At 39.4% G+C, this 72089-nt stretch overlaps 1 protein-coding gene across 1 annotated transcript; it reads right to left on the bottom strand.

Annotated features, from left to right (window-relative positions):
* Positions 1-26734: 26734 nt before the first annotated feature.
* On the bottom strand, positions 26735-70684 carry PTGFR (prostaglandin F receptor). The gene is made up of 3 exons (XM_075557554.1): positions 70392-70684; positions 68030-68893; positions 26735-30829 (listed from the first exon to the last, which is right to left on the bottom strand). The coding sequence occupies exons 2-3, from the start codon at positions 68819-68821 to the stop codon at positions 30566-30568; spliced, it is 1056 nt and encodes a 351-aa protein (XP_075413669.1). The 5' UTR covers positions 68822-68893; positions 70392-70684; the 3' UTR covers positions 26735-30565.
* Between the last annotated feature and the right edge of the window lie 1405 nt (positions 70685-72089).

Genomic DNA, 72089 nt, shown 5'->3' with positions numbered 1-72089 from the left:
GAAAACACTCAATTTTTAAAAGGGTCTTTATATAGCACCAGTATGTCATAAAAGCCAGCCATATTTAATACACATGTTTAAATGACAGCTAGTCCACTCCACTTTAATAAGACTATTTATATACATGAATTTAGCATTAAGGTAAATATTATTTATAAAGGCTTTTAGGGTAACACTCTATTGGATACTTTTAATTGAAATATAAAAAAATGAGTATTTCTTGGAACACTAGATACGAAGTATTCAAAGTTAAATAAACACATCCTAAGCGTATTAGTTGTGGCTTCCAATATTCAAGTGCCCTAAAGCACACAGATTTGCCAACAGTAAGCATGGCATAGCTATTGGATGTCTTCTAGCCAACCAACTTCACTGCCATCAAGTCAATGCTGACTTACAGTGACCCCTTATGTTTTTCTGAGACTAAAAGTGTTTACAGAAGTAGAAACCTCAATCTTTCTCCCATGGAGTTGCTGGTCATTTATAAACTGCCGACCATGCAAATCGCAGCCAACAGGTAACCACTACACCACCATGGCTCCTTGTGTAGCTTTGGGTGTTACTGTTGTAACTCCAAATATTTGTGCATAATTTCTAATTTAAAAAAATGATGCAACACAAGAAAACTTTGTTCTAACAATCTGGCATTCTGTGATGCTTGCTATCCTGAAATGATCACAAAAGGCAAAATGGGTGTATAAGTAAATGTGGTGAAGAAAGCTTATAATGCCTAGCTATGAAAAGATATAGTGTTTGGGGTCTTCAAGCCCTGAAGATAAACAAGTGGCCATCTAGCTGGGAAGCAACAAGCCCACATGGAAGAAACACATCTGCTTGTACGGTCATGAGGTGTCGATGCAATCAGGTGACAGGTATCTGAAGATCCCAAACAAACAAAAACCCAACATATTCTTGAGAACAATGAGAGAGCTGAGCACAGACCCAAAATCCATCTCTAGACAATAGGATATCCCCTCACAGAAGGGTCACATGGAAGGGATGAATCATCCAGGGTGCGGTATAGGACTGATGAAACACACAATATTATTCTGGTTTTTTGAGGCATCTTCACCCCCCACTATCATGACCCCAGTCCTGTCTTTCAGTTCTGGCTATAATTCCAGAGCATGTACATTGGTACAGATATGATCTCATGACACACAGAATCCAGATCAGATAAACCCCTCAGGAACAGCAATGGGAGTAGTGATACCAAGAAGGTAGAGGGAAGGTGGGAGACAGGAGGGGAGGAAGAGGAACCGGTTGTAATGACCCAAAAACAAGACTCCAGAAATTGATGGAACAACAACTGAAATGTTTCAGCAAGCTCCTGAAGCACTGAAATCACGTATTCATCTCTGCCAGGAAATTTGGAGACAGCTCTTTGGTGAACTGCCTGGAAGAAATCCATATTTGTATCATTTCCAAAGAAAGGCAACATAACAGAATGTGCCAAAGATAGAATAATATCTCTGATATCTCATGCAAGTAATATTTGATGAAGATCGTTCCACAATGGTTATAGCAATACATTGCCAGCGGTTCCGGCTGGATATAGACGAGGACTTGCAGCAAGGACTATCATTGCTGTCCTCAGTGAACCTTAGCTGAAAGCAGCGAATACCAGAAAGATGTTTACCTGCCTATTCTGAACTATTCAAAGGCATTGCATTGTGTGGATAGTAACGAACTCGGGCTAACCTTGAGAAGAATGGTGACACTACATTGTACTCATGAGGAAACTCTACATGGATCAAGAGGCAGTTGTGCGAACAGAACAGGGGAATACTGTAAGGTTTACAATCAGGAAAGGTGTGCATCAGGGTTGTATCCTCCCATCATACTAGTGTAATTTATATGCTGATCAGGGAAGCTGGATTATATGGTGAGGAATGTGCATCAGGTTTGGAGGAAGGCTTATTAACAACCTTCAATATACAGTTGAGACAACCGTGCTTACTAAAAGGGGGGAGTTGAAGCATTTGCTGATGAAGATTAAGAGTTGCAGTCTTATGGTACAACAAAGAAAACCCAAATCCTTGCAAGCAGAGCAATAGGTAAAATCATGAAAAATGGAGCCAAGGTTGACATTGTCAAGCACTTCCTCTTGCTTGATCCACAATCAGTGCTCATGGGAACAAGCAGTCAAGAGAAAAAAGGACCCATTGCGTTGGGTAAATCTGCTGCACAAGACCTCTTTGAAACATTGAAAAGCAAGGATGTTACTTTAATGACTAAGGGGTGTCAGACCAAGCCATAGTATTTTTAATTGCCTCATATGCATGTGAAAGTTGGACATTGAATAAGGAAGACATATGGTTGAAAGCATTTGTTGGCAAAAAAAAAAAAAAGATAGAAAGTGCCATTTATTGCAAAGGAGCAACTTTATCTTGGAAAAAAACATAATACTACTTAGAAGCAAGATTATATATGTTATCAGGAGAGACAAGTCCCTGGGAAAGGACAGCATGCTTTGTAAAGCACAGGGACGGCAAAATAGAGGGCGCAAACATGTAAACAATCAGGAAGATGGCAGGGGACTGAGCATTATTTCCTTCTGCTTTATATCGGTCATTGTTATTCATGTGATTATTTTTTAATTGTGACAGCAAACGACAGACAACAACATATTCGCCGATGCAGCAACATCCACATGTGTATTTCAGGACATCGATTGCACTCCTCGTGTTGTGCAAACATTATCCATAGCCTTTTCCAAATTGTTCTACCACCATTGACACAGACTCAATGCCCCCAAAGCAAAATCTCTTCCTCCTTTGCCCATGGTAACCATTGCTCATCTTTGGTTTATTTATTTTCAGTAGTTTTCTTGATGTAATATTCCGCAGCATGCACTTCTATAGTTAAATCATTTTTTAGGAAAAGTTTTATAGACATCTCAACAATCAGATGCATTGTTTGCTCCCTAATTCCCCTCACCCTCCCACTTCCCCACCCCGCCATTCCTGATAAAATTTTGCATCAGTTACTGTCTCTGCATCCACTCTTCTGTGCTTCATAAACTGGGAAACCTAACAGAAAAAAATATTTTTTAAAAAACAAAAATTAAAAGTAATATTATAATGATAAAAATAAAGAGCGAGAAAGAAAAGACTACAATATTTTAAAAGCCAGAGAAGAAATTTCTTCTTGGAATAAGTGAGAAATTTAAGTCTATGATTGTCTGCATCAGTTCCTTCTCATTTGAAGTCATGTTCCATCAGCAAATGAACTTCCCAAACACTTACTCCATCCGTCTCATTGCGATTGATCTACTCTGAATAGCCAGCTCTATTCCAGTTCCATTGTAAGTGCATTCCAACCAAACAACCTCATCTTCTGGGACTATGTCTGACAATGTGCCCCTGATTTTCATAAGAGTTTCAGTGGTTAATTCCACATAGGTAGACAAGCTTCCTTCGTCCTAGTCCGCCCTTAGATTGTACACTCTACTGATTCCTGTTCACCTGGGTGACCGACCCTTCTGGTATTTAAATCCTGCTGGCATATCTTCTAGAATCACAACAACATGCTAGCCACCCTACTACAACATGTTGACAGATAGGTCGTGACTACAAATTGATAATAAGTAGCTGATTAATAACTAAGACATCACATCACACTCCTTATTTTGCTGTTCTCTAGCTTTTAGAGAACACATGAGGCACAAACAGCACCAACTTCTTTAGGTTCTCAATCGTGGAATCTATCATTAATGGGCTGCTACTGTTCTCATTGCTCCGACAGGGTGCAACATGGCTGCTGAATGTGGTTTGCTCACTTTCTGACTCCTCTTACAAGTTGAGAGAACAAAACTAAACCTTACACTCAGCTTCAAGCACAGTTCGTGGCTGTACAGGAAAAAGAAGAGAAAAGAAAGAAAGAAATTTCAGTACACTTAATTGCTTCCAGTGATATTACACTGGATCATTCACTGAGTAAAATATTCAAAATTTCCTCCATGAGGGCTGAAAATATTTGTTTTTGTCATCAATATATTCTAAGCACCTAGATGAGTGTGTACTACCAATGTATGCACAGTGAATATTTGATGACTGAATGAGAGTTTGGCAAGATACTCTGCTACTGAGGGTTATTTGTATCTTTAAATTTAGAGGAAATCCTCATTAATATTTTTTAATTATTATATGAGGGGCTCATACAACTCTTATCACAATCCATACATACATCAATTGTGTAAAGCACATCTGTACATTCATTGCCCTCATCGTTCTCAAAACAATTGTTCCCCACTTAAGCCCCTGGCATCAGGTCCTCCTTTTTTCCACTCCCTCCCCCCAGGCCCCTCCCTCATGAACCCTTGATAATTTATAAATTATTATTTTGTCATACATTTCCCTGTCCCACATCTGCCTTCACCCAGGGAGGAGGTCACATGTAGATCCTTGTAATCGGCTCCCCCTTTCCAACCAACCCTCCCTCTCCGCTCCCGGTATCGCCACTCACGCCACTGGTCCTGAAGGGATCATCTGCCCTGGATTCCCTGTGTTTCCAGTTCCTATCTGTACCAGTGTATGTCCTCTGGTCTGTCCAGACTTCCAAGGGAGAATTCGGATCATGATAATAGGGGGTGGGGTGGGGAGGAAGCATTTAGGAACTAGAGGAGAGTTGTATTTTTCACCGTTGCTACATCACACCCTGACTGGCTCATCTCCTCCCGGAGACCCCTCTGCCAGGTGATCTCCAGTGACCTACAAATGGGCTTGGCTTTCCACTCCACCCCTCCTCATTCACTATGGTAAATTTTTTTGTTCTGATGATGCTTGATACCTGATCCCTTTGACACCTCGTGATCACACAGGCTCCTGTGCTTCTTCCATGTGGGCTTTGTTGCTTCTGAGCTAGATGGCCGCTTGTTTACCTTCATTCCTTTAAGACCCCAGATGCTATATCTTTTGATAGCCGGGCACTATCAGTTTTCTTCACCACATTTGTTTATTCACCCGCTATGTCTTTAGCGGTTGTGTTGGGAAGATGAGCATCATAGAATGCCAATTTAATAGAAGAAAGTATTCTTGCATTGAGGGAGTACTTGAGTGGAGGCCCAATGTCCTTCTGTTACTTTAATACTAAAGCTATAAATATATTCACATAAATCTATTTCCCCATCCTCATACATAAATGTGTTTGCATATGTGCATGTCTTTATCTAGACCTCTATAAATGCCCTTTGCTTCCCAGCTCTTTCCTCTATTTCCCTTGAGCTTCCGCCTGTCCCACTGTCATGCTCAGTCCCCACCAGGTTTTCAGCAATTCCTCTTGGTTACATTGCCCTTGATCATGCCCTACCAGGCCTCCCACACACTCTTCACCACCAATTTGGATCACTTGTTGTCCTCTTGTCCCTGGGTTTGTTAATACCAATTCCTCCCCCCACCCATCCTCTCCCATGTTCCCCTGGAACTGTCAGTCCCATTGTTTTCTCCTCCAGATTGTTCATCCAGCCTATCTTATTTAGACAGACTTGCAGAGATAATAACAGGCACAAAACAAGACAGAGTAAAACCAAGTAGCAATATACAATAAAACAACAACAAACCAATGAGAAAAACAAAACACAACAAGAAAACCTTTAGGAGTGTTGGCCTTTAGGAGTGTTTTCTAGTCAAGTCTGTTGGGGAACCACATCCTGGCCCCCAAATCCACCTTTAGCATTTCCTGGGGACCATTCCCTTGCTGTTCTCTTGTACCCCCTTAGTTTTTTGCCTCGGTGTGGCGGAATCAGATCAGGTTCAATTCCCACACTGTGTCTCTAATTGTTGTTCCCTGTAGGATTATGGGTAAGTGAGGGGTGTCATGTCTCATAGTGGGGCCGGCCATGTTGTCCTCTCTGTGGATTGGCTGCTCTGAGCGGGAAGATATTGGTGTCAAGACTATGGGCCAGGATGTGCTCCACTCTCTCCTCCTCCCCCTTCATCTGCTCCTGTGTGCTCTGATCAGATATGTCCCTCTCCCAGAGCTACAGATTCAATGCCATCTTTTGAAATAAATTTTTCTGGGGGGGTGGGTCAGATGTCTACTTAGTAGTGGAGATTGGGGTCGGTCCCCCACTCACTTAATATTTCACATAAACTTTAAAATTACTAATGATTGGCATAATTGCATCTACCACTGAATTTGGATTAGTAAGTTTTGTTTGTCAGTTATTGTAAAGCCATTCTAAAATGCCTATTTGGTTAAAACGTGCATTAAGAAAAGAGAGTCATGCTGAGCCAGCAGCACTGAAGCAAATTATAGGAAAAGTAAACCCAGCTTCTCCAGATGAATCTCCAGCAAAGCTTCTGTAAGTATTGAACCTCAAACTTTAGACCACCATTCTTCATGAATAATGCACGATTAGAAAGCAATTTGAAGCTAGCGTGGTTGCATGACATGATTAATCACAGGATTCAAGTTACTAGCATTTGCTCTTTTAGAAAGGATGCCTGCTTGTGGTAATAGCCATGACAATACAGCTGTTGATTTGTCAAGAGCTCTAAGTTTCATTGATTACTGGACAGAATTTCCTAGCATAAAAATAGAACAGCCTGAGGTTACAGGAAAATCTCTATTGTCACATACTTCCCTTATCAACAGTACAACTTTCTCTGTGATTCTTCAGGGCTCAGTTTCCTTATCTCTGGGAGAATAATATTTATGTTTACCATTTTCTTCTCTCAGGATCTAATTTACAGAAATCTTCCCTTTTTAAAATTTTGCACTAAACAATTCATAAAATGATCTCTCATTCATTTCCTTGCTTGATAATGAATTTAAGTGGCTTCATTCATTGACCATTTCCTCATTAAAAATTCAGTGAGTGTGTGTTTTGGTTCTGGTAAATAACTGTTATAAAAACCTCCCCATAAATCTCAATGGCTATAATCAATGATCATGAAACAGCTCAATCCTCATACCTATGCAAGAGTCCCTGCATGATGGAGGCACCATCATCTTCAACACATGGTTCCTAGGTTGGCTCTATGTAGTAGTGTTCCCCTAATATTAGGAGAAGAAATACTCACAGGTCATGGTGGTTTTCGGGACCACCATGAAAAGGCATATATCAGCGTAGTCTCCTGTCGTTGACCGGCCTTAGGTGGTGTTAGCTGCCACCATGGAGTAAGTTTCAACTCATAGCAGCCCTGCAAACAACAGACCAAAACCCTCTCCAGTCCTGAACCATGGTCACAAACTGTCCTTCTATTTGAGGTCATCATTACAGCCATCTTGTCAATCCAACTCCTCAAGTTCCTTTCTCTTTTTCTCCACTTTACTAGGCATGATGCCCTTCTTCGAGGACTGGTCTCACCTGGTAACAAAAATATAGTGATTTCCTCCATGAAAGGAGAAGATGGCATGAATATAGTGAGCTTACGGCATGGTGCTTCCTACAGTCTCTTTCCAGGAGCTGAGCTATTCTGATTGCTTGCTTTGATTTGAAAGAAGGCTTAATTAAGAAAATTGCTGCCATTATTTCTCAATGTCAGCTCAAAATGACATTATGACAGGAAGAAATGTGGTATACAAATATGCTCAGCAGCAAAAGTAGTATAAATTGAAAAAACACAGAGCAAAATCATGATGTGAAAAATAAAATTTGCATATAAAATAGTGCAGTCATTGAGTAAGCACTGAAGCAGATGCTTACTCTAAAATGCTTAAGATACAAAGTACATGAACTTGGATTTTCCCCAAGTATCCCCTTTGTCAGGAATTGAAAATTAGGCAGTTCTATTTTATTTTTATCTTACAAAGGAGCCAGAAATAAGAGCTACCATACAAAAAGCAGAAACACTAACAGCATAGTAGATTATGAGTTTGATTATTAGCCACAAGGTCAGTTACTTGAGCCCACCAGTTGCTCTGTAAGAGAAAGATGAAGCTCTCAGTTCCCAGGAAGAGTTACAGACTCGGAAACCCACAGAAGTTCCACTCTGGCCTGCTGGGTTGCTAGGAGTCATAATTGACTAACTGGTAGTAAATTTGGTACAATAAATAGAGATTCATAGATTCTGAAGACCAAAATGGGTTTTTCAGAGTTCAAACTCCTTTATTAAAATTAAAATGTTCCTGTCTTGTTATAAGATGGTATAACTTCTCCACGTGTGCACAGAAACTCTTTAAAGAAAAGTTAGAATTTTTCTTTTAAAGAATCTTGGATAATCATACATGTTTTCCAAAACATAATTTTCCTCCCTGGACTTCTTGGACATCTCCCTCTTATGTTTGGAAAGTATGTTTTGGAAAACATGTATAATTACTTGAGAAATTGCACAATTATGTTTGACATGATATGTAAAGTACTTGCCAAAAAAACTGTTGGGAATAAAAAAAGGAGCTTGGAGTCAACTTAACCCCTGAAACATTGAACATGAATTATCCATTGACTTCTATGTACTAAAATGTGTTCTGAAATATTGAATGTATAATTTGAAAAAGAAAGATTCAAATTTTCTAAATATTTATGAAAATTGACATAAAGTCTTACATTTCCAGCCTTCTAAATTGTCCTCACACCTTCAAGAAATGTGGCTTAATTTCTTTTTTATTTTAAACTCTTCTCAAGCTATGTTCTGGCTTTCTAGTATCCAATCTGTAAGATCTGTATGCATCAGACATACCCCAAATAAGAACCCACTGCCATCTAACTGATTCGAACTTATAGTGACTCTGTAGGAGAGCGAAAAACCATCCTTTTAGGTTTCCAAATCCTGACATCTTTTTAAGGCTGCAGAGTGACTAGTGGGCTCAAAGCACAGATCCTGTGATTGGCAGCTCAGTGTAGAACCAACTAGTCACCATGGGTCCACATGCAGCTTCCCTAGGAATTTCCAAAACACCGAATTATTTTTTAAATATTTCCTAACATTTTTGTCTTATGCTGTAATTTGTGGGTCTGAATTCTTCTCATATTTCAAAACTACATTAATAGGGTATCTAAGGGCTGCCTGATTTCTTTCTATGCCTTCTTGGGGTGAGGGTCATTTTTAGGCATGGAGAGACAACCCCACTTGTCCCTAAACTAACTACATAATATAATGACAATGAGTTTGGTCATATATTGTTTTCAATGTGTTCTATTAAACAGGATAAAAGGTATTTTTTACTTTATGTTTTTAAGATTAATTTTAGAAAGCAAGGTCATAATGAAATCTATTTGAATGTAATTGGACTAAACAAGATTATGGTAGTTACATAATCTGGTGTAAATTTGAGGATTGAGTGTGTAGGGGTGGAGTCTGACCTGTCAATCGGAATATAGCCAATAGGGCCTTTGTGTGGGCGTGGCTCTCTCCTGAGGATTCTGGGCACTCCTGTAGTTCCTCCGTGGATGCAGGAGACTCTCTCTCTCTCTCTCTCTCTCTCTCTCTCTCTATCTATCTATCTATCTATCTATCTATCTATATAGGCTATCTTTCTCTCTCTGGGATCACTCCCCTGGAGACTCTACTGAAGACTCAGTCCCTGAGAGACATTTCTGAGGAGGAGCTACATGAAGCTACCCTGAGGCAGTCAGAGTTTCAGAGCTGAAAGAACCACCTGGAGACCCCTACCAATGCTGAGATGTTTATAATGCCACAGGATCCACAAGACTTCCCACCCACTGGCCTGTGATCTTCCTGCATTCGGTGTCATAGCATGTGTTTCGTGAGTCTGAAGAGGACTTTATAGATTGGTATTGCACATGTGAGTAAATATCAGACTTGACCAGGATGACTTGGGATGTTTACCTGGTATTCAATTGTTCTTGTATATAAGTCTCTTTCTAATACACATATGCATGTTTATAAATTTGATTCTCTAGTCTACCCAGACTAACACAAAGGTGTTAAATATTTTTTCAAAGTTGACTTCTCCCCTATTTTCTTATCATTGATGTTAGGCATTATGACCTCAAAAATAGAGATCCAACGCATAATCATCACTCCAAAAGAGCCAACAGTTTTGTTTTGTTTTTAATCTACAGAAATAATAATCAAGAATTACAACACAATTTTCTAAACTTACAAAACAATTTGAGTCAGGACGCATTTAGTTGAAAACGACAAAAAATAAATTCAAACAATTTGGAGCCAAAGAAAGAGCTTATTGGATTCTATGACTTATAAACTAAGCACAGGTGGATCCAGGGTTCATATAACATTCTAAGAGCCTTCTCTCCCTCTTACTTTTCCTGTTTCCTTTCAACCTGCATTTCTTCTCTCTGCTACCTTCCGTGTCAGGTTAATTCTGTTCTAATACGTGTAATTAAATGACCTTTTTCCATAGGAACAAAGACAATTACCACAACCAGCAGCAGCCTTGACTTCATATGGTCCCAATTTGGTAGATGGGAACTACCAAATGGAACTACCATATGGTCCCAATTTGGTAGATGGGAACTAAGAAGAAAACTGGGTAAGAGAAAAATATTCCCCACAGGTGGGGAATCTAAAAAGAAAAATATTTAACCTACATTGTACATTTCATTCTTGTTATTAATTTGTATTGCTAAACAGCTGATCTGAACTCTGATCCCAGGCTGGCTCACATATGTGGTCATTTGAAATAACATAGAAAGTATTGTGACTGTTGTTAGGCGCCAATGTGCCCCATGAGCAACAGAACCAAACACTGCACGGTCCTGCAGTATCTTCACAATTGCCCCTGTGCTGAGCCCATCGCTGCAGCCACTGTGCAGTCCATCTTCTTAAAGGTCTTCCTCTTTTTCACTGCCCCTAACGTCCTCCAAGGACTGTCCTCTCCTAACATGTCCCAGTGATTTAGGAAGCCTCGCCATTCTCTGGCTCTACTTCTTCCATGACAGATTTGTTTGTCCTTTTAGCAATCCATGAGACTTTAAAAATTCTTCTCCAGCACCACAATTCAAATGCATCGATTCTCCTCCAGTCTTCTTTATTCAGTGTCCAACTTTCATATGGTCCTCAAAGAGGTCTTGTGCAGCAGATTTGCCTAATGCGATGCATCTTTTGATCCCTTGGCTGCTGCTTCTATGAGCATTGATTGTAGGTCCATGCCAGATGAAATCCTTGACAACTTCAACCTTTCCTCCATTTATCATGAAGTGACCTATTGGCCAGCTGTGGGGATTTGGGTTTTCTCTACATTTAGTCATGATCCATATAGAAAATGAGTTACTATAATTAAAATTATAATGAAATATAATTCATTGGAAATGAAATATAATTTGAATTTTTACAGGATGGTTCTTTTAGAATGAGCTTATATGTTCTTGTTTCAATATTAATTAATATTCATTATAGAAAATGAAGAAAAGAGGAAAATAAACTCTCCTAAAAATTTTGGTATATTGTGCTGTGTATGTATGTATTGTTGTTAGGTGCTATTAGGTGGACTCCTACATTTACAATCCTGTGTGCAATAGAACAAAACACAGTCCAGCTATGCATCATACCAACAAGTACTGTTACACAGGTCAATCCATCTCATGGAGCATCCTCTCCTCTTTCACTGACCCTCTGCTTTGCCAGTCATGATGTCCTTTCCCGGGCACCAATCTCCCCTGATAATGTGCGCAAAGTTGATGAGTTGAAGTGTTTCCACCCATGTTTCTAAGGAGCATTTTAATCTATACTCTCTCCAACACATACTTGTTTGTTCTTAATGGCAATCCATGGTACAGTCAATATTCTTAGCCAACAACATTATTCAAATGCATCAATTTGTTCCTTATGCATTGCCCACTTTTCACGTGCATATGATGCAGTTGAAATATCATGGCCCAATTTAGTTACAAAGTGACACATTTTGCCCTTTAACACTTTAGAGAGATATTGTGTAGCAGACTCACCAATGAAACAAGTCAGTGGATTTCTAGACCTGCTTTTGTGAACATTGACTATCAATCCAAGTAAAATTAAATCCCTTACAACTTCCACCTTTGGGCCATTTATCATCATGTTGTCTATTGGTCCAGTCATGAGGATTTTTGTTTTCTTTACATTGAGTTGTAATCCACATTGAGGATTATGAAGACATTCTTCAGCAAGTGCCTCTAGTGCTCTTGTCTTTCAGACAACAAGGTTATGTCATCCATATACCCAAGGTTGTGTCATCTGTACACTCTAGGTTAATGAACCTTCCTCCACTTCTAATGCTAATTCTTCTTCAGACAGCCCTTAATCAAAAATCAAACTCACTGCCATTTAGTCTGCACAGTCTCTTGGTGACACTATAGGACAGGGTATAACTTCCCTTTTGGCTTTCTGAAACTGTAACTATTATTGGAGTAGAAAGCCCCATCTTCCTCCCTTCCAGTAGCTGGTGGATTTGAACAGTTGACTTTGCAATTAGAAGCTCAATTCATAGCCACTACCCCACCAGAGCTCCCCCTACAGTCCAGCTTCTTGAATTATTTGCTCAGCATATAGATTGAATGAGTCTGGTGGAAGGACCCAACCCTGGTACAGTCCATTTATGAAAAATGTCAGTGTTTTGAAATGGTCTTATCATGTTTTATTTCCACTAGCAATAATCTGATAAGGCATCTCACCAATGTTTGAGACTGATTAAAATAAAACAGAGAGACAATAATTTTGATTACCTACATCCTTGCAGTTCATATCATCAACTTTATCAGCTTTTTTAGATTATCATTCTCAGATATTGGTGAAATGTCTTATCAGATTTTTCCCAGTTTTATATTTTACTGTTTGTCTTCCTACTGATAAGTTTTTAAATGTTTTGTATATTGTGGGCAGATACTGGATTAAAAATATCTTCTCCCAGTTTAAGGTTGGGAGCATTCTTTCCATTAGCATTTTTATTCTGTTAGCATTCTTCACAGAACAAAATCTTTTATTTTGATCAGATGCAATTTATTAATTTTCTTATTTTATGCATTATACTTTAGGCATCATATCTAAAACATTGCTGTGCCACTGTGATTTCCTAAAATTTGATAGTACGTAACTTTGTAGCTCATCAAACAACTGGGTAGGATCATGTAAATTGGATACATTTCCTCTTTCCTTGATGAGTCTGTCAAGAGAAGGTGATAGAAGGTGTTTATAGGACAATATGAGCCATTTGGGGTGATTATTCACAAGTTTAATTGTGATTGTAAAATGTGGAACTCTGCTGTGGGGATTGGTCCATTTGGCCTTCATGCTGGGTTTACAGTGAGCCAGCTCTGAAGCAGGAAGGAGATGATCTCATTGATATCAAGAGAGATAAGCCAGGTGTAGAGTCCCCTCCTTGATCTAGGAGACAGAGAGCCATATGGACAGAGGCAGCAACACCAAGAGCTCAGAAGCAAGTCATGGGGCAGAAAAGCTGAGTGCCTTTGGATCCATGAACAAAAATGTCCCAGTCCCTGGAACAAAACACCGAGTGCCTTTGGGTAGAAGGCTTACTTGCTAAATAGGTTGCCTTTAGGAACTTAATTGAAGGAGCTGGGTTTGCTGACCTATTAAGCTAGATTCAAGCACCTCTGGAATGAAGCATATACAGAAAAGCGTATCCTTTGAGCATTTCTTGGCACCCACAAAAACTCTGTAACGTTGTCTGGGCACGGCAGAGGCTAAGGGGCCAGGTGTTGGAGAGACCAAAGACCTTAGAAGGGACTGTTTTTTGGATGGCTAGGAGGAAGCTTTCTTGATATAATAAATGTATCCTGAGCAGTTTTTAACCTGAAGTGTAACCTGTCACTTTTCATAATAAATCTCATAACCATGAGTATGATCTGTGAATTCTGTATGGGCATTAAAGGAACTTATCAAGCCCATCAAAGATGCAGAGTGTGCCATGGGAAGGACGGCTTAGGTCATAATTGACAATCAAATTGGCCTGCAAAGGAATGTCTGACCTCTGCCTCAGAGGATTCGACCTTGAGCTAACACTGAGTTTAAATATCCTTCCCTTTTGTGAAGTCAGAGGAGACCAGGCAAGGTCCCAAACCCTTTTTACAATTGCCGACATATTCATATTAATTCCTATGATACAGTATATTATTAAGTTTTACATTTAGATCTATTTCCATCTTGAGATAATATTTATAAAAAGTATAGGTAAAAATTCATTTTCTCCAGATGAACAATTTGTTCCTTTGATTCTTTGTTACAATCAATTACTATACTTGTGTGGGTTTATTTCTGGGTTGTGTATACTGTTTTCTTGCTCTCTGTGCAAGTCTGGTTATTAACTTATGATTCTTGGTGTTAAATTAAAGTGTGAACCTTTGGATTGAAATTATTAAGAACTTCAAGAAGTGATAGAAAAACATTAAACCAAGCGATGAACCTTCTGCGTTCAGAGTCCTTTGTGATTGGACAGATTGCATGCTCATGACATAATTCTTATTGTATCCTTTCACCCATGCCACATTGTTACTTGGTGGAGTTTTATAATAACTTGTGAAATAAGATATTCTTCTTCAGAATTATTTTGACTGTTCTATTCCCTTTGCCTTTACATATAAATATTAATTAGATCCATCTTGATTCAAGGTCTAAACCAAGTCAACTCATTCCATTTTCGTCTGTCCTTTGATCTGGTGAGATGTGGCAAGTCTTGACGTTTACTTGCTTATATGCAATCTTTACATGGCATCAATATCCCCCTAATGTGTATCTCTGTCTCTGTTCTGATCACTGCATGATTCAGAAGTGTTTAGGGTTAGAACTTGACCTGCACTTGTAAGATCTGACTAATCTAACAATAGAATACCCTATTTCCTAACAGAATTATATCCACACTGAAAAGGATTAGGATTTCAATATATATTTTGAGGAGGCACAATTAAGCCAGTAGAAGATATTGGAAATCATAAAAGTACCAAAATTCCTTCACACCTTCAGCCCGTGAGGGATTGAACAAGTGGGCACCAGACTCACTTGGGTCTTGAACAATGTCTCTGCTCGGTCATTAGTTACTCAGCAGTTTCTGGTTCAGGGAACTTGAATGAGATCTGAAGCAATTTCTTTTTCTGGACGTTTATGTCATTTGCAACGCATGCTGACATAATAGCTCTAAGACCAATAATTATCATGACGCTGGCTGTTATGCAGCAGAGGTGAAATTTAGCCCCATTCTCCAACTTTTCCACTCTCATGACATCAGCACTTTCCCATGTCATCCTTTCTCTGCTGGGTCCAATAATTCTCCCAACAGTAACAAGATTTGATTGGAACACCCAAACAGCAATATCCAATTCAAAACAGAGAAGTATATAAACCCCAATGAAAAATACATAGGGCAAGATTTCGGAAAGTTCTCAATAATTAAAATGAGATCTGTTTACACCTCATCTGTTTAACCTTCCGGGAAACCAATATTTATTCTCAACTATCAGAAAACTGTCAAATAGAAAACACAATGATGTCACCTGATGGGCTGCACCTCCTCCCTCTTGGATTTTTCTGGCTAGCATCACGTCACCTCTTGGATGGCCCCTACTCTGTGGGAAGCCCCTGTTTGGCAGCCCCTGCTTGGAATACCCTAGTTCTCAGTTACAGCCTCCCCCTAGAATTCATGCTCTATGCACTTCTTCCACCACCTGGATAGACTGACCCTTTCCGACTCTTCTACTACCCTCTCTGCCACTGACATCCTGTGTGGAAAGGCCTCAGCACAGCAATCCCCTGGTCAAAGAACGCACACCCTTCTGCTACTTCAGGATGGGAAAGGCCCATCGAACTCTCTGTCATCTGTGGTTTTTATCAGCCACCAGGCAGGAGTTTTTGACTGGAGCTCCCAAACCAGTCCCGATAAAAGGCAGCACAAGGGGGACCAGAAACCATGAGCCAAAGGCCAAATTGCTTTTAGTAAAGTGATTCCACACTGTGCAGATGTTTGCATGTTTTGCTGACATTCACTATAAGAATGAGCTACAATAAAAGAGAATAAACAATCCAAACTCTGATATCTTCCTTTAGGAGTAATTAAATGAAATACTTTTTAATGAGAAATGTTTAAAGTTCATTTATAATATTTAGCAGGATATTTGAACATTTCTATCACGGGTTGCATTTTTCATTAGGATATGGTAATTCCTTCATAGCATATCATCTCCTCATTTGCAATTTATTGCTCATTCTTACCTTCCACGCTAGAAACCAAATATCCCTTTCCAAACAAAAGTTACCACTTGTTCTGCATAGCATTAAAAGAAGAAACGTTTGCTAACTGCATGATTGATGTTAACAATGCAACTGTGTATATGACATTTCTTAAAATATAAAGATGGATTTGTGTTTGGTTTAATGAGCCATTGCTTCCATAAAACCGCAAAATAAAGTAAATGATTTAAAATGTTATATCTTTTATATTCTTGTGCCTTTAGAAAAAAGATCATTCAATTTTACCTGACATATTTAAAGTTAAAACTGAGCAAAATGAAAAATAATCTCAGCAGACTTTAATCACTGCTGTTCTAAACTTAATATAACCATTAGAGTGATATTAAAAACTCTCTGTGCTAATTGTCAGGGGTTCTGGTGGTGCAGTTTTTCTGCATTGAGCTGCGATCCTCCAGGTCCAAGATCAAGCTCGCTACTTCTGTAAACCGTGACAGACTCAGAAACTTCTAGGGCAGATCCACCTGGTGCTGTAGAATCACTCTGGGTTGGTAACGGATCGATGGTCATGAGTTTGGAATTTGGTATTTATTGTCTTAAAATTATTCATTTGAATGAAATGATCCCTAAGATTATTTGCTCATTTGGACATTTGATACTAACCTTTAGTAATATTTTATATTCCCAATCTTAGTTGAAATAAATCTAAATTCATGTAGACTTTATCAAAATCTCTTCTCTGGAACAGTTTATCCCATGAATAAGATAAAATTGTGTAAAGTCTTTCCTAAGATTATTATCTTTAAAAATCTTTTGCATTGGTATTCTAAAGATAATCTTCTACATTTAGATGAACATATTATAAGATACGAATGTTAGTTTAAAATGTATTTATATCTATGTTTAAGAGATTAGAGAAAATTAACACCATCTTCACAACATATTCAGTTCCCTTTTAAGTTTGACTTAATAAAATAGAAATATCCACATGTTGGTACAAGTTCTTTCTGTAAACAAGCTTAAAAGAACTAGCAGCTAGTATTTTGTATTTTCTTTACTCATGTTTTTGAATAATTTTTTAATTCTTAAGTGGCCAACAAAAAATATTCAAATGTCTCCAAATCGTGAATAATCTTTGGGAAAAAATGAAACAGGTTCTTTTGATTTTCTGTGATATTTTGTTGCTAGTTACCTTTGTATAGATATTCCTGGGATAACAACATCCATGTTAGATATTTGACTAGCAGGATGATTTGTTTTATATAACTGCACATATGAGAAGGCTAAAGTGTCATACTACAATCTCTCAACCATTCTTCCTCTCCAGACATAGAACCAGTGTTCTATTAAGACTCCTAAAAGAAAGTGGATCATTTCATTAAATCCGAATGTCCAACAGGCCTTTCTTAAGGCTTGTCAAGATGACTAGAGTGCTATGTAATCTATCACAATTTACAGGCTTTAAATGTTATCTAAACTCAAACTAGGAAGAGACAGGGCAGCAAGTGATAATTTCATCCGACGGTATAACAAATTAGATTTGCTGTATGACTGTCATTGGTCTATTCCATCCTTTGTGAGCTTCCAAAGATCTTGAAATCAAAATAAATATACCCTTCTCTCCAGCAATCATAACAACAGCAACTACCATTGATGAAAAACAAGATGTTAAAGAAAAGATTCTCCCAATTCAGAGAGGCCTCTATGCTTCTTCTAAGAAAGATTCCACGGAAACCAGCCTGATCAAAAGAAATGATTAATGTTTTTTAATATGTCCATGGGTTCAAATTCTATGACCATTCTAAGAAAAACATTTTTACTAACAAAATATCTGCCCAACAACATTGTTTCCTTGGGCTACTGTACTAGGTTCTGTGTTGTCTTTTGCTTCTGAAGTTGCTGCCTTGGTTTTAGCCTAGAGAGTTGGCATCAGGAAAAACAATAAGAGAAAAATAATGTTATAGGAAAAGAATTCACACAGTAGTTGTTAAATTAAAAACATTATATAATGTTCATACATACACAAACACCAAGTGACACTGGGTCCACTTTGTCCAGGATGACAGCCTGTGTGTCAGAGCCGAACTATGCTGTGTGTGGTTCTGATTTTCAGAAATAGATCACAACCTTTCTTCTGAGGGGCTTCTAGGAGGACTTGTGTGTCTAACGTTTTGCTTAAAAGCCTGGCACATCACCATTTGCATCAGACACTCCAACATCATCACAAGATCACCACCAAAAGACGAAAATCAAAACAACAAAACCAAATCCATTACCTTTGAGTCACTGCCAACTCACAGCATCCCTGTGGAATAGAATGGGTTTTCCTGCTTCTGTGCATTCTTCGCGAACCTAGCATATAACTTTTTAATTTGATTTTATTGGGGGCTCTTACAGCTCTTATCACAATCCATACATGCATCCATTTTGTCAAACACATCTGTATATCATCTTTTTCAAAACATTTTCTTTCAACTTGAGCCCCTAGCATCAGTTCCTCATCTCCCTCCCCCCTCCCTCCCCCGTGTCCACTTGATAGTTTATAAATCCTTCTCTTTTTTTTCATGTCTTACACCAACTACTGTCTCCTTTCACTCACTTATTTCTGCTATCCATCACCCTGGGATGGGGGCCATATGTCGATCATCGTGATCGGTTCCTCCTTACTCTCCCCCACTTTTACCATCCTAGTATCGCTACTCCCCTTATTGGTCCTGAGGGGTTTATCTGTTCCAGACTCCCTGTGTTGCAAGCTCTTATCTGTACCAGCGTACGTGTTCTGGTCTAGCCAGATTTGTAAGATAGAATTGGAGTCATGGTAGTGGAGCGGGGGCGGGGGCGGGAAGCATTAAAGAACTAGAGGAAGGTTGTGTGTTTCATCGGTGCTGTACTGTACTCTGACTGGCTCTTCTCTTCCTTGTGGCAATTCTGACAGGGGTATCTGATTGACTACTGAGAGGCTTTGGGTCTCCACTCTGCCCTCCCCCTCATTCCCATTGATATGCTTTTTGTTTGTTTGTTTGTTTTGTTTGGGGGTCTTTGATGCCTGATACCTGTGCCCATTGACACCTCATGGTCACACAGTCCAGTATGCTTCTTCCATGTGAGCTTTGTTGCTTCTGAGCTAGATGGCCGCTTGTTTATCTTCAAGTCTTTAAGGCCCCAGACACTATATCTTTTGATAGGCGGGTACCATCAGCTTTCTTCACCACATCTGTTTATGCACCCGCTTTGTCTTCAGTGATTATATCGGGAAGGTGAGCGTCATGGAATGCCAGGTTAACAGAACAGTGTCCTTGCATTGAGGGAGTACTTGAGTGGAGTCCCAATGTCCATCTGCTACCTTAATCCTTTAAATATATGTACATAGCTATATTCCCCTGTCATTGTATGTAAATGTATTTACATATGTACATACCTATATTTAGACTTCTATAAATGTTATATGCCTCCCAGTTCTTTCCTCTATTTCCTTTTACTTTCCTCCCATCTCATGATTATGGTCGGCCTTCATTCAGGTTTTGATAATTTCTCTCGGCTACATTGCCTTTGATGGAGCCACCCCACCCCCACCAAAGCATCCTATGCCTCCTCACCATCAGTTTTAGATCACTTATTTTTCCCTTGTCCCTGGGTTTGTTGGCACCCCCCCCCCATTTCCCTCCATCTCTCCCTCTCCTGTGTCACCCCAGAACCGTCAGTCCCATTGTTCTCTCCTCCAGATTGTTCATCCCGCCTACCTTATCCAGATGGACATGCATAGACAATAATACGCACAAAAACAAAGCAGAGAAAAAAATAATAAAAAGGAAGACAAAAATATGTCAACAAAACAACAACAAAAAAGAAAGATAAATAGAAAAAAGGAAAAACCAACAGCAAAAACTGAAAGGCCCTCAAACGGTTCCAGGTACTGACCTTTAGGAGTGTTTTCCAGTCCTGTCCGCTGGGGTGCCACACCCTGGCCCCAAGTCCTCAGTTGACATACCTCAGGGACTTTGTTGTTAAACATTTAGCCAGTCAGAAGTGACTCAGCTCAGTGGCAGAGTTTTTTGTGTGTTTATGCACTTGATTGGTTTTTGGTATGGAAAGTGCCACCCACTTATGTCATAGAAGCACTAGATAACCACAGCACTTTATTAGTCCATTTGTTTGTTTTTTTGTAAAAGATGCTGTGTTGTTAAGATTTTAGGAATTTTTGTGCTCAAGTATTTTTATATTTTCTTGGTCCATTTATTCTCAGCTGCCATTCTAGTTGTTTTGAATAAAATTCACTATAACATCTTTGTCCCAGACGAAAAGTATTAGTGTCATATTTTATTTGGAAAAGGAAAGGTGTCAATCCCCCCTGAAAAGCCAACAACCAATTAAATATTTATTATACTAAGGTAGGAAATTATTTTAAGACCAATTGGACCTAAACAAGAGTGGAAAATACAAGGATCAAAGAAGGTTACGAATATTGGAAGTTCAAGGTGAAAAATGTAAAATTATTCCAAATGGCTTTCAGCTTTCCTTACCAAAGAAAATAAGAATCAGTTACACTTATAAAATGTAAGCAATGTTCTCAGAAGCTAATATGAGAATATTGTTTGTTTTGATGAAGAAAAAATTTCTTTTGAAACCATTAAACGATTGGAGACTAGCTGTATTCTGAAAACCATGGCCTCACATATGTCTTTTTGGATTTTTTTGTTTTGTTCTTGTATTTAATTTTTTACTATCAATCTGCATGCTATGTGAAGTTGGTTAGCCTCATTGATTAATCCAGTGACTTTCAAAGTAGTTTGTTCCTTAGTGTAGCAATATCACCATCCCTTGGAATTTTGTTAACTGTGTAAACTCTTCAACCTTTGTCTAGAGACCATGTGAATGAATCTATGGGATGATGCCCAATGGTTTGTTTTAACGAAGTCTGGATATAAAACTGTACATTTTCATGTCTGAAAACCTTTAGATTAGCAGTGAAATTAATAAACATGAGATGACAAGTGCAATCTCTTTGCAGGCCACTATTATACCTTCATTTAAACAGCACAGATTATACTCTGATTATGCCACTTCACCATCTAGCAACTCTTTATGTTAGTCATGGCAGACATCCAGCGAAAAGGCTAAATGGGACTACATAAAATGATTATTTTAACTAGAAAGTCAATTCATAGATCGTGCCCCACTGGTTAGAACAGTAGTGTTACTGGTCAATACTAATATTTATGTTTTCTAATGTTATTTAAGAAGCCCTGGTGACATAGTGATTACATATCAGCAGGTCAAAACCACCAGCAGCTCCATGGGAGAAAGACGAGGCTTTTTACGCTCATAAATAATAGTAGGTTCCGAATCCACAGGTCAGTTCAACCCTGCTTTATCTGAGTGATAATCAGTTCGAAGGCAGTGAGTGAGATTTTTTTTTAATATTACTTAATAATAGATGCCAGACCCAATGCTATGGAACTAATTCAATGAAGGAGAATGACTTCATAGGTTTCATAAGATCACCTCATCTTTCTCATGTGTGGTGATGGATTCAAATCACTGATTTCTCTGTTAGTAGCTAATCCACTGTACAGCCAGATATGCATACAGGGCAACCATACTATTTCATAAAGCTTAATGGAAATTTATGATATATAAGGCTTTATGATTATTATTAAAAATAAAAGTTTTGTCATAATATTGGGTCTATTAGTTATATATTTAAGGGTAAAAAGATAGATACTTAATTTTCCATGAGACTCATATTCAAAGAAATGCCATAAAGTCTTCATTATTTCCAATAAAAACATTAATGGTAGAAACTAACAGATGGGGATATATTCATTATATTTGAGAAGAGAAAGTTTCTGAACAAGAAACAAAATAATTTGTAAAACCTTAGTTCTGCCAATGAGAAACTATGGTACTCCCTAGCCATGTGTCGGTTGCTGATATTGAGATTCCCCTGTCATCGCTTTCCATAGATAGAATCAATGCAATTCCTGTATATTCCACTGGGCATGATCCAATAGTATAGTCGTGGTTTATGTTATTGAGAAACAACATTTGGAGTTAAGAAGTCTATGTATGGTCTTATACAAATCTATCATTTGTTCTCCAGCTTCATTTTTGCCTCCAGTGCCATATTTTCTAATGATTTATCCTTCCTCTTTGTTTCCAACTCTCCCATTCAAATCACTAGTGATTTTCAATGCACCTTAATTGCATGTTTGACCAATTTCAGACTGAAAAAGATCATGGATCTTCAATTTCTTCATCTCTAGATTTAGAAATTGTTGTGCCAATTTTAATAATTTTAACTGCCCTTTCCTGTCATGCACTATGATCCCAGCACAGACATCATTGTACTTCAGATGAATATTACATTGTGCCTTTTGAAGATGATGCTTCTCTTGAATTTTTCATTCCTGGCCCGGTAAACCATAGGATTGTCTGAATCAAAAGGACAATACCAGCCATTTTAACTCACTGATGCCTAGGGGATTGGTCGTTATGTATTTATACTGATCGTTATTTTATTTTTAAGACTTCTAATTTTATTAGAGCCATACTGTGCATTCTATGTTCTGTTTATTTTTGGTGTTTTCTGTTGTTTCCTCTCATTTTGAAGGACCCCTGGTGGAGTAGTGGGTAACTCGTTTGGCTGCTAACCACAAGTTCAGCAGTTCTAATCCATCAGCCACTCCAAGAGAGACATACGTGGCTTTCTACTCCTGCAAGCACTGGAAACGGGGCTAGTTCTATCCTGTCCTACAGGGCCACGGTGACTCAATAGCAGTATGGGTTTTTTTTCTTTTTCATTTTTTATCAACAAATACAGGTCCCCAGAGCTTTACTGCATCCACGACATTAAGGTCAACTCTACATGGAGAAGAAGCTCTTCCCCATTGGCATTTTAAGTGCCTTTTAAACTAGCTTTCAGCACTCAATTAGATGTAATAAAATGATAGGCTAGGGTTAGTAATATTATTTAGCTATTAAAAATATATTGATGCTGACTGTTTATGAAAACAAACATACTGGATAACACAACATTATATGTATTTTAATCTCAGTTGTTACAACAAAAATTGTAGAGGTGAATATTATTGTAAAGTCATCTCATTTAATATGGGGATGTTAGCATTTCAGCCACAACAGAATGCATCTTTTGCAAATGGTGTTTTACCAATATGACAATGAAAAAAATTCAAAGAAAATAATATATGAAACTATAACATGAGTTTGCATTTCTAAGTGGTAATTTAAACTGCATTTCAAATCCAAAATATAGCTCCTTAAGATTTAAATAATTCTTCTTATACTATGAAAATATAAATTTTAAAATGTTTACTACTTTTTAATAAACCATTTACATTAACTTAAAAATATTTTAACAAATATGAGTTTTTGATAGTGTAAAATCATTCAAGATACTATCAGATCTTGATCAGGCTTTATTTTTTCAGATAACATATATAGAGAGCAAAAATAGTTCTATAAGGAATCCATCGCAACAATTTCCTGTAGTAACTTTGAAACAGAACGTTAAATATAGATGAACTAACACCTAAATTGAAAGATTTCGCTTGATCCAAGTTTCTGATTTCATGTACAGACATGTTTGGGCTTAAATGTAAGGACCTGCTTCATATTGAGAAAGTGAATATTAACTATCATTTATTCTTGCTCCATTTTGTCTGACAGTTTGTTAGAACTTCATGGCATGAAGTATACTCATAAACATATTCTGTCATAAAGAGGCAAAACATATTTAAATCTATCTCATTTATTTGAAAGCCAGCTCTTCAGACCATGCTGCAGCTAGGGATGCTTGTGCATTGTCCAAAATTGTCCTTCTTCCTGTATTTTAAAAAACAATTTTTTCTTCTCATTCTTTAGTACTTTTTTATGTGTTTTGTTTAATCATCTAAGATTATTCTGGCATTTATTCTGCTTTAACTTGGTAGATTTTAAGGACGTGTTTCTGAGTGCTTACAAAGAGTGAGTCCTAAATGTTCTTAGTTTGGGGTTTTCAGACGAGAAGCAGTGCGGTGGTTCCTCTTTGAATGAATGGGTAACTCTTTAAACAATGTGGAAATCATTAGTTTTGTCACTAATCATTTTTCCTTCCTCACCCAAGTGTATCAAAGGATTTCATTTATTTGTCTCCCATCAAGCTAATAGGGTCATATCACTTGTTTTGTCCAAAAATGTATGAACGAAAAAGTTGTGTATTTTCTCCAGGTTCAAACTCTAAGAAAACAAAATGAAAACATATCAAATTGACTGATTCATCGTAACCTTATGTGTATCAATATCAAACTACACGCTAAAGGAATCTGAAGGTCTGTGACCTTTTGAAGATAGATCACCACATCTTTCTTCCAAGGTGCCTGTGTGGATTTAAACTGCCAACCTCTCGGTTAGTAGCTGAACACTTACGCTTAATGAGTCAGTGAATAGTTCAGCATGCTGGATTTTTCCCATCCAACAATTTATGAGGTGGAAGCTAGTTTGCCATCCAAAGTCCCTGCATGATTACAATGAACACTACCACCCCCGTCCAAACCCCTTGTTATCATCAATTACAGGTCATAGGGATGCTGTGGGACCGGGTACAACTGCCCCCTTCGCTTTTCTAAAGACTGTGATTTTCACAGAAGCTGAGTGCCATTTTTCTTTCCTAATGAATGACTGGTGGATTCAAAAATGCCAACCATGTTTAGCAACCTGAATTCTGAACCTCTAAACTTACCAGGGTACCTTACAAGTATCATAGGTGAGATGAAAATCTAAGTGAGTTTAAGGCATGATGATTTGGGGGTTATGTGGTATCACAGATACAACTATCCTATCCTAATACACATAAGCTGCCACATTTTGGAAATTACCCAATTTATTGTAATTAGGACCTGCTCCTGGTTGTTGTTAGGTGCCATTGGGTCTATGCTGACCCACAGCCTCCTGATGCACACCGGAAGGAGACGCTGCCAGGTCCTGGGCCAGCCTCACAGATGTTCCTATGCTGAGCCAACTGCTGTCGTCAGGGTGTGAATTCATATTTTTAAGGACCTTCCCCTCTTTTTCTGCCCGTCTACTGTACCAAGCATGATGCCCTTCCTTTGGGGCTAGTCTCTCCAGACAACATGCCCCAAACATGTAAGACAAAGTCTCACCTTCCTTGCCGCTAAGGGGCGCTCTGGACGTACTTCCTCCAATACAGGAACGCCTAAGTAAGAGTAAAGAGCCCTCATGTCACAGATAGCTAGCTGCCACGTCAGTGGGTGAAACGCACCTGGAGACAAAGCTGAGGCAGAATGTTGCCCTAAAGATGTAAGTCTTGGAAGCTCTAAGGAGCAGTGCCTCTCTGTCCCATAGCATTGCTATGAGTCAGAACTGCTTTTATAGCAGTGAGTTAATTAATTAGTTAATTTTATTTACTTAGGTAATGTGAAAGGAGCCCCGCTGACAAAATGGCTCAGTGGTCAGCTGCTAACCAGAAGGATTTGGGGTCCCTCTTTAGGAAGAAAGACTGATGGTTTGCTCCCATAAGACAATCAAGATACCCACTGGCATTGCACCAATTCTTATTCATTGGCAACCCACGTGGGGTTTCTGATGCTCCCAAGCTTTATAATGTGCCTGGTGGTTTTGTACTGCCAACCTTGTGGTTAGCAGCCCAGCACTTACGGAACAATGCCACTAGGCCGGCTCCCATAAATACGCTTCACGGCCATCAAGTCAGTTATGACGCAGAGTGACACTGCAGTGCAGGGTAGAACTATGCCTGTGGGCTTCTGAGACTGTAACACTTTACAGGAGTAGGCAGCCTCATCTTGCTCCCAAGGAAGAGCTGCTGTTTCAGAACTGCTAACTTTGTGGTTAACAACCCAATTTGCACTCAATTATTCACCAGGGCTCCAGCCCAATAGAGATTACAGCCTAGGAAACCTTAGCCTTACTCTGTCACATGGAGTCACCATGAAGCAAAATGAACCCAATACACACATGAACAAGTAATTTGAGACACAGGCTAAAGAAACAAGAGCAGATGAAATAGAAGTGTGGACAGGGATGGATAGGCGTTATGGGCTGATATGGGTTACTTTGTCTCCTCTTAAAAAGATAGTCAGCTGTTAAGTCCCAGTACCAGAGTATGTGGCTGAATTTGGAAATAATGCATTTAAAGATGAGATTAAATCTTTAAATGAGGTTTTACTGGAATATGATGGACCTAAATCCAACCTGACTTGTTACTATAACCAGACACACCCAGAGATCCAAGACACAGAAAAAAGAGACACGCACCCAAAAAGGGGGCATGTGAGGACAGAGGCAGGGGTAACAGCCATGGGGTGACAAAACCAAGAAGACTGAGCATTGCCAACGACCGTCCAAGCTAGAGGCATGGAACGGGTTCTGCTTCAGAAACCTCAAATTGAATCACCTTTGCCAACTCCCTGAATTCAAATCTCTGGTCTCCAGGTGGGCAGAGAATAAATTTCTGTGATTTTAAGCTATAGCAACACTTGAAAATTAAGAAAAGTAAAAAAAAGGTAATAATGGAGAGAAATTTAAGATTCTTCCTATCTAGTAAATAAAGCTGAAAGCTTAGGTTCAAGAGTCCCAAGTTTTATATGACGCTCATAATAATAACCACTCTGGATAAACATGAATTGAAAATTATCACATTTGTTTGAAGTTTTATTCTTAACAGAGCACTAATATTACAGGAATTGCATACTGATGCAAGCAACAAAATATACATATGACCATTTAATATCTTATTCATTCCAACAAATATAAAGAGCACAAATTTATTCACATAACAAGGAAAAGCAGACCTCATCTACTAGATCAAAATGTGTCAGTAACAATTTGAAGTCCAACATTATGTAGTAGGTGGTAACAGCATCCAGACAAAGGTGGGAAATGGAGACAATGTAACATTCTCTTTCTTTATATCCTAGCCTTGGAAATGTATTAATGTGAAGCAAAGATGGTGATATTGGTGAGACTAGTACCAGCTTTCACAAAAGGTTCACCCTACATGTTTAACAACTGTTCAATTATTTGAGTTCTAAATTCAGATTAGGCACTAAGCTAAAGAAGGTTTTTCTCTGTGAGTCTGGAAATGAATGAAGACAATTATTACCCACACACATATATTTTTACTTATAGGTATTCTCCACCTCAGCTGTACATTCTGCATTTAGAAAGAAAAAATTCATTTAAAGAGAATATGTATAGTATAGTACCTATCGAACCCCATCAGGAAAATTCTAAGCTTTTGGGATGCCCTCACAGCCAATGATAAATCCGCATACTCTGCTCCTGGAAATATTATCATCAAAACTTAGGGTTTGAGTTTTGGCTTTTGGGTGTGTAGTATTTTTTAAACTCAGAAGATATTGTTATTTTAATTTCCCCAGAATAATCTAATAGTATCTGAAGTTACTTGGATAATAGTATACACCATCAAAATGGAAGTATTTTTATTTTGATGGCTGAATTGCAGATTTAACAGCAGAACTTAAGGCATGCCACATGGGAAACTTGTGGAAAAGTACCTGTACTGTTTGTTTCTAGAAGTCTGAGCGCGTATACTTCCACTCTGAATACCCGTGTTAGAAGTTTTTGTTGGATGTTCTATTCTAATCTTCATTATATAATAATTTGCCAAACCATATTGCAATATACATAGTAACAAAAATAATATTCTTAAGTCAGATACGTATGCTATTTTGCTCACTCCTCCGTTTTCCTTGAAAGAAATGCCTAAAACTATGTAAAATATATTCTGTTATTCATTTTTTCAGCTTTTATATCTATTTCTTGGGATTAGTAGAATTTTAAGAAGAATGTAGTTGCCCCAAATCGATGCTCAGATAACTTGATATCTCTTCCAGGACCTACAGAATAGCTACCCTATAACTCCATAATCCTTCATACTCGGGCAGTCCCACGCATGGCAATGCCAAATCTGACAATGTGCAGACACACAGGGCCATGGTGAAATCACGGCAATACAACAACAATTTTTGCCAACTGATCAGCAGCTTCAAGAAGAGGCCTAGCGCCACTAAAAGAGGCTTCGTTCACCATGTCTCTCCCGAGATGCTACACAATGAAATGTTCACACTATCATCCTACTGAGTGTAATGTGAGAGGCTGGAGCTTTGCTGCCTTGTCCTCACTTAACAACACGCCAACATTCTCAACGAAGTGACAAATTATCTTCTGAGTTATCTAAATGGTCTACTGAAATTTAAGGACTCATTGCAATCACAAATTGCAATGACTTTTTCAAAAAAGCAAATACCAAGCTCCCTGCCCTTGAGCCGTTTCCAATTCATACCCTGGGCACATATATTCACACACACACACACACACACACACACACACACACACGAAGAGTTCAAAAGGTCATGGGAAATGGAGTAAAAAACAGACTTGTTTCCACAACTTTTTGAAGCCCCCTTGTGTGTCTGTGCCTATCCCACAATAACTAATATGCACATGTACCTAGAAGTGCCAGTTTAAATTAAAAATACACAAAAAGTGTATAATGTTCCATATTCATCTCTACTAAGAAACCCTTGTCTGCAATTAAATTTGGCAAGTATTTTTTCAAGTTTCAAAAATGTGCTTTGCATAAGAAAACAGCCTACACTTGTGCTCTTAAATTGAGAATATCTTGTGTCTGTGGGAGTATGCATGCTGCCCCTCTTTAAATTCACAAATAAAGTTGTTGTCTTTAGGTTCAATGAGGTTATTTCCTCAATTGCTTGCATTGTATCCTGTGAATTTACCAAAATTAACAAATAATCAACAACTACCATTGCAAATTGCCTGTCATGAGCAGGGACTTAAGAATAGTCATTTTCAGCTCACCGAACTGCACAGATGTTCTGGAGAGTCTGGAATCAGTCTCACAGAAAGATCCATTGAAATATGGACCCAATGTATCCAACACAAAGAATGTTGCAAACATGCATTTCCCTGTTATGATGTCCAACCAGCCATTACACTGCTAATGAACCCAGCATCTTTAGACTGTTTGGAAGACTCTCTGTATTGAACTTTACAAACAAGTGGGGAAAAGTGCATTATTAAGGAAATTTTTGAAGAGTTGTATTTGTTTTTGTTTTGTTTTTAATCACCTGGAAACCTGATTAAACTTATTTTCCCAGATGCTTGACTAGCCATCAATCCTGCTCTTGATGCTGGTCACACCAACTTTAGAAGCTGTCATCCTATAGATCTAACGAAGCCACTAACAGCAGTTTCGTGTGTGTGCGTGTGTGTGTGTGTGTGTGTGTGTATAGAACAGAGAGAAGCACACTAGCTGCAGATAATCACTGCGTGTTACATATAGTGTTCCTTTTGTTCTCTGACACAGAAGTAGTAACTCAAAGCAAAACACCCATTGTCATTATTCTCTGCACCAGCCACTTGGATTTGAGTTTCAGTTCTGATTGTTTACAGTGTCCGATGTAGATGACAGGGTTTTAGGAGCCACTATAAGGCAAGTTGTGTGCTGAGATAAAACATACATTTCTCTAGAAATTATTTAATGAGCATCAGTGCAATAGATTTTTTTTCAGAAGAAACTGGGATTAATTGAAAACCATATACTATGACTTATAAAAATGCAAATACCCATATATGCGGCTTTGTTGTTGGTGCGGGCTGCTGTCACCTCTGCAGCAGCCCCTGGGCTAGAAGAGAACTGCCTCAGAGGGCTTTCAAGGGTATGGCCTTCGGGAAGCACATTTCCAGAATTGGTCATAGAAGAATCCCTGATCTTTGAGCGTGTAGTTGAGTCTTTAATCATTTGTACCACACAGGAACACCCCTCCCCACCCAACAATTTCTCCATAGAATAAATGCAGGCAGTCATAATGGCCAAATGCAACAAAGGCGAGTTATTTCTAATGCAGAGGCAGCTTGCAACATTAAACCCCAATTAATTATGCGATGTGACCATGTGTATCGACTGAAGCTACACAATGAGGGGTAGAGGAGAGCAGATATAAAAAGGTGTTTGATCTGTAAGGAGCAACTGCAAAGCAATCACCCCCAAGGAGTCACTGTACAGGTGACATTAACACGTACTCTGGAAAATACACTGATTAATTACTATTGGCTTAAAGTACAGATGAGTTCACAAATCAACAGGAAAACTCATTTGGTTCTAATTTGAGTACCACGGCATGAGACTGTGTTTATGTCCAGTTAACACAAAGCAAATGGAAATGTGAAATAATCCAGTTAACATTAACAAAATGTAACAATGAATCTGGTAACACTGCCTCCAACCCACATTCTGATGTCTAAAATTTCCAGTTAGGCTATATACAAAAGGGTATCAAAAAGTTTGTGAAAGATGAAATTAAAATAGATTTTTCCCATGAGCTATTTGAAGTTCAATTGCAAAGGTATCTAATTTACTGAAACATCACTGATATTTTTTCTTAATTTCATCCTAGACATGAAATAGATCCCTGTCTTATTAAACTAGAGGCCTACTGATTTATTTTCTATGAAAGTGGTGACTCAGAAATAGCAGCAATCTTTAAGGAATTTTTAATGGAGCTGAGCTCCCAGATATGTACGCTGATGACGTGCACACCACAACAGCGTCTGGCAATCTTGTAGAGATTCTTAAGGACAGCCTTTCGCAGAAGAATATATACCCAAGGGTCTAGAATTTGATTCCACGTTGCCATTCGGAGAGCAAAAAGTATTGTTTCACAGGTCTCCAGGGAATGATTTCCATTTATTCCAATGTTGGCCATTGTCACCTGGAAAAGAAACAAAATTAGAAAATTCTGTCATCCAGACAAGTTTCAAGTCCCATCATTTTGGGAGAGTGCAATTTGCCACTTCACAGTGACCAATTCAGTGGCATTTAGAATGTCCATAATGATGTACAATCACCAGCTCTATTGAGAGGACTGTAGCTTATTGAGTTAACTACTAAACCCATAGTATTCATGTGACTCTCCATTGCAAAACACTGGCAAAGAAAACAAATGAATGTTTAAACACTGATAAATACATTTAAACCTCTTGAATTCAAAACAATATCGTAACAAGTGATAGCTTCTATCATAGGTCTTGGTGATAGTGATAGTTAGTTATGCATTGAACTGTTAACTGTAAGGTCAGTTGTTCAAACCCACTAGTCACCCCACAGGAGAAAGGTGAGGTAACCTTAGTCAAAATTGACTCACTGGCCATGAGTTTGGGTTTTTCATTTTGTTTTTTTGAGGGGGGAGGGATTTTTTAAGGGGAGGATTGTTTATTTGTTTGTATGCTCTTGTAAATATTTAAAGTCTTGTAAACCCAAAGATGTAGTTCTACTCTATTCTATAGGGTAACTGTAAGTCAGAATTGATGTGATGACAAGTGAGTACAGTTAAGTCTAATGTTAATAAACAGAATGATTCAAAGGAAGACAAAAACTAATACAACTAACTGGTCTTCTCCAATGTTTGGGAACACTAAATTCAAAGTCAGTGCATATGTGTGTATTTCAATAAAATAAAATTAAAAGAATATTTAATTAAACATTTATAAACTCTAAATTAATGTAGAGCACATTATATATTAATTTGCAAATAGTACCCAACATGGTTTTGAAAGATTGCTTTTTAGCATTATCTGCTAGCCAAATACAATGAATCAAATGCCTTGGTTTTCATATGTTTCCAAGTTAGTCTTAACCTGCCTAATACTCCAAATGTGTTAACCTCCCAGGCAGTCTAATTATGTCAGTAATTTTGTACCCAAAGCGACACATTGTTTTGCATAAAATTTGTTGTTTTATATTGTAGGCCTATCATTCTTAAGAAATTGCTCATTTTAATCTCTCTAGTAGACATTCCAGATATGATAAACTTTAAAACCCAATTGTGCAAGTAATTCTAAGTCACTGTCATTTATCTGGTCTAAGGGCCTTCTCTGCAGTGTAATCCAGAGTGTGGCTCAGGGTAACCGCTTCTGAGAGTGAACAGTTGCCCTGAGCCACACTCGCGATTACCGCCGGGGAGGTTAACAGAACTATAGTGCTTTGAAAGCGTCTCTTAGCTTTCACTTATATGACTCCCTTAACTCTGAGCACTCATTTCTTCCCCCTTTACCTTCCAAAATCATTACAACTTTGCAACAAGTTTACTGGGATTCCACATCACATAAAACAATCTGCAGATGGATCAAGCAGTTTAAGGAGGATTGGGAAGACACCAAGATGAGCCAGGAGCGGTAGAGGTATAGTGGGTTAAAATTTAGGCTGCTAATCACAGGCCAGTAGTTCGAACCCACCAGCTGCTCCAAGGGACTAAGATGAGACTTTCTACTCCCGTAAAGATCTGTAGCCTCAGACACCCACAGGAGTAATCCTGCTCTGTGCTACAGTGTCCCTGTGTGTTAGAATCAGCTCTTTGTCAGTGAGTGATGAGCTGAGCCACCAGAAAGAAAATCATAAACCTTGACAAGTGAAAAAAGAGTGACTGAAACCTAGAAACTGGTCGAAGGAGATCACAGAATTGCCTATGATATGATAGCTAGCTACTGAAGGCGGGAACGCATACTCCAACAATTTCAATTTTAAGGGAACCCTTGGTCTCAGTTTGATGTGTACCAAAAGTACTGCACGAAGGCCAGTTAGCTCAAAAGGCTCATCCTTTCCTCAGCCTTTCCAGCAAGGAGGAGATTAGTGAAGACGATATCTGAATCAATCATAAGCAGAGATTAGCCTTAGACTTACCAATGCAATCTAGGGAGCAAGGGCCAATCCAAACAGTGGCGTCTGAGGGATCAACGTGCTGGGCCAGTTAAATGCACTCATCTCAGAAGCTGCTAGTGACTATTTTTAAGGATGTCTAAGGAATAGCCTCGATGGATTGTTTAAAGGGTGAAGAAATGCTCATGGAGTATATTAGGAAATTTCAAGAAAATTTAAAACTACATTGGTGAAAAAAAAAGTCAGGAAAATTGTGCAGAGGAAGTTTCCCCGTCACAACACTGCACCTGCTCAACCTTCAAGGGCACAAGGACAGCTGTAGGAGAAGCACTTCATCTCGACTCCGGTGCCGATCTTCCCTTTAAGGCTTACTCCAGTGCCCCACACTCAATAACCTTTAAGACAATGCAAGTTGGTTTCACCAAGGACGCCAAGCCTGCTGCTTTGATGTGATGTGAACTGATGAGCGCAGGAGTCTTGGGAGGAGGGTTGGAGTGACAGAAACACCGCCTTCAAAAGGGCAGAGACCTAGATGAAAAATATCTTGAGAAACAGTAGCTTCACATTGTGATATTTTATTTAATAAAACATCCTATGGTTTTTAGCAATAATTTTACATTAATTTTTGTCTGTGTTGCCAATTTTTATTTCTAAATCTCAGTGTAAAGTTGAAAACTAAGATATGCCCAGTAAATGTTGGCATGAATTGTCATGGGTATTAGCACCTACTAATAAAGGAGTGGCTACGCAAAGGCATATGATCGTGTGGATCATAACAAATTATAGGCAGCCTTGAGAAGAGTAGGAATTCAACAACACTTCATTGTGCACATGCAGAACCTGTACATGGATCAAGAGGCAAGTGTGCAAAAACAACTGCACAGATTAAAAGCAAGAAAGGTGTGTGTTTGGTTAGATCCTCTCACCATACTTATTCTATCTGTATTATAACAAAAAAATCAAAGAAGCAACATATGTACAAATGTGCTTGACACAATAGATGTATGTATGGATTGTGATAAGAGTTGTATGATCCCCTAATAAATGATAAAAAGTAATTTAAAAAGAATGTGGCATCAAGATTGGAGGAAAGCTATTAACAACCTGTAATATGCTGATGACTCAACCTTGCTTGCTGAAAGTGAGGAGGAATTGAAGCACTTGGCAATGAACATCAAAAATTGCAGCCTTCAGTATGGATTGCAACTCAGTGAAAGAAAACAGAAATCCTCACACCTAGACCAGTAGGTAGCATTGTGATAAATGGATAAAAGATTGAAGTTGTCAAGGATTTTGTCTTGCTTGGACCCATAATCAATGCTCATGTAAGCAACAGTAAAAAGATCACATGACACATGGAGATGGGCAAATTTGCTGCAGAAGGCCTCTTTAAAGTGTTGAAAAACAAAGCTGTCACACTGACGACTAAGGTGTGTCTGACCAAAGCCATGAAATTGTCAATGGTCACATAGGCATGTGAAAGTTGGATATTGAATAAGGAAGAGCAGTGTAGGATCCATGCATCTGAATTACGGTGCTAGAGAAGAAAACTGAAAGTGCCATGGACTGCCAAAAGAACAAATAAATCCATTTGGAATAACTACAGCCAGAATGCTCCTTAGAGGCGAGGATGCAAGGCTTAGCCTCATGCACTTTTCACCTGTTATCTGGAGAGACCAGTACCGAGAGAAGGGCACCCTGCATGGTTAAGGGGATGGAAAATGGGTCAGTAGCTGTGCTCTCACACTGTGTCCCTTTTTACCAATGTCCCTACATGGAGCTCTACATATCTTGAGTCTCCTTCTCATTGCAATTGCCCTACAGAGCTACCCAATAATAGTCACCAGTGAAGGTGTTGATTAGGGGATTTAGGGAGGGCTGGTGGTGTAGTAGGTTAGGCCTTGGGCTGTTAACCATAAGGCCAGCAGTTCAAAACCATCAGTTGCTCTGAAGAAAAATAGATGAGGCTTTCTATTCCCATAAAGATTGAGATCTCTGAAACCCACAGGGACAATCCCCCCTCTTTCCTATAGGGATACTCTGAATCAGAATTGATTCAATGGCCTTGAGCGATTCTGTGTGTGTTTTTAATTAGTAATTAACAGGTTTCCACAAATCAGAAGCAGAAAACAGTAAGGATCTAGTCATCGATCCGCAGCAACACCTGTCCTCAGCCACCAACCAATCCCTGGCTCTCAGCTTCTTGGAAACGTGACCCCGTGGCTCTGTCTCTGTGGACCAGGAAGCTCACTGGTCACGCTCACAATCTCAGCACTTCTCTTCTGTTTCATGGTGCCTTGGCTTGGCCTCTGGTCCCAGCCTGGCTCCTTTGCTCTGTCCTGGAGTCTCTGTGTCACCGTTGATGGTGTCAGCCTCAGCCACTTCAGACAGAGATCTCAAATGCGCTTTTCCAGTGATTTGTCTCTGTGTCTGAGAAGGATTTTATAGAAAGAGAAACAGCTTGGATAGATTTGTGGGGTTTGTCTTCGAGCGGACCATACCCCCAAGAAAACAAAGGGCCTGACTTGGTTCATACTCTTCTAAGGTCAAGACTTAATCCCACCCTAATTCTGTTAGTATAGCAGAGAATTTCCTCTAAAATGAGATTACAGTCACAGGTATAGAGTCCAGAATGATAATACATCATTGAAGTATGATGGCCAGAAAAGCCATGTTGATGGAATACAACTCATTATGTAAATAGCAGCCCCCTACACAATAGTATCTGAGTCAGGTGAAGAGTTTTGCATTACTGCCTTCTAAACCCAATGGATTAAGGAAATAAATCTCTATGAGCCCAGCTCATTGTAGGAGAAAATAAGGTCAAGACGCGGTTGGCAGTTGCATTGGGCTATTTGAACTTCATATTATTTTTCTTTCCCCTCCAGATAATTTATTATCTGCATTGTGTTAGGTAATGTGTCACTGATGACACAAAAATGAACCGAGCAAATACCATGCCTGCCTACATAAAATTTTGAATCTACTTTCCTAAATTTTGGATGTATATCATGTCAGGGATGAGTGAATTATTATTTCCCTTACCACAGAGGTAATAAATGTATGAGTAAGCATATTATTAGGAAAGAATCATGGAAAATGAAAATAGTTAAGCACTAAACTACCCAACAAAATTTGGGCAATTCAAATCCACCCAGATGTGTCTCATAAGATTGGCCTCGTAATCTGCTTCTGAAAGGTCACAGTTTTGAAAACCCTAAGAAGCAGTTAATACTCTGGATATATGGAGTTTCCATGAGTGAAAATTGACTGAGTCAATTAACAACAATCTCAACATGTTCTTGGGGAACCCATGCCTCAAAGACCATATCACTGTGTTCAATTGAAAACAAAAGTTATTCAGTGCAATTGTACAGAACAGTTGGCCCTGGATATCCTGCACAACCAACTATCAAGAAGCAGTGCTAAATAATTCCAGCTGATATTTTATGACACCTGTACTGCACACATGCTCTGAAGAACATTGTTGTTGCTGGGTGCCATCCAGTGGAATCCAACTCTTGGCAACCCTACTACGCACAGCAGAACGAAACACTGCATGGTCCTACTTCATCCTCACCATTGCTCTTCGATACTCCAAACAGACCTTACACAGCAGAGTTACCTAATACAATTTATCTTCTGATTTCTGGACTGCTGCTTCTAGGACCGCTGATTGGGGAAGAAAGTAAGACAAAATGTTTGACAAGTTCAACCTCTTCTCCATTTATCATGATGTTATCTATTGGTTAAATTGTGAGGATTTTGGTCTTGCTTACAGTGACCTGTAATCCATACCGAAGGCTACAATCCTTGATCTTCACCACAAGGGCTTCAATTCCTCCTCACTTTCAGCAAACAGAATTGGGTCATCTGCATTCCGCAGGTTGTTAATAAGCCTCCCTCCAATCCTGATGTCACACTGTTTTTCACATAACGTGACTTCACAGGTTATTTTCTCAGTATATCGACTGGACAAGTATGGTGAGAGCATAGAATGCTGATGGGCGCCTTCCGGATTTCAAGCCATGCAGCATTCCCTTGATCCAAGCAGTAGTCGCACAACTGCGCATACTCTTGATGCGTATTCCATTCCGAATGAGCTCCGTGAAGGGTTCTGGAACTCTCCTTCTTGTCAAGGTTAGCTACAGTTCATTATGGTCCACACAGTTGAAAGCTTTTACGTAGTCAGTGAAACACAAGTAAACGGCTTTCTGGTATTCTCTGCTTTGATCCAAAATCCATCTGACATCAGCAATGATATTCCTTGTGCCACATCCTACTCTGAATCTGGCCTGAACTTCTTGTAGCTCCTGTCCATGCACTGCTGTCTTGTCATGTGCAGTAGTAAGCATTGCCTGTGTTGCTTTACATGACAAGACAGAATTTTTTTTAAAAAGCTTAGAAAAGCTTTTATTTAGTGAAGAACACCATATTGAACTAAATAAAGAAAAAAACATTTCTGCTTCTCTTTATTTTTTCTGTCTTGCCATGTGAGGTAATAAAGACAATGCTTTGAATGTATAATAAATAAAACCCCATTTATATGCCCCTTATTCTCAGAATCCTTATAATTACAAGTAACATGAATATGAGCTACTCTATATATCCTCCAGGGCTTGTAGGTCAGTTTGTCATTCTGACACACCGGCTTGCATGTTGCTTTGATGCTGGAATGCCAGCCGTCAGAGCTTCCTGAATAAGAACCAACTATGAAGAAATAATAGGCTGTTTACTTCTGAGGAATTGGCCACAGAAAACTTGATGAACATAATAGTAACTTTGTCAGACACTGAAAACCATATGAGAATAAGCAGAACATTGTCAGAGACAGTGACAGATGATGAGCCCCTCAGGCCAGAAGGCACTCAAAACACGACTGAGGAAGAGCTGCTTTCTCAAAGTAATCAGCCATAAACATGTGGATGGAGTAAAGTTTGTGTGAGCAAAGCTTTGGGGACCTTCATTTGCTAATCAAGGAAGACTTAAAGTGAAAAAAAAAACCAGCTCCAAATGTCAATGAAGCATCAGAACTTGGAATATGAAGTATGAACTAGGAAAACTGGAAGTTGTCAAAAAATTCAACAGAATGCACAAAAATTGACACTCTAGGCATTAGTGAGCTGAATTGGACCAGTATCAGCCACTATGAATAAGAATATCATATGTTTTATCTTGAAAATGAGACAATAAGAGGAGTGGCATTGCATCTAACTTGCACGACCAGGGGATGTACACTGGTACAGATAGGAACTGGAAACACAGGGAATCCACGATAGATGATACCTTCAGGACCAAGGGTGTGAGTGGCGATACTGGGAGTGTGGAGGGAGAGTGGGTTGGAAAGAGGGAACTGATTGCAAGGATCTACATGTGACTTCTTCCCTGGGGGATGGACAACAGAAAAGTGAGTGAAGGAAGACATTGGACAGGGCAAGATATGACAAAATAATAATTTATAAATCATCAGGTCTCATGAGGGAGGGGAGAGTGGGAGGGGGAAAATGAGGAGCTGAAGCCAGGGGCTTAAGTGGAAAGCAAACGTTTTGAGAATGATGAGGGCAATGAATGTACAAATGTGCTTTACACAATTGATGTATGTACGGCTTGTGATAAGAGTTGTATGAGCCCCTAATAAAACTATTTTTTTTAAAAAAAGAAAAATTTTTAAAAGGACATTTTAATTTCTATCCTGATTATAATACCATCTGTGATAGGATTATATCTATCAGTATTCAAGGAAATCTAATTAATGCAAGTATTATTCAAATTTATACACCAACCACCAATGCTATGGAAGAAGTTGAAGAATTCTAGCAATATCTTTAGTTGGATATTGATCAAAGATAAAATCAATATGGATTGATAATTCTTGGTGATTGGAATGCAAAAACCAAAAACAACAATATAGCCTTGGTGACAAATATGAAGCTTGCGATGGATGATGGAATTTTTCAAAGTCAGCAATTTCTGTATTGCGAACTTTTTTTTCAATAACACAAGAGGTGATCGTGCATGTGAACGTCTCCAAATGAAATACAAGGAAATCAAAGTGAGTACATCCATGGTAAGACAAGTTAGAAAAGTTCAATATGAGCAGCTAAAACCACACCAGGGGCCGACTGTGGAACAAATCATGAATTGCTCATATGTAGATTCAGGCTGAAGCTGAAGAAAATTCAAATAATTCTGCAAGATCAAAAATCTGTCCTTGAGTCTATCGCACTTGAATTTTCCAAAAGTCCCACTGAGAATCTGACCCACACAAGTTAACAGAAGAACAGATCTGTCCCACTGAGCAGTAGTGACAGAAGCTCTAATGAGCTGCAGGATGGCATTAATAACAAAATACAGAAAGAACGAGAAATGTTGTAAGAGATGTAACAGCCCCACTAAAATAATTTTTAAAGGGATGGAGAAATAAAGTTCACACAAACTCAAAAAAAAAAAAGACAAGAAAGAAAGAATAGGTCCAAGTGGATGTCAGAAGAGACTGAAATTTGTTCTTAATCATGGATAAGCTAAGGCAAAGGGAAGAAATGTTAGTCTAAGACTAAAGCAGAAATTTTCAAAGGGAAGCTTCAGAAAACAAAGTAAAATATTATAATGAAATACACAAAGACCTACACTCAGAAAACCAAAACACACTCAATACACTCAGCATATCTAAAAATGAAAGACGTCTAGAAAAAAAAAGCAAGCCTGGAGTTGTAAGATTGTATGATCCTATGGACTTGAGTGACATGGGAAGCATCGAAGAAGATTAAAGGGATACACAGCGTCACTTTACAAGAAAGAACTAGTTGACATTCCTCTGGTGCTAACGGGAGAAGTTCAAGCTGCACTGACTGATAAATAACTTGCCATTGCTGGCCTTTGATTGTGAGACTACAAGGTTAAAAGTCCTCATGGAGTTTATTACCCAGGGTACACTCGAAAAATGACAATTAAAGCACACCAGCAGTTTTTATAAGGTACTGTAGATTGGAATGTAAACTAATATTTTTAAAAAACAAAAACCTTAAGAGGCCAAATTAGTTTCAGTTTATAAACACACTCAAGCCTTCAGTATAGATTACAGCTCAAAGTAAAAGACAAATTCTCACAACTGGACCAATAGGTAACATCAAGATAAATAGAAAAAAGAATGAAATTGTCAAGGCTTTTGTCTTGCTTGCATCCAAACTCAATGGCTTACACTATTGAAGAAGTGGTAAGTCCAGTCTGATTTAAGTCTGTGGAGCAGCTGTTACGCTGAATACTTCTCTGGACTTGCTTAACTGTAGAGGCTAACAAATCGGAAAGCAAGAAGACCAACCAGGAAACAGGAAGACCAACTTGGAAGTAGAAAGATGAAGAAGAAAGACCACAGGTTGGCAGCCGCAGAGGCAGATGAGTGCAAGGTTAGGTTTGTGGCTATAGAATATAATACATCTAAGGTCAGGGGGTCAGCTGGCAGGTCAGATGGCAGAGTCAGCAGGGAACATGGTAGGCTGTTGGAAAAAATCCCAATCACCATCAGATGCAGAATCTGGTTCCAACAAGAGCAGCAAGTTCTCCACAGCATCCACTTACAAGGAAATTAGGCACATCCTCAAATAAACTTCCTCTTAACTGCATTGGGGTTGTAGTTAAACGTATTGGCTTCTCTCAGCAGATCCTATTATGGTATCGATTACATTGTGTTGTGTGGCATTCTGGAGAATTACTAGCCCTTAATTGCCAATCCGCTGAGAATTGGACCCGTGAAAGTTGACAGAAACCCTATCACAAAGTATAAATCACTGGAAGGTATGAACTGTGTCTGTAACTTTGTCACATCCTTTTCTAGAACCTTGTACAGGATAAAAGAGAAGAAACACTACAATCGAGATAGGGAGATTCACTAACAGCTAAATACAAATATAGAAGTTATAAACATAAAGCAGGTCAGATAATTGTGTCTACAGAGTCCAGAATTTAAACAATAAAAATACAATAAAACGTGTATGAACTTGTGTTTCGAGGCATATCTTAACACTGAACCATTCAACTCTGGTTTACTCGTAAATGCCTGTTTACTCAGAAATAAAGCAGCGCTGTGCAGTTACAGTGAGTTTAATGGGTTTTGCGGTGATAAATCATAAGCCTTTACTATTCTTCTTAAGGAAAAAGCATGATCTCTGATCAATTTTGAGAGCCACTGAACTGGGTGGAAAGGAGAGGCCAAATTCAGACCACCTAAATTAAATCCCACAAGGTTTTAAGAGCAAGGAGGACATAGGAGGAAGAAACTTCTGCAACTCAGAAAACTTTCTCTCAGTTCTGCCATCCCCACGCCTTGTGTTTAGTAATGAGTTGTTAGATTCAACATTGTTGAATCAAATGAACTAACTCTTCCACAGATTGTCATCGAGTTGATGCTGACACACAGAGACCCTGTAGGACAGGGTAGAGCTGCCCCTGTGAGTTTCCAACACTGTAACTCTTTATGGAAGTAGAAAGCTCCACCGAGCTGCTGGTGGTCTGAAGCTACTGATTTGTGATTAGCAGTCCAATGCACGACTACAAAGCCACCAGGACTCTTTAACTAGTTTAACTTTAGAGAAGCGGTGTGCGTCTACTGCTGGCTACTGAACATTCCTGCCAGGATCTGGGACAGGACGACCAGGACAAATGGGATTCCTTGAGCAAGATGAGCACAGCAAATTCCATGAACCCAATGTATCTTCAAAGAGATGAGAGGACAAGATTGTTCCTGGGAAAAGTCAGAGAGGAACCATGTTGACACGTTATCTATATCAATCTATGTACTATCCTGTCGAGACTAATCTGAGCCGTTCCTATGTGTTTATACTGCAAATGCCAAGATTAGAGTTCACAGGAGCTATCTAGACAAGTTCACTCTGCTGATAGGCGGCAGAGGAACAATTTAAACACAGGTCTACCTGGCTTCCAAGTCTGTAATCTTTCCACTAAGCCTTTTCCATTAATGAGCGCAAATTTTATATTTATAATTTTTAAAGTAGCACTAAAATTTCGTGGGTCGTTACTGTTTTCCAGTCACTGTTTTAATACTTTGCAAAGTATTATCACATTGAATGCTGATAAGAACTGTTTGAGGAAAGTAGCATTATATGAATTTTAAGATTAGGAAGCTGAGGCACAAGAAGGCTAAATAACTTGCCGAAGGTCACTCAGCTAATATGTAGTGGACCTAAAGTGGGGCATGATGGACAAGGACTAGTGGGTTCCTTGGCATTATGAGATCTCATTTTTAATTCTGTAGGTCTGTATTTCTACCTTTATTTTGCTGGCTAGGAGCTGATTCTTACGTTCTCCTGATATTTCTATCATATATCCTACTAGTATCTTTTTCTTTTTAAATCACTAATTTATGCTTATCAAGGGTTCTTGTGGCTCTGTCTTGTAAATGTTGACCTGCTAACCTCAAGCTCGGCAGGTCAAACCCATCAACTGTTCCACAGGAGGAAGAAGTAGTTATCTGCTCAGGTAAAGATGTACAGCCTGGGAAACCTTATACTGGATTGCTACGAGTCTGAGTTGACTTGGTAGCATGCTAATAATTGTTTTCTTTGAAATTTCCTATTTACGTAGCAAAAGGTGTAATTGTCAAATCAGACACTTAGTTGAGGCCTTCTTGAGAAGAATGACTGTTAAAATGAAGAAAGCTATCTGTTCCATGTAGAAAATATATTAAAACCAAGTTTAACAACCAAGCGTAGTTATAGATAAGATAATGTTCAGTATGTTTTTTTCTTGCAGCTTTATACTTTCTTCCAGATGATAAATACCATGATTTAAATTTCTCTCATCCTTGCAAATGGTTTGAGGTGCTCTTTAGACAGAGCTTTTCTTAAAAATTCTAAATGTAGCAAATGCAGACTGTACTAAAAGGTGTCTCAGTAAACATTCATCCTGAAACACATCATTATTTTCCCAGAGAGAAGCTGGCGCATTTGGTTTATTATTCCAGTGCTTTAGAAAGATTTTCTGAAGCATTTTCTAAGCCCTAATGCAATGGCAATTTTTAAAGAAATCCGGGTCGCTTTAAAAATAGAAGTTATCCATATTATTTTAGATAAAACCAGTCTTTGAGTAAACCTGCCCATCTAAATCTACAGACCAAATGCACAGATCCTTGATAATATGCATGGCGAAATTACTATAACCTCTTTTCAGATTAATACATGAAAGGACGGAATATAAACCACTGGCAAAAGACCACATGAGCAGAAGGGTAAAACCATACACTTTACACGCGTAGAAAGCCCGGTCTTCTTCCACAAAGTGGCTAATGATTCCAAACACTGACCTTGCAGTCAGCAGCCCAGTGTGTAGGCATGCACCACAGGGCACCTGCCCAGGAAGGAACGGGCCAAAGTTATCCATGAAAGCAGCATATGGACACGTCACAATTTTTAACAATTTTTTCCACGTCCCACGGCATTTTTTAAAAGTCCCGATTTTTGGAAAGAATGCATGACAAGCTAGGGTATACAGTTTTTGACTGCCATGTGGCTATTTTGCCAGGCTATGAGTTTTATCAACGGTGTACCACTTTACCCATGTTAAAATCTGGTCACCTTATTCTAGCATAAACATGAGAACCTCACACCTTGCTGATGCGGCTAACCACAAAGTTAGCAGTTCAAAACAACCAGCCTCTCTGCAGGAGAAAGATGAGGCTTTGCACTGCTGTGGAGAGTTGCGGTCTCTGAAACCGTGTTCTCTGGGGTAGCTATAAATCAGAATGGACTCAATGGAAGTGAGGTTGGTTTGCTTTTTGATTTTGTTTCTTTCAGTTTTTAAAATCAATTGACTATATTAATTATTTATTAGGGTTATAGCAAATGAGTTGGAGGATGGGAAGTTAATAATAATAGAAAAAGACTAAAATTGATTGAGGTGATGTTTGCACAAACCTTTTTAATATAATTATTTGTATCATATGAATTATATGTCAATAACCAGGTTTAAAATAGAATATTGACATATTGTGATAAATGCAACATGTAACTGAACAACTTCTGTGGAAAATGTCAAAGAAACTTAGCTTTTTATGTAAACATTCACTAAAAATCCAATAAAATGTTATTTAAAAAAGCAAAACTGATTATAATGCAATTCCATGGCAGTACTTCAATTGTGATGTTAAAACAACTTGTTGACTATGGATTTTATTTTTATTTTTCTATTTTTTAGGTCACTGGAAGTATGGAGTCACATTTTAATTTTTTTCTTTAAGGTACCTAATTATCAAAATGTGTTCAGTTATAAGTCAATGTAGGCCCTAGCTTTCTCTGCATAATGGATTATGAATTTAAAACATGATAAAATTTACTTTATCCTCCTGTAATTTTCTTAATACATATCCTAAGGAGAAATAGCAACAGAAATTCTCACCTCCCATGAGAGAGACCAAGTTTGGTCCCATGCCAATGAGCCTTAAACACAGGGACTATCCACATGTCAGTCAGTGCAGAAGTGAACATGGCCATGATTCTCGACAGGTTTCAACAGTACTTCCAGACTAAAAATAAATGGCTGGCGATCTACTTGCAAAAACAAATCCATAACAATTCCAGGCACTGTAATGGTCCAAGCCCATTGTCCATGGGGGGTACTGCGCAGTGGCATTTGGCAACAACGGATCACAAAGTAATTTGGTCTGAACACATAGTCTATGTGGTGGCTGGGTGTCTATGCACAACAGAACTCAACACTGCCAGGTCTTATGCCAGTTTCACAATTTTTTCTATGCCTGAAGCCATTGTTGCAGCTATTCCATAAATTGATCTTTAAGGTCTTTCCTCTGTTTCACTGCCCCTTTACTTTACCAAGCAAGATGTTCTTCTCCAGGACCTGGTCCCTCCAGACATGTCCAAGGGATATCAGAAGAAATCTTTCTATCCTTGTCTCTATGGAACATTCTGGTCAAGCTTCTTCCAAGACAGACTTGCTTGCTGTTTTAGCAGTCCATAGTATTTTCCATATTCTTTGCCAGAACCACAATTCAAACGCACTGATCATTTTTCATCTTCCTTTCTCAATCCCCAACTTTCACGTGCATATGAGGCAATGGAGAATACCAAAGCTTGGGTCAGGCACACCATACTCTGCAAACAATATCCTGGCTTTCCAGTACACTAACAAGGGCTTGGACAGCAGATTTCAGTAATACAACGTGTCAATTGATCTCTTGACTGCTACCTCCATGAGCATTGCTTGTAGATCCAAGCAAGACAAAAAGCCTTGACAACTTCAATTTTTACTCAATTTACCACGATGTGTTAATCTGGGTAGACTAGAGAAACAAATCCATGGACACACATGTGTATAAGAAAGAGATAATATGCAAGAGCAATTGAGCATTGAGAAAACATCCCAGCTCAGTCCAGATCAAGTCCATAAGTCCAATATTAGCCTATATATCTGATACCAATCTATAAAGTCCTCATCATACTCATGAAACACATGCAATGATGTCGAATGTAGATCACAGGCCAGTGGGTAGAAAGTCTTTGGATCCAGTGGCATTGGAAACATCTCAGTGCTGGCAGGGGTCTCTGCATGGCTTCTCTGTCTTCAAAGGTCTGCTTGTATTCATGTGGCTTGTCTGGCTCAGGGCACCAGGGCAGTTCCATGTTTTTTTTTGTCAGCTGCAATGTCTCCCACGGAGTGGTAGAGAGAAAAGTGTCTCCTGCCTCCAACAGGAAGTACCAGATTTCCCAGAATTCTCAGGAAAAGGCCATGCCCACACAGAGGCCTCATTGGCTATGATCTGATTGACATGCTGGACTCCACCCCTTCACTCTTAATCCTCAAATTGACTAACGATTATATATCTACCACACATGATGTTACCTATAGGTACAGTTGTGAGGATTTCAGTCTTCTTAACATTGATGAAGGAATCTGTTTCCTACTTCAGAGGAAGTACCCACTAAAAACCTTACACATAGCTCTGAAATATATTCTATCATAGAGCCTAAAATGCTAGAGAGAACCCCTGTTTAAACTCTAGTGTCTCTATAGGACCCTCTCGTGCAATGGCTATACCCTCCATGGCCCTGTCTTTAGCACTTCTTTATGAATTGCCCAGACTTCATTGGTTTCAGAAGCATATGCCATTGCTCCACTCTGCCATTAAATCCATCATGAAAGACTACCTTGTGGACAACATTATTCCCGGTATCTGGCTCAATACCTGGTGCATAGCATACACTGAATGCATAATAAATGAATGGATGAGTGAACGAAGGAGAAAAAACTGTTTAGGGTTCATTGAGGCCTCAAGCCCGGACAGTGCTTTTTACATGTGTGAGGCCCACAGTGGGTGCCTGTTAACTGCAATGTAACATTCTTGGAAAAATGTGCAAAATGATTCAGATTTGCTTCAGTTAACTTGTTATCCTTACTAGTCTATTCATCAGCCAAGACTTGTAAAATTTCTAATACTATTGTGTTTAATTAAAAATAAATGTGATAGGTTGGATTTTCTAAAAACAGATGCTTGTATGTGTTGTGTATAGAAAGAAATTTTTATAAAGAAAGAGTTTGCACAGTTGTAGAAGTAGGTAAGTCCAGTCCTGTTCAAGTCAGGCTTCTCCTGACTCATGGCAGCTGATGAACAGAAAGCAGAAAGCCAACGCAGAGACAACAGGAGGCATGGGCTAGTGGATGGAGAGGTCTGAAGTGGGTCAAATGGTTCTACTACCCAACAAGAGAGCAAGGAATCAGACAGAGGCAAGATCCAGTCTGGCAGAAGGCAAAGAGCAAAAGAGAATTTAACTCTACTTGGTCTTTCTCTCATATACAAAAGGTTGATGACACCAAGCAGGTATCATCAATCTTCTACCCAACTGAGGAGGGTCTGATTGATATACTCCTTAACAATCACAACAAATTTAAGGACATTTTTTTTTTAGAAACTAGGCTAGTTAAAGTGATAAATTAAGGACTTAAAAGTTTATTCTATGCATGTTACTAATATATCTCCTTGGTAATTTTGGTGTATAATATATAAATTTATCTCCTTTGGTATGTAATTATGATGACACTTCGGTATTCTTTTAATCATTGCTTCCTTAAGACCTCAAAAGACTTTCGTTTACTGCTATATTTGCATAACAATACTAAAAATTGTAGTAAACTATTTTGCTACTTTGAGATACAGTTAAGACTGGGAGGTTATCAATGTTGGCTTAAAAGTCAAAGATGTTTACTAGAAACATAAAACTGTACTGCCATTTGTCATTTTTTTAATCACAAAAATCCACTAAATAAAAACAAATCTTATAATGCAGCATTACAATATTCGGTTAAACTGTGTTCTTCCTTTTAAAATGTACTAATTGTCAGATTTCTAACAGAATTTTATGAAGTGTTGTACTGTATCTGAAAACACATCGCTGATAAATGGAAAATTGTTGCCTGCTATGACTTGGAATAAAGTAGACAAAGAAAACTGAGAATTTCTTAAAGTGGTCTGAAAAAGAAACTGTGGCCCTTTGACTATCATTTATTCTCCTTCAATATCTATGTTCTTTGGAGTAGATTGATTCTTATATTTCTTTTATGCATGAGTTTCAGACTAGAATAAACATAAGTGCATTATATTGTTTTTAATGAGAGACTGAGGTAGTTAGTTTATTATGCCAACCTAGCCAATAAACACATTTGGGCTTAATTGAAGGGCTGAGAGATAAATGGCTCAGTGAGCCTCGCCTTCAGAGTTCTCAAGTCTCTTGCTTTCTGATGGTCAGACCAGGGTGCAGCTGCCTTGGCCTGTTCCCAGCTTCAGCTGGAAAGGCTCACTTCCGGCAAGACATCCCTGAGGAGATGCAGCCCTGGGTGCTGGAGCACCTGTGTGGAGACTCCTGCCAGTGCTGAGATGCTTACACATTCACTGACTTGGCTATCCTCCTGCAGTCAGCATCATTCCATCTGTTTTGTGAAATGGGGGAGGACTTTGTGGATTGGTGTCAGACCTAAGGGTTAATGTTGGACTTGTGGGCTCAGGCGTTACTGGGTTGGAATGTTTTCTTGATGTGCACTTAACTTTTATCTAAAACTCTCTCTTATACATGAGTTTCTGTGGATTTGTTTCTCTAAAGTCCCCAGACTGACACAGTGACCTTCTGTGAAATACCCCTAATTCACTATGGACCTAAGTCCTAGCTCCACCAAGAAACACTCCATTCCAGTACTCTCACCGAACATAGTAGCTGCCGTGGCTATTTTCCTGCCGTGTTTGCCTTCCTCACTTTTGGATTGTTATTCATTGATATACTTGGTTTTCCCGTTCTCTTTTCTGTCCAATCTTGAACATCTATAGTATAAAGCACATAGAGAAATGCCTATGGCCTGGCTTCATTTCAGTAAAGTTGCTGGTGTTCTGAATCTGCTGCTCGATGTTTAAGCGATCTGCAGATGAAATCCACCATATGCTTGTTAGTCTGTGGTACTGTGGTGCCTTGGGTGATGCTGTGATACTGGAAGCCATGTCACTGGTATCGTAAATGCTGAACTTCATGACTAAGAACTGACTGCAAAAAATACAACAGCTGTCCACTTTGGATAAATTAGCTGCTGAAAACCTTATGCAAACAGCAAAACATTTCCAGATACTGAAGACCTAATACATAGAGGCAGAACCGTGCCAGAGGTTGTCAGAAGTCAGGCCCTTACATTGGACGGCACCCAAAATACGCCTCCAGAAGTGCTGCCTTCTTAAAATGAAATCTACTATAATGACCTGCATGAAGTAAAACCTGTGGGAGTTAGCCTTTGGGACCTTCACTTGCTGATGGGGCACAAGTCAAAATGACAAGGAACAGCTGAAAAAATTCTACTAATAATTTAGAGTGTACGAAATATAAGCCTAGGAAAATTGGAAGTGTTAAAAAATAAAACAGAAAGCATATAGATCGATATTTTATGGGTTATTGAGCTGAAATATTGGCCATTTTGAAGCATAAAATCATATGGTCTACTATGCTGGCAATGACACAATCGAGAGGAATTGTGTTGCGTTCACATTAAAACGGCCATTTCCCGATCTATCTTGAAGAACAATGCTGTCTGTGATAGAAACATATCTATCCTAATTCAAGGAAATCCAATCATTGCAACTATTATTCAAATTTATGCGCCTGCCACCAATGTTAGGGATGACGAAGTTGAAGAACTCTACCAACATCTTCCTTTGGAAATTGATCAATGATGCAATCAAGCTGTATTGATTGGCAATTTGAATGCAAAAAATGAACAGAAAAAGAAAGGTATAGTAGTTGTAAAATGTGGTCTTGGTGATAGAAATGAAGCTGAGACTGCATGATAGAATTTTGCAAGACCTTCTTCATTGCAAATACCTTTTATCAAAAATACAAAGTTGACTATACATGTGGACTTAACAGCTCTAATATTCAGAAATCAACTTGATTACATCTGTGGGAAAAGACAATGGAAAAGCTCACTATTAGCAGCTAAAATATACCAGGGCTGACTGTGGCACAGACCATGAATAGTTCATATGTAAGTTCAGGCTGAAGTTTAAGAAAATCAAAAAAACAACTTCACTGTTATTGAGTTAATTCTGATTCATAGTGGCACTGCAATCCAGGGGAGGCGAGCACAACCTTGAGTCTGTCCCATCTGAATTTTTAGTACATCTCAAGAACAAATTTTCTGCACTGAACACTAATGACAGGAGACCTGCTGAGCTGTGGGAGGACATCAAGAACAGCATGCAAAAAGAAAGAAAGCGTCATGAAAAAGACATGAAAGGAAAGGTCACAGTGGATGTCAGAAAAGACTGAGACTTGTTTCTGAGTCTGCTAAGGCGCATGGAAGAGAGCATGAAGTCAAAGACCTGAAGAGAACACTTGCAAAGCCAGCTCCAGAAGACAAACTATTATAATGAATTGTGCAAAGACCTACACTTAGAAAACCTAAAAAGGAAGATCACACTCAACATATCTTAAATGGAAAGAAATTAAGAAAAAAAGTCAAGCCTCAAGTTAAAAGATTGAAGGTTCTCTGGGCAGAATATTGAATGATGCAGGAAGCATCAAAAGAAATCCAATCCTTTCCCTCTCCTCCATCCCCATGGTCAGAGAAAGCACAATTAAATCAACAAGGCAATACAGTAGCCCTGAACCAGTCACATGAGCCATAAAAGTGCACGGGAGCAAAAACCAGAAATTGCATAGAAGGGAGAAGGGCCCAGAAAGATGGTGTATAAGGAGCTGGAGAATTGAGGGTCGAGAAGGGAAGGATCCCACACGGCTGCATCTGAGGCCTCCAGCCTACCCTGAGGCGCAGGTTGTAAACGCAGAGCCGAGATTGCTTCACCCCCCAGGAGCTTCAGTCCTTGCCATGGCCCGCTTTCAAATGGGAAAAGACAAGCTTCAACCTCCCACATGGAGTTTATCACCCACAATACGTTCAAAATAAGACAGTTAAAGCACACCAGCAATGGCTTCATCCTTGACAAGCCCACTCGGCCTGTCGTTGTCCCCAAGCTGAAAGTTCCTCACCGCCAGTGGTGTTGGTGTTATTGTAGGTGAAATCCGTGTGGTTCCAACTCAGCACAAAAGGAAACATTTCTGTCCTTGTCAAATACTGCTATCCTGGAACCCAGTGCTCAACCCATGTCCAAGCGCCATCCTTTGGTTGTGGCCCCGATACTTCGCCAAGCCTTATGCCGTTTCCCAGGAACTGGTCTCCCCTGTCATCTGCCCAACAGCTATGAAATGCAGTCTCCCCATCCTCGCTTCTAAGGCGCCCTCTTCTCGCAGGACAAATCTGTGATTTCTTTCAACGGGTCATGGTACCTTCAATACTCTGACAGTGCCGTCATCCAAATGCATCCATTCTCCTTTGGTCTTCCTTATTCAGTGTCCGATATTCGCATGCATGTGAGGCCATGGAGTGCATCATGGCTTGGGTCAAGTACACTTTCGTCTTCAAAGTAACAACCTTGCTTTCCAACACTTTACAGAGGTATGGTGTAGGAGATTGACTCAATGTAATTCCTTGTTTAACCTCTTGATTGCTGCTTCCATGGCATTGATGGTGAATTCAAGCAAGATGAAATCTTTCACAACTTCCATCATTTCTCCATGTACCCTGGTTTGTTACCTAAGGCATTAAAAATTCTCTCGTATCATTAATAAAGATCTAATTAATCCCAAGTGCAAGCCTGAAAATGACCACCAAAAGCCTCAGCACTGTCTGCACTGTGTGATTATTGGCAAAAGTACAGGAAAGTTCTTCTCTGTAAAATTTTCGTTTCAATTACATTGCCCTCTCGCTAGTTATAAATTATTTTCCACTTAACTACCAAGTATTGTGGTATCATTTGCAAAAGCAGAAAGCCAATCCCTCTTCTGTGGTTGTACAAAAGACATTGTATTCTTAGGAGGCTCTGCAAATACCACAAAAATGTCCTCACTTAAAATAACATGGCTTTTCCCAGAAGTAAATAGTAGAAGATCAACATTTGTAATCAACAAGAAATTAGTCTTTTCATTCAGATAAGTAATTTAATAAACAGATGGGCTGAAATAGCCTTTTTCAGAGTTCTCTAGTTGAGTTCACGAGCCAAAGATACAAGATTCAAAAATGCTTCTACCCGTGAACTGAAAAAAAACTCCAAAATTCCAAAAGGTAATGGTATCTGGTTGGCATCTTCAAGAAGAACTGACCTTATTAAACACAGCCATAGTAAGAACCACATCATGAAAAGAAATGACTTTCTTCTAAAATGCCATTTACTACAAGTTTCTGGACAGAAAGCAGTGTGAGGAAAACATGAGGTAATATAATACACAAAGGAAAGGAAAAAAGAAACCTTCTGAGTCAACAATTAAATGTAAAGACAAGAATTGCATTTGTAGAAAATCCTCTCTTGTGATTGGCAGTGAGGAAGCTACCCCACCAAACACAGAAACCATCAGACATCAATGAACTTGAGCGCAAAAGGGCTCTGGTCAAGAACTGCCTATCCTGAGTTCTTGGCACAAACTAAACAAAGATGAAGTTTCTCTGTAAGTTGCTCTTTGGAAAGCCATGGGCACTAGTTCACGGGGCTCTTTTATAATGGTCACTTCAATCCTTGCCTCCCCAAATAAACTATAAATTCCATTGAGATTAGGTTCCCATTTTAATCATGTTTATATATCCATGTAGCACATGTGCAAATACCTATGAGGAGACACCCATGAATATTTCCCAAATCATCATTGAGCTCTAGTAGAATACCAAAAGGTACAATGGCCATAATAGTAACAATAAGATAATATGTCTTTTTATGGAATCACTACCAGGTATCACATGAAAATTCATATCTTAATTAATATTTGGCATAACGTGCATTATGATCCATATTTTACAGAAGGTAAAACTGAGACCCGCAGAGGAACCGTCCTGGCCCACCTTCCAGGGTCTCCAGAAGTCAACATTGACTTGATGGCAGTGGCAGTGGTGACCAGGGAGAAAGTGGTCTCTACCATGCAATGACAATGACGGTGAACTGCAGACATATATAAGCCATAGACGCATGAAAGGATTTTGAGCTTTCACTTAATTCTAGGCCAATGGAAGGAGAGTTCATTCTTGTGACATGTCCCTCATGAAAAGATCTCTGAACATATACATTCTATACAAAGCATAGTGAAGAATTTAGATTGTGCCTGGCTATCAGAAAGAATAGCATCTGGCATCTTAAAGGCTAGTTTTCGTACAAGCAGCCATCTAAGTGAGGTGTTAACAAAGTCCACATGGAAGAAAGACACCAGCCTGTGTGATCCAAGGATTGTAAATTGTAACATCCAAATCTAAAAGACAGAATGACAACAGAGCTTAAAAGACAGAATCGTTTCCAGGAAGCCACGGATGACACTGAAGGCCCAGAATCGATGAGCAGGTCCATACATGGATTTAGCCTGTAGTGAATCTCCTCCTATCACAGGGGAGGGGTGTGAACAGCCGTGTTATCTGACAGAGAGCATTATAAAGTCAGTTAAGGCAGACATAGGTAGGTCAAAATGTAATGTCTTATCATTTGATCTCCTTTTAAACCCGTCCTAAAGCTGTTTCCATTTTTTTTAAGTGAAAGGGAAATATATGTGAACTAAGCCCCCAGTAAATCCCCTCTACCATGGAACGGGGATGGGCATGGCCTGGCGAACCTGCAGAGGGCATTGGAAAGGAGATTGTTGCAGATGCGGTTAGATTAAACTTAGCACCCTATCATTTGATGATCCTTATGGTCCATTTAAATTCGTTCTAGTTTCTAATCTTTTTTGCTTTCTTTTCCATGGAGGTTTTTACCTGTATTACTTTGTCATTATTGTTAGTTTTTGGTTTACTTGTTTTTAATGTTTTTGTGTACATGAAATCTAGAATAGGTAAATCTAAAGCGACAGTAATTGGATTAATGGTTCTTTAAGGGTATAACAGGGGACGTGGTGGGGGGCTTGGGAGCCAGGAACGATGAGTACAAGAATGGAGATTTTGCTCTAACACTGACTGAGGAGATAATTGTCTAACACTTCCTGAGGGGATTGAACTATTGAATTGTATGATATCTAAATTATATGCCAATAAAACTGTTAGAAGGAAAGACAACAACAACTAAGGCTCAGAGAGAGCTTCGAGCAATTTGCCCAAGAACAGGTCGATAGCGCATTCAAACACCACAAGCCACAAAATACGAGAGAAATGCGCTTAATTAGAAATAGAGATCAAAGTGGACTAGGGAACTTGCCACTACTTGTCTGTCCGTTTGTCACACTGTGGTGATTTATGTGTTGTTATGATGCTGGAAGCTGTCACTGGAATTTGAAATTCCAGTAGGGTCACCCAAGGGACTAAATAAAATTCACAGCCACAAAGCTAATGCTGACTCATAGTGAACCTATTGGACAGGGTAGAACCCTCTAGAGTCTCCTAGACTGTAACTCTTTCATCAGAGTGGAAAACCCAGTCTTTTTTGCAAGGAGCAGCTGGTGGCTTCCAATTTCTGGTCTTTCGGACAGCAGCCAGTGAGTAGCCAGTAGGGCTCCAGGGACATACCACATGGCTTACAACCAGGAAAGGTGTGTGCCAGCATTGTATCCTCTCACCGTACTGACTCAATCTGTGTGCTGAGAAGATAATGAGAGAGGCTGGATTCCGCGAAGAAGACTGCAGCACCAAGATTGAGCAAGCTTTATTAACAACCTTCTATATGCAGAGAGACAACTTTGCCTGTCGAAAGTGAGGAGGACTTGAAACACTTGCTGATGCAAAGGATGAAATCAAGGGTTGTGGATTTAAGTATGGGTTACAACTTGTGGAAAGAAGACCTAACTCCTCACACTGGACTCATCAGTAACATCACAATAAATGAGAAAAGATTGAAGTTGGCAAGATTTCACCTTGCTTGGATCCACAATGAATGCTCATGGGAAGCAGGACTCAAGAGCTCAAACAATGCATTGGCCTGGGGAACTGTGCTGCACAGGCCTTCGGTAGAGTATTGAAAATAAGCGTGTTGCTGTTAGGACGAAGGTGCACCTGCACCAGGACGTGGCATTTTTTCTAATGCCTTGCATGCATGTAGAAGTTAGATGGCATAATGAAGACTGAAGAGGAATTGACACTTTTGACTTGTGGTGCTGGAGAGAATATTGAAAGTGCCACGGGCTGCTGGAAGGATGAACTAATCTGTCTTGGGGGAAGTCAACTAGAATGTTCCTGAGAGGCAAGGGTGAAGAGACTCTGCCTCGTGTGCTTTAGTCATGTTCTCTGGCGAGATCAATCCCTGATTAAAGGACACCGTGCTTGCTAAAGTTCAAACCAAGCTTACCAGCATCGAGTCAATGCTGACGGAAAGAAACTCACTCGGATAGGACAGAACTTCCCCTGCGAGTTGCCCAGACACTGACTCTATGGGAATAGGAAACCTGGGCTTTCTCCCGAGGAGCCACTGGGAGTTTTGAACTGCCTGCATTGCCTGCTGCTATCCAACGTGCACACGCTCTGACACCAGGGCTCTTCAGGTAAAGTATGAGGTTTGTGAAAAAGAGGAAGATCCTTAAGAGATGGGCTGACACGGTGGCCATAACAGTGGTCTCAAACACCAGAGCAATTGTGAGCATGGCCCAGAACTGGGGAGTGTTTCAATCACACGGCATCTCTTTGAGTTGGAGCTGACTCGACATCTAACAAAAACAATAATATTTATGGAAGCAAATTACCATATATTTCCCTGAGGGGCTCAGATAAACCTATAGAAAAATATTAATATCACTAACTAATCATTTTAACCAATTCAACAATAGTGAACTTATTAATGAAATAGAATAGATTTTTTAAAACAACAAAATTCCACTGTGGACTCGACTCACATATGTGGTTGGGAGCTGTACGCCAGCAGTGTGGCTGGTGTCTGTGGACTGAAACTTGCCATTAACAGCCTAACACTTATCTGACAATGGAACAATTAAATATATCCTTTTTAATTTTTGCCTCCAACTACAAGTTGTATTTCAAGCCTTAAAGTATTCCTTTTGTTACAATGAAAAATTAATATGGACTTAGTAATGATTTACTCTGTTCCTTTTGCCAACAGAAATTCTAGGAAAATCACTTATCTATTTACTTATGCATCAAATACAATTTCAAGAAAACATTCTGCTGCACGCCTACTCCATTACAATGCAGTCTCTCCTAGCAGCCAACTTCATCATTTTACGTCATGAATAAAACACGGTAAAACCTGTGAAATCTAGAACCGGTGAAAGGAAGAAACTGTCACAGAAGGAAAACTCAAATACTTTTCACTAAAATGAACAGTAGCAAAAGTGGTAAGACTGAACCCTATCAAAGGCAGAAAGCATGTAAAGTACACCACTTTCTGACTCTCAAAGGTTTCACCACAGTAATATATATATATATATATATATATATATATATATATATATATATATATATATATATATATATATATATATATAAAACTCTCCCAAAGCTTCCAATTGAGTTTTAATCCAATTTCACTAGGGCCTACAGCATCCTAGTCAATCTGGCCTCTCCTACCATATTCACATATGCATTAACTGTATCAGCTAATAGTCTCTAAATTCTCCCTAAATTCTCCCTCTGCCTGGATTACCCCGCCCTCATATCTCCCCATGACATCCAGAGCTAAATTTACCCTGAGGAATTCCTTGACCACCCAACCTAAATAGCCCAATCCCCAGCTTCAGTCCCAGCGTTTGTCACTATTTGAAATTGTCCTGCTCATTGGTTTATTATTGTCTGTCATTCTCCAAATAGATCCCAGCGCTCTGCAACTAACTCCCAGATCCACTCCCAACAGAGCCTAACCTCCTTGAGAGCAAATCTACTGTCTGTCTAGTATACTGTAGTCAAAACACCGAAAACAGAGTCTGGTACATGGAAGACATGAAGAAAAGTGGAGCTGAGTAGATACATTTGTAGTTCCAGATGTAAGCACATCCCGTAGTGGTCACTTGAATTAATTCTTTTAAAATAGGTAATTCTCACTAAGTCTGGACAGCTGGTTCTTTTTATAAACCAAGAATGAGGCGCGCTCCAGCTGCAAGCAGAACAGGGAGCGTCAAAACTAATACTGTCTTGAGAGCAAAGGCATCAGATCCTGTAACACACTTGGGAGACACAGTCTGTTCAGTGAGAACGCAACACATTTCCAAGATAAAGTGTTTGTTGTGTTGTCATCAAAATTCTGAAACTGGCTCCTCTTGGGGCCTTCTGGTTTTAATTAAACTCTGACCGTTCCCCATAAGACACACAGCAATGACTTAGCTCCCCCGCGTAGAACTTTAACCTTCTAATGACTGAAGATAAGAGAAAAATACTTTTCAAAAGTTAAAAAATTCAATGCCAATAAAACATAAAACACTCACTGCCATCTAGCTGATGCTGGCTCATAGTGACCCTCTGGCGCAGGGTAGAACTGCCCCTATGAGTTTCTGAGACGGTAGCTGTTAGTGGGAATAGAAAGCCCCATCTTTCTTCCGCAGAGCCGCCAGTAGTTTCAAACTGCTGACCTTGCGAATCACAGCCCAATACATAACCACTTCTCCACCAAGGACTCGAGAGGCTGCATTTGATGTGTTTAATGTAATTGACTAACTTAAGACTCATTGAAGTTGGGACAAGAAAAAGGGGAAGATTAGAGATGGGATCCATGCTGCAGAATGGAGAACAAATGCTAACAGTATTTTTTAATAACTTTTGGGGTAGCCTTTTTAAACAAATTTACTCGGGACTTATTGGATGCTATTACTTTGCTAAGTATCAGGATCTACAGAGAAATTTGTCATGTTAATGCATGTCTACTGTGACAGAGGAAGCCCTGTAGTGATTATGCACTGGGCAGCAATTCGCATGGTTGTCAATTCGAAACCACCAGCAGCTCTGGAGGGAGGAAAACCAGGCTTTCTCCTCCTGTAAACTGTTCTGGCCTCAGAAACCCACAGGGGGTTTGCTATGAGTCTGCACAGTAAACGCATTACTCACAGCTTAGAATGTGGGAAGTCTGAATTCAGGGGGCCTCCTTGAACCAACTTCATGTGGCTTTGAATCTCCCTTCTTCCACCATCATCTCTCTCTTACATGAGTTTGGTATCTTTTTTATCTCAAAAGAGATGGACTTGAGCCACGCTCTATTCTAATCTAATGGAATTACCATAAAAAGACAATCCTTTTCCAAATGATATCATAACCACAGGCATAGCTTTAGAAATTACAACACTTGTTTGGGGGCTACACAATTCAAACCAAAACAGCATTGTTCAGAAAAGTTTGTGACGCTTGACTTTTAACTGATTGGTGCTTGTTTCTTTAAACTATTTAGCAGATAAGTAACTACCTGAAATAATTTTAAGTTTGGGAACCATATAAAATGAGCCAAGAACCATGCAGATGGTGCACAAAAAAAAGGGGCACCAACACTGGGGTTGTACCTTAATATCCCTTCAAACTCAATAGAGACATTAAAGGCAAGGACTTTGAGGTCGGCAAAAGATGTTTTTCATTTACCTTTACAGTGCAACATAAAATAGTTTGCTAGATCAACCATGTGGAAAGCCAAATAAATCTTTAAACTATCTAAATTGACTGAATGGCTTTGTATTATGACATTATACAGACAGACCCAAAGTGGGCAAATAGAAGACGGTCAATAACACACAATGGAAATTACTCCTAAGCCTCCAGCAGCCTCCTCAGCAAGCCAGGAGCCCTATGAACAGGCGGGTCTCGGCATCTATTTCCATAGATCAGCCAGCAGTGGACTTCCAGAAGATGCGCGGCAAAGGCAAAGATGGCCTCTAAATGCCATGCACCAAAAGGGCTCGACTTTGGTTTGGTTTGTTTCTGTCACGGTGGACAGAGTAATTCTTTATTTGCCCTGAACCGAAACAGTCGGCCTTAGCTGTCTTCAGCAGAGAAAATAATCACCCCTCATGAGACTTTCTATAATATTTTAAGAAATATGAAAATCTGCAAAGACGTCATGGGATATTTAAACTAAGCAATGTTAATGATTTTATTTGTTCAGAGAGAATAGATGAGAGAAATATTAAAATTGTCAGTCATAAAATATTTTATGGAAGTCTATGAAAATAAAAAACCCAAACATTCAACCTCATCACCGTCAAGTCAGTTGTGACTCACAGTGACCTGAGGCTTTAAGTCTTTGAGGAACATTTTGAATGTATCGTCTTTCTTTTCTAAACTTTTCAAACTACTGATCTTGTAGTTAGCAACTCGCCATGTCACCGGCCTAGAAAGTATACTACAAATAGATATGCTCAGTTCAGTAGAAGCACATAATGATTCATAAGACTTGTTTGATACCCACTCCCCCAGAGAATGAAGATGAGTGAGAATGAGGGCAGCCCATGAGGTAATTTGGACTGCAAAAATATACATAGAGAATTTTTTTCTTTTTTTACCCTAACCCTAACCCTCATAAGGAAAATTTTTTCAGCAAAACCATGTGGTTGGAAGGTACACAAAAAGGCAAATGTTATTATCAAATTTCAAAAATACCAGGAAATGCAACAAAAACAGAAAATCCGATTTGACTAAGCAATGTTAGTAAATAGACCTTTTGATAGAAAGCAATGAGATGATCAATATGGTAGAGGAAGAGGTAATTATTTAGAAGAATAGATCAATGAAGTAGGCATCAGTCTAAGAATTAAAATAATAAGCCTTTAGTTTAAAAAATAAGCAATGCAAGTATATCCACCCTACACCGAGCCCTAAATACCTACAGTAGTCTGGCAAGCGACCAATATAAAGGAAAGAAAAGATCGATTTCAGATTTTTCCTTTATAGAAGTATGTGAAATGAAGAAATACTCCTTCCCAATCCAATAGTAGATGCGCCGAAGGTGTTTAGGTGGACACCTAGGAACGGGGCTTCAGACACTTGGTGCAAAAATTCCATTATCTTTTCATTCTATGTTCTCATGAACTTTTTCAAGTTGCTTTCACATAAGTAACTTTAAAGAATATTGAGCATAAAATAATTTGATACTCCCAATTTAAAAGCAAGAGGAAAATCACATGAGCAGTATGGATTGGAGAAGATAGTGAAAAAGATCGTGGATAATGTGAAGGAGCTAGGAAGTGTGATGCTTACAGTTGGTCAAACGGCATTTACACAGGTCACGTCTGTGCCTGCCTTTGACACACCACTGGAGAGACACCGGGTCTTTTGCATAACAAATTTCAGTTGAAAGCATGAACCAAAGAATGCGTACATAAAAGCATAAGTGATTTAAGATACATTTATCCATTTCTATTATTAATATTCTCAACAATTCACTTGTTTTTCTTCACTTTTAAATAAACCTAAATCATTTTGGAATGCTTTCCTTCTCCACTAGAAATTTATTCCTCATCTACACCTTTAGTCACTGTAGCTATCATTTTTAAAAGTATAAAACTAAGTTTTCATTCTTAAGTTTTTTATTTTTCTTCTACCTCTGTTGTATGTAAAAATTTTAAAACTCTTACTGTTTAATCTATGACAGTTTATTATTTGATATCATTCATCAACCTACATGTCCCTCTCCCGTGGAGTGCATTCAGGCTCGCAGTGACCCTCGCAGAGGCGGTCCACCTTTACAGGCGAGGCAGCCGCAGCGTGCGCCTGCGGAGAGGCTGGTAGGTTTGAACTGCTGCCTGGTGGTTAGCAGCCCAATGAAGTCTCTTCCAAATATTAAATGGCTGCTTATCTGTACATTTTACTATCTCTAGGATTTATATATACATTAGTGTTGCTTTCCTCGTGGGTTTTTAGAGTTCATATTACTTGACTCAGGACAGGAATTTCTTTCTAAACTCTTATTCTAATCACTATTAGAATAAGAGGCAAAAGGTTACCAGGGAGCATCTTTCCTTCCAATGAGACACTGAAATAAGGAGAAATAATCTGACTCTTAAAATGGACATGACCAAAAATATTTTCTGGATATATATGCTCCAAATCTTTCTCTCCCCTGCAACTGGCCCTTCTCAATGGAGGGAAAATGGAAAACATCTAAATTATTTACAGATGAGTACTTTCAACTGAGGTGGTGGATGGCAAAAGATTTTTTGAATATTTTTATGTTATTGAGTGTGTACTATGTGTCCATCATTCTGTTTTCAGGGAACCTAAATATTTAATCTGATAGTACCAGGGATGTTACAAATTGACTAAGAATATCTTGGGCCACAGGTCAGACAGAGGTGGTGGGGTTGTGATTCGTGTGCCCAAACCTATATTCTAAACAACTACACTATTTTAAAGGGAAAGTTTGATTTAAAAGTGTAAACAAAACTTAAATAATTCCCTTCACATAATACAACTGTGTATTTCTCCTTTATCATGCTCCAGAACCACACGCTAGGCATTCCAAAGTCTAAATTTTATTTGGAGACTCGACTCAATAGACTTGGAAGAAATAGAAAAAAACACATGAAAAGCCACAACTGCATCAAATCTCCCATGGTGCTAGCACGCTTACACCCAGGGCAGAGGACAGGTAGAATGACAAATTTGCACATAGGTAGTTTGGAAGGCAAGATTGGCAAATATCAAAAGACAAATGTCTTCTTTTGAACGAAGTCCTCTCTAAATATGGGTAAGTGACATTCATATACCAGGAAAATTTGGGGGTGGCTATAAATGTCTTCCAAAGCAAATATAAATGGAATTTACTTTATATCCTTCCTGTAAAGGTAATTATCCTATAAGGATAATTCTTCGGCAAAAAAAAGTTAAAACTGGCAACCTTGAGAAATCTGGGGCACATCAACATCTTGAATTGTTCTTCAAATGTTTGGAGGTTTAATAAAGAGCCTCAAACACATAAAGTCAGAAGATGTTTATATCCATGAGAACATTAATTTAATCCACGTGTTTTTTAGTCTTTGACACTTGAATCATTCAACTAATGAGTTGTGAGTACTGTCTCTAAGTCTATGATATCTTTGGACCTTTTTAGAAGTGTTTTTCCTTAAAAACAGGAAGTCATGAGTAAAGGCTAAGAGTAAGTAAATGTAAAATAGCAAATTATTACAGCCCATCATGCAGATTCAAAGATAAAGATTTTTGTGCAAATTTCTAAACTCGGAGTGTCTTTTCTTTTTAACCCGGTTACAATTTCTCACATATTTACACTGCTTACTTCCAGAGAGACATAGGATGTCCTGAGTTTAATTCCAATGACCTATAGCTCAGGCAGCATGATGGTCGGATGGCAGCATTCTCTTCCCATCGTCCCGGGTTTAATTGCATCCCATGTACTTCATGCATACCTCCCACCCCTCTGTCAGTGCAGGTGGGAGTGGTTTTAGTGAAGCTTCCAAACAAAGTAAGAAGAAAAACCTGACAAGCTACTTCTCAATATCACCAATTGAGAGCCCTGTAGCGCACAGTGATCCAATCCACAACTGACACAGGTCCAGGCAGCATTGTGTTGTTCCATTATGGATGGGTTAGCATGAGTTAAGAGGCCAACTCAACATCATCTAAATCAAGAGCAGATGTAGCACAAAATATCAAATCACCACAAACCTATGTGCAATATATTTGCTATTTAAATAATTTATGAACTAATGGCCTCATGGAAGAATGCCCTAACCAGCTGAGAAGACGGACGCTTGAGCAGGAAGTGTATTGGGCTTTTAAGGCAACAGAGAGGGAAGCAGAGGGAGAAGCTGAGCGACAACGAAGCTTCAAGAAAGAGCTCAGCAGATTTCTTGAGGAATTCAAGTGAAGAAGGGGGACGCCTGCTTCGTAAGCCCACATCCGCCTGACGTTGGACACAAACTGCCCCAGAAAAGGGAGCACAGCTGTGAGACTTGCCCAGGGGACTTTGCCCCACTCTAGGTGTTATTCTCCTTAGAAAAATACAAAATTAAACCCTATTTATCCGTGCAAGCATTGAGGAAAGCTTATTATCCAGAAAAATGTCAAAAACTACCACAGAGCTGTTATATTATGACAACGAACAATCCATGTCTGGAAATATTGGCTCAATTTTTCCTTCCTGTCCCTGGCACAACTTCCCCAAAGAAGTAGCACCAACAAAAAGCAAATACATTTAGGAGGGTCAGGTGGGGAATGACGTGTGGTGGCAGTGCTACTATCAAGGGGCTAAACAAGTTCAAATGGACATTAACACTTTCTTTTCTCCTGTACATCCCATTCAGTACTTCATTCATCACTTTACTAGTCAATGGTATATGCATAGAGAAACCAAAGTAAAAACTAATAAAAGAAATCCCAAGCACCACTGAAGAGTACAGGAGAAATCAACATGCAAACAGATACCTGTAATACTACAATAATCAAATAATGTCAACCCTAGGTAAACCACGAAATTCCTCTGAATTCTGGAAAAATTCCTACATCTAGTCCCACTTTCCAACTTTAGAATGTCCAGAATTTTCCAGGATTTCACGTTAAACCAATACTCCCTTCTCATAACTCCTCAATCAAATCAGAATTCTACGTATTACAAATATTCCTTCAGCAAATACTTCATGGCCTCAGCTCTCTGCCAGGCATTAAGTGGGAGCTGAGGATGTCACAGTAAATAAGGACCCTTCCCAGAAGACATCCTTTACCTTCTACTCTAGCTGGGAATGTCTAATGCCACTAAATAAAGAAACGAATCCTGTGTCCGCGGATACTGCTAGGTGCTGTGAAAGGTAATAGAGGATGGGAAAAGAGAAAGGATGCTTTTAAACATTACCTGGATAGGTGGCCGTATAAAGAGGTGATGTTCAAGTGACTTGAGAAGTGTGCAAAGAAACCCTCCTTGTAAAATGGTTAAACTGTCAGAGGTTAAAGGTCAGGGGTTCATACCCACCATCTCCACAGAAGAAAAGGACCTGGTGATTTGCTCCAGGGAAAATGACAGTCTTAGAAACCCCATGGGCAGATCTGCTGTGCCCTATCCATCAGAACCAACGAGGCAGCAACGGTGGGGGGTTGGGAGAAGAGGGAGGAAGGGAGCTGCATGATTATGAGGAATAAAAGCTGGCTTGGACATAGGAATGTGCTTTCAAATCTCCCAGAAATGCTTCTCAGACACCTGCTGTCATCGACCCAACCCCCTGAATCTACCCCTACCAAAGCATGAAAGCAGCCTTAATTCCCATCCAATGGAACTCTTGAACATCTCGGAAATACGCAACTCAGAAGAAGGTGTGAATGTAGAGATGAATTAACATGTTGTCCAAATCCGAGTGCCATGATATTCTTTATTCAAACATCACTTGTGCCTTCCTAATCCAAACAGAAGAGAATTCCCACCTCACAAAGAAGACAAGTTAAAATAACTTATGGCAAGATTGTCTCTAAAATCAGCAATAATCCAAGAATAAGCTGAAAAGCCTAATTTTCCAAAAGCTGACATGAAAGTGGAAGAGTCCATTTCCTTGTGAAAATGCAATCCATCTGAATCATCTCATTCGACGCCATCAAACTTGATGGGGAGTTGTTAGTCAGTTAATTTGTTTTTAATTGAAAAAAATAATTTAATAGTTATGTTTATACATTTCCGATTTAATTTTAACTCAAAGCATGTAAATGTATAACCTTCAACCATCCTTTTGGGAATTAAGACACGATCACAAACACGGATTTCCATTACACAGGTCTTAAGTACGCTGAGCAGTACCCCAAGAAGGGTTGCCATTCAAAGATGACACTCTTTTCTCGTGGTCAAGCTGCCCCGTGATGCCAACTGCTCCATCATTTACCGTAGAACGATGCCAATACCATTCATAATTTCAGTCCAAGTCCAATTAGTAATCCAATGCTTTGTACTACAGCTGTAAAACGTCTTAGTGACCAGAACTAGTCACTTAGTGGCTGGTTTAACAACATGATTAGAAATATTAGCATTAGATAAACCAAATTCCAACTCTACATAAAAAAGAGAACACATTTCCTCTGGAAACTAACCAGTGTGAGAAGTTATTTTCTTCTTCATATTCTTTAGACTTCTTTTATTAACTCTTTGTCCCACAAAGATGACTTTCTAGCAAAAGACATCTGTTTAAAACTATCATAAGTCTATAATTGCAGATTTAAGGAACAGATTTTAATATTAGCATTTGGTTTTAATATTTGCTTAACTCTCATGTACAAAACTCAGAATATTTCTTATGGTCAATCATTATCAATCTCTTGACATTTATACTACTTAAGTTACAGTCAACCAGTCAACAAGTATTTATTGGTCTGCCAAACTGGTGAAATAAGAAAATATGAAGTAATAATTTTCCTGAAAGGTTATATGTTCCAGAAATAGTACTTAATAGTGTTGGTAAACTTTTTGTTTGTTTGTTTGTTTGTCTTTTCCTCATGCATGTAGAAGTAGTACTGAAAGAATGTTATCAAGATTTCTTTATTTAGGACAAGTAATTTACCTGGAAACACACAAAACAATATTATAATTATTATTTTAATCTCAAAGATATTTTAATCATTTGCTGCTATGTGGAATTGCAAACTAATGAGTGTCTTCTGTAGTTTCCTGTACTTTTATTTTTTTAGTTAGGACTATACCTAAGAGAATTTATATAAGTTAATCATATTAAAACTATAAGATGCAGATACTTAAAATGTTTAAGCAATTATCAAGATACTTCTTAAACTGATATTATTATTATACATTTCTAAATCACAATTTCTGAAAATAGGGGCTTTTTCCACCCACATTTGAGAAAATAAAAAGACATTAAAACAAAGTAAATTTAAGTAGTGTTATAATAATCTCAACTTTGAATTGTCCAAAGCTTGGTTGACAAAATTCAGTAAGTATTCCCTTTATTGTCAGATAAATTTCAATTAACTTATAAATGATGTCTGCATTAGTAAATGCTAATTCAAATCACCGTGAAAAAACACAGATATCATAATCTGCACTATACTCGTCTCTACATCTGCGTGTATAGTCACAGACACATGTTCCGATGCAAGCATTGACAATGACAGTGAGTCCAATAGTGTGTGCCAATGTGAATTTAAATTATAAATCTAGATGTTCATACTGTCAATCAAAGGTATGCAGGATAAAGTGGGACAATGATCTGAAAGTTCTGACAGTTGTCATTTAAAGAAAACTGGAATATCAGCTTCAGAAATATTTTATAATCTAAAAAAATTTGATAAAACACAGAATGGACAAGAGAAATGGCCCAACTGAGATATTAAAGTCAAGTGTGATTTAACTATTCTTAAGTCTGAATTTTTTGTAGGTTTCAATTTAGACTTGTCTGATGATTTTAATCCTGGAGGCACTTAGGCCCAGACCTGGAAAATTAAAAACCCTTTAGTCAGAAATTGGCATGGAGACCCAAGTCTCCACAAGAGAAACCAGAAATGCAAAGAATGCTTAAAAGAACTCAAGTATCAATATATCAGGGAATATTTGTGGGATACCTACTACTATCTGTCTAACACAGAAAGAATTTTCACACTGAAAATGAATGTTTAAGAAATATTGATACATCTGCATCACAGATATTTCAATAATTCATAACAAAATAAAAAGTAGGCCACGGAAAATGTTTCATGAAAATGAAACTGCACTAGGAAATATGTTCAGAGTCTGAACTAAATCATAATAAATATTCTAAGAGTCAAGGGAAGAAAAAACCCAATTCCAACTCATAGAAACCCTACATATTTTCTGAGACTATAAAGGAAACCAACCTTTCAGAAAAGAAAGATACCAATTAAAAATATCTGTGGCAACAGTCAGAAATGTTGCTACTTTCCAGGGTCTACAGTATTTATTCTAAACTCCTAGTTTTCAACATCAACAACCAGAAAATAAAATTTAAGAGTAGCTCAGAAGAAATGAAATTAAAAACACAATTACCTCAATGGCCCAGATTAGCTTTCTCTCATTTAATTCACAGTTTCATGGATTTAAGTTTTTCAGAGCTATGCCCTTTATTTATAAAATTTCTTTAATTATTTCTTTAAACACTTTCAGTCATCTCATTATTTATTTTGAAAACTTACTTTACTTAAAAAATTATTATTCTTTATTTACTTATTTTGAAAAATTATTTTACTTAAAAATGTAAATCATCACCTCAAGGGAATATCCTTTATCAAGTGACATAAATTAAATACTTCAAAGGTGGACATTGAAGTGATATAAGCGTTGTCAGAACAGGTCCGTTATACTGATTAAAATGATTATTCTCTGAGCACAAGTCAGACGTCTGCTTGTCTTCAGCTCCAAAATGAACAAGTATGGGGCCTTACAATTTCGACTCCCCAGGGTCAGGTCCAGCATCCCCTTGATTAGAATATATGTCCAAGCCAACTCAGAAAAGCATGGGAATGTATTTAAATAACTTAATAATTCAATAAGCTCATTTTAATAAATGAAAAAATAAAGAAACAACTTAATAGAGTACATAAATATCATAAAAGTAGAAAGTCTTTTGTAAAATAAAATGGACTTTATTACAGTCTGCTGCCACCAGCAACTTGCATGAATTTGGGGTTCATTTGCATCATCTAAATTGTTTACTAAAATTCCTCTATCAAAGATTCCTAGTAGTAAAACTACATCGACAACCAGCACTTTCATTCTATCACTATCACTTTTGCCTTACCTCTACCAGTGTCTCACCCTTATCTTTATATTCCTCTATTACTGTCTCTGGGTGGCAAGCAACTTCTCTATTTGCACACAAAGAATGAAAATTATCTTTGTTGCCACTAGCTTCCTACAGATTCTTTTTGCCCCTGTGCATATCATTTTGATAGACTTTTCATCACTAAGGGTAACACTGGTGACATGCTTGTCACACCTATCACCCATGGTTTGTTTTCTTCTACCAGACAGGTGATATCAATGACTTGGGGGTTTTCCCCATAAGTTTTTAACTTTAGCTCAATTTCCATATCTAAATACCAAACTAGTTTTAAAAAGTTAATTCAATAAAAAATTTTAAAGAAATGAGTGACTTATAGAAACTTTAAAAATAAGTATGATAGCAGTCCTTTATATTCAAAACACCTTTCTCCTACCTGCTCCAGAGTCCTTGGCTTTCCTGCCAATCCATCATACCTCTCCCTGAGCCCTCTGCATTGTTCCAGGGTTAGTGAACCAGTGAGTTCTCATCTCCCTCCCACTTATTAATATCTCTATTCATGCCTACCTTTACAAATTGAAACCTCATAACTTCCTGCTTTAGGAGAAGAAGCTCGTTAATATGCTTTATTTACAAATTAAAAGTCTATGAGACATTTGGCCCAAACTTACTGGAATCCACCTCAATGTACAGTAATAAGAATTGCTGTTCATACTGTTCTGTTTAATAATTTTCTTGTCACATTTTAGAAACTAAAATCACACTCGATGTATTACAAAGATGTTCATTGGGTTGAAACTGTTACGCTTCAAGAGGCAGCACTTAGAGTAAGACCTCTTTAACAACATAGATCATGCTATTTGGAGCTTATGGAGAAAAAGACATAAATGTCCATAATAGCTTAATTCTAATTCAGAGCGGAGTGCTGAAATACTTGTTAACTAGGAGTAAACTCCAGCATTTAAATGACTGAACTCAATTAGCATCAAGACTACAACCTTTTTTAAAAAAAAAATGAGCTAAAGCTTGCATTGAAAATCGAAGAAATGAAGAAAGCAAAAACTGCTCAAACACCAGACTCTTACCAGAAACGGGCTCCAGCAAATGCAGGAGACACACATGATAGCCAGGAGCTGGATGACCATTTCCAAATGATGAGACCTGCCTTGTCTGTGCTGCTGACTTTTATACTTCACTTTCACCAGTGTAATCCCTGTGATGGCGTTGCATAAGAAGGAAACACCAAGGGCTAAGAGCCCCAGAAAAGAAAAGAGCAGAAGATAAAATCGATCTTCCCAGTCTTGGATGTGCTCTGTCTTGTAGAAGCACCAGGTCCGCGATGCTTGAATTGTGTAGTCTCGAAGCCCAAGGATGGGAAGCAAAGCTATGAAGACAGCAAACAAGCACACTCCACTCAGCATCATCTTCACATGTTTAGATGTAATTTTTGTAGAATGATATATGGGTTTGGTAACTCCAATGCAGCGCTCAATGGCCATCACACTGCCCAGAAAAAGTGGGCACAGACCAGAGAATACCATGCAGATACCAAAAATACTGCAAAGCACGTTTGATTGGTCAAAGCGGATCCAGTCTTTATTAGAAGCATATACAAATACTGCGATAGCTCCATTGATAAGATGACCAAAGAAGTCTGTGATCACCAGGCCACTAGCCAAAAGCAGAAACGATGCCTTAGACTTCTGTCTAAATCGTTGATACGCCTTCATGAGAATGGCAATGGCCAAGCTGTTTGATAAAATTCCCACCGTCATGAAGATAATTGAGAAAAATACTGAAAGTCGGTTTTCAGTCTGGCAGGTTGCATTCAGCCCAGCAGCGGGAGACAATGGTTGTTTAGAATTGTTCATGGACATTGTTGGAAAGATAAAAGCCAGTCGCTCAAGTCATCTCCGTCTCAAATCAATGCAGGCTTGTAGTCCAGAGGTCTGTAAGGAAAAGAGAGAGGAATTATGAAAACAGCCTTACTACTAGACATTTATGACTCAAGAGCCACAGCACCCTGCGGTGGGCATCTGATTTCTCCAGCCTATGGTGAGCAAGGTCGCCTCACACTGAAAGCAGCACACATCTGCCCAGGGTGCCACGTTTCATTGTCAAAGGAAAGAAGCTGCCCAAATCGAGATCTCCTGGTTAGTCTCAAGGACCCAGGTGCAAATGTGTACCTCCTAAAGACCTTCCGACGACTGCCAATACTTTCCAATTTTAAGAAAAGCAATAAGATTAGGCTTACACCCAATAATGTTTCTAACGTCCTGAAAACCTCTTTAGAAAACTCATGAATTTTTTAAGTTTCTGCTATTTTCTCTGATGGGCTTTATCCACAAGGGCCAGATTATTCCCGAGGGTAACTAAATGCAACCAGTTTGCCAAGCCCATGTAACAAGCTTCTCCAAACACTGTGGAGGGCGTTGGGAAGGGGGAGCTGGGGGGCACTAGAGGCAATAGCCAGCTCCCTAATATGAAATGGGGCTTTCGGAATAGGTTTCTAAAGCGCACATCCAGCAACAGGCTAGGAGCACTAAGCATGCGCAAGGCCAGCGGCGTGGGCAAGACTGCAGAAAAGAGTTTGGGTCCAGTTTACCACCTGCGCAAAGATTTGCTCTTGACTTGCCTGGGCAAGGGAGGCGGGCTGTGGGGCTGTGCTCGCTTGGTCCACATCTGCCTTCTGCGCACATCTGGCTGGATGCAGTCAATTAAGCTAAAACTGCAGGGTAGTAATATCGGATGTGAGCTAGTTATTCATCGCTCTTTCCCTAGTGGGGAAAGATCTGAGTCACACACACGAGATACCCAGGACCACAGCTACTTTGCCTGTGCTAATCCCACTGACGTTTCCCAGCAGCGCTCTGGGAGGCTGGGAATTCCGGAGCTAGCCTTTCCTGGGGCTGGACTGTGAGCAGCAGGCCCGGGCTGCCCCAGGGCAGACGCCTCCTCTCACTCCTCGCTGCTAGACTTTCGCCCATCATCCTGCCAACTCCCCTTTTCCTCCCCGCCCCCTCCCCTCGCCCCAAGCTTCTGCTTGCAACACCCTTCCCAAACCTCCCAATGGGCTGAAAAAGTCTGCTCTGGCTGGAACACCAGAGCACCGCTTTCCTTCCCACCCCGGGGCCGCCGAACGCCCGTGGCAGCCCCAGCGCGGCCCGCGCGTCGCCCACTGGAAGCCCCCAGGCCACCCCCAGCAGAAGGGGACCGCTTTCCGCCCGCTCGCTCCAGAGGCCGATCCACCCATCAGCGTGGCGCAGCCGAGGGACTCCTGTCTTTACAAGCTGTCTCCCTGGCTTGGGGAATCTGGACCAAACTCTTCGCCAGGCGCAGTTTAAGTGACCCCATGGCGCGGCCAGCTGAGCGGCCCGAGGGGGGAGCGGGCTGGCAGCCCCGGGTTCCGGGGGACGCCGCGGGGGCCGCCCGCGGGGACGTGGGTACCTGGCAATCCCGGGCCGCCTGCGGAGCTCTGGAGCCCACCGGGGAGCGTGCGTCTCGCCGCGCCATCCCGCGCGCTGCCACCCGCCGCCGCCGCCACAGGTGACTCCCGCGCGCCCGGCCGCGCTCGGCCTCCGCCCCTGCCGCGGGTCCCGCCGCAGACCCGCCGGGCGCTCTCGGGTCTCCCGCCCGCCTCTCGGCACCCAGAGGCGCTCACAGCCTGCGCTGATGGAGGGGGGTGACCTCCACCCCTTCCTTCTCGCCGCTCCTCTCCGCCCCTTTGCTGGCGCTCACAGACGCGCAGGAGCGGCTGCACTCCACTGGGACGCTGGGTCCACCCCCAGGACAGCATGTGGGCAGTGGCACAGCAAGCGGGAGTTGTGTAGGAAGTCATTTTCCAGTGAAGAGTCGCCTCTTAGGAGGCTGGGAACTGAGAAATGCAGAATCCAGCTGAGAGGGGTCAAAACACCACATGAGCATCTCCATGCACTTGGAGCTAGGTGTTTCAGGCCTTTGTGGCAACGGAGAGAGTTGACCTTCGGAGAGGACCGGACTGTTGCTAGCTTTCGGAGGAAAGCAGTGATTGCCTTCTTGAAGGAGACAGGGAACTAAGCAATTAACATTCTAGTGATTATAAGAGCCCCAAGGGGAGAGAATGGCTAGTGCTCTGCCCAGATAATTGCACACATCCAACGCTTTTATGCAAATCATCTTACGCTATTTTAGTTCCCATCAGTAAAGAATATCCAACTCATTGTAGGGGGATTACATTGGAGCAGTTGTTACATTGTTACAGTTGCTTTTCCTAATTTCATTTGAATCCATACCTATTAACTATGCCTCTGCTTTCCAGCTAAACTGACGTATGCTCTTGTAATTTTACGTAAATACTCCCAGGACCTAAGTGAAAAACTAGCGTCACACAAAAATACATTGTTTTCTCCTTTCTAAAACTAGAAAGAGCCTCTAAATTCCTGGAAATTGAAAAGGATCATAAAATGCTAACGAGAGATAAAATAAATTATCCATTAACTGTACAAAGAACAAGTGCACAGTTTTCCCCTGTGGTAAAAATTGAGGGTTTATTTATTTTTTATATTTGTATCATCTTAACATGTAAAATACACCATGACATAGGTATATGGTCAGGGTATTGAATATATTATCATTAGTAAAACAGTATTATCCCTGGGTGGCCAGTATCCAGAGAACAAGAATGTAATAAAACCATTTGAAAGTGTGAATAACACCGCTCCTTGCCAATTCCTGCCCATGGACATTCCGCACATGCCAGAGCAGGAGAACTGTGTGCGCCCTTCACAACATTGTCAATGACGATAGCCTTTTTGGAAGGGATTCACCAGGTCTTTCTTCCAAAGCACTGAGACGTGCATTCACACAACCAGCTTTGAGGTTGGTGGCTGAGCATAAACCATCTGGATGGCACATAGCACTGTTGAATTCTTTCCTTTAATGATTAACAACAGTTACTCACATTCCATCGTGATTACTCCATCTGTTTACTTATATCTCTTAAGCTAAACCAAGTTCCCACAGAGATCTTTTCATCGATCCATCTTCAACTAGGTCAATGCCTGGCCATTTCTCAAACGTGACTTAAATTGATAAATGCTGTGGTTGGTATTTCCAGCTATTACAGTTCGACCTTGACAACTGTCATACGCTGACTGGAGTTCCTCA

This window comes from Tenrec ecaudatus, chromosome 1, assembly GCF_050624435.1.
Source record: "Tenrec ecaudatus isolate mTenEca1 chromosome 1, mTenEca1.hap1, whole genome shotgun sequence".
Classification (NCBI taxonomy): Eukaryota; Metazoa; Chordata; class Mammalia; order Afrosoricida; family Tenrecidae; genus Tenrec; species Tenrec ecaudatus.
This window is presented reverse-complemented; position numbering and strand designations above follow the sequence as displayed.

Coding starts and splice junctions, on each gene's coding strand:
- PTGFR (XM_075557554.1), bottom strand. CDS start 68,821: ATGTCCATGAACAATTCTAAACAACCATTGTCTCCCGCTGCTGGGCTG. Junction 30,830..68,029: donor TTTGCTGGAGCCCGTTTCTG/GTAAGAGTCTGG, acceptor TTTCTTTTCCAG/GTGACAATGGCCAACATTGG.